Below are 72,089 nucleotides of genomic sequence, written 5' to 3' on the forward strand. Positions count from 1 at the left end.
ATTTCCTAACAGCGTGCATCAAATGATTATTACGTGTCAGAGTAATTTTTTTTCAAGGAGAAATTACACTTATTTTATTGAACTTTTTCAATTATAAATTCTTTGAATATTATTTTCTACTCTCAATTAATGCCTCTCTACTTCATTTTATCACAATAGTTTTTTTAATATATTAATTAACCGATTTTGAATTGTCATTTAGATTCACTTACTTTTTGTGTCAAACACTTATATACATAATTTTGAAATTATTATGTACATTTATTTTAATTACATTATTTTTTCAAGTGTTTTAATTAAAATAAAATTTTTTGGCATTATCTACGTTATCAATTAAAATGGATCAAGAACTTTAGACTAGAGAGTACATTTTTTTAAAAAAATTATTATTATCCTACATATTTATTATATTAGCATATCAAATTTAATTAAGTATTTACTTTTATTTAATAATAAGATACGAACTAGATAAATTTTAATTTTCTTAATATATCAAATATAAATATGTAATATATATAATTATTTTTGTAAATATTAAAGGGGAAATTAGGGAAAAATCCCTACACACAAACACAACTTATGATTCAGTACCCATGTAAGAGTTTTTTGTTCTGCACTCCCTCCTACACATAAACTCTTTTTTCTCACTCCCTAATTCATCTTTTTATTTCATTTATCTTTTTTAATTTTTTTATATCCATTAATAATAATAATATTTCCTTAATATAATACGTATTTCTCTTAAATCTTATTTTTATTTCTCATTTGTTTCTCTTTCCTCCCCCTTTCTTCTTTCTCACGCTCTTTCCCCTCCTTTTTTCACGGCAGAAGAGGGAAATCTCTATCCCAAATCATCCACCGGCTTACTTCAATGATCGGAAAAGTCTGCTCCATTTGATTGCCTTTGCGTCGCTTCAAACTCAGGATAGCTTCGCCCGTCTCTCCTCTTGCCTCCACTTCAATCTGGTTTGCTCTATTTCTTAATTTTTATGTTGTTATGTGCTTGTGTGATTATTAATTTGCAAAGTAGGATTTTGAATTGAAATTTGGCGTAGAAAATGGGATCTAGGATTACAATATTGGATTTTGTATTATGTGTCTGTATAGTTGTGCATATGGATATGTGGCTTGTTTTGGATTACTTTCTTCAATTATGTCCTCCTTATTCTTCTTTCTTGAATGAGTATGATGTTTTATCGAAATGGTTGTGCGCGCATCTGGTAGCTGCTATATTGATTGTGGCAAATGTAACTTGCATTTTAGTTTATTGGTATTTGGCGAATGTGAGTGTGGTTTTTGAATCAAATTGGGGGTTTGGGCCATTGAAGATGAGCTCTTATTTAATGAAGGGGATGAAAAAAGTTTTAATTTCCATGAAACAATGTTTTATACATACTCAGATGAAATATAAAATTTGCCCTGAAATTCTAGAATCAAAATCATTTAAATAAATTATTTGTCGCATTTTTGTTGGTTTTGCGCTTGTTCGTTCAATTTGTGTCGAATTCTCTTTGACATGTTGGTTTATTCTATTTATGACGATTTTTTCTCAAATATTTCTTGTTTTATTGAAAACGTGCTGATTTGTTTTCGACACGTGATGATTTTTGTTTGAATTATGCTGTTTTTTTGTTTGAATTATGCTGATTTTGAAGCAGTTCATGATAATCCGAAGAAACCTATTAAATTATGCTGCTTTTCATTATGACTTATGGCACACTGTATTATTTTTTTATTTAGAAATATTTTGAAAACGAGTAAGATCTGAGGTGAAATATAGTACCTGGAGGCCGTATGAGTCACCTAGCCGATGCTCTGCTTCAGTATTTTGGAGTACGATGGAAGAACTTTCACCTGAAATCGAGAGAAGACAATTAGAGTGGATAAAATATTCTCCATTCTCGGAATGGTTGAAGATGCCAAAGCTTAGCTTTAGTTGTTTTAAGGTTGAGGCAGTGTTGAAAAAGTTTGATGTTCAGTCTTTGTCCATCAAATTTGGATATGGTAGTGTATCGGTTCCTTTTAAGTTGTCAGATTTTTCCATTGTTATGGGGTTAAAATATGTTGGACAACCGGTGAATATTGATTTGAAAATGGAATCTATCTTTGTAATATGGTTTGATAAAAATGGACCAAGGAAAATGAGAATGGAGTGAACAATTTTTTTGGTGTATTTTATATTGTACTTTGATCGGATGGATAACTATGTTGATGAAGTTGATATTGTATTTTGGTATAATGGATGTTTAATTTCCATTTATTTAATCATCATACCAAATTTTAAAAAAAACTTCATGCCAAAGTAAGAACGTATTATACTTCTTTTGCGACATAATATACTACTGATCAATATAACTGGTACTGCGTCTGACCACACACCAACAATATCATGGAAAACATGAATGGAAGATGTACCAAATTTAATAGAATCTTATACCACAATTAGACATTATTATACTTTATTTTCAATCTAGAGTACTACATATCGATATAAATGGTATTGCGTTTCTGATCCCGCACCAACACCACAATGTAAAATATGTATGGATGATGTACCAAATTTAACAAATTCTCATACCACAATTAGACTTTATTATACTTCATTTGCGACAAAATGTACTACATATCCATATAATTGGTACTGTATTTCTGACAACACATCAACACCACAATGTAAAACATGCATGTATGGATAACAAATTATCATACCACAATTAGACGTTATTATACTTTATTTGCGATAAAATGTACTACATGGTACTGCGTTTCTGACCACGCACCAACACCACCATAAAATCATGTATGGAAGATGTACCAAATTTAACAGAATCTCATATCACAATGAGACATTATTATACTTCATTTTCAAGCTAAAGTACTACGTTTCGATATAATTGGTACTGTGTTTCTAACCACGCACCAACACCATCATGGAAAATATGTATGGAAGATGTACCTGAAAGAGTGGGTGCCCGGTGAGCCAACTTGTGGCTAAGGGCTTTGATGACTCTATGTATAAACAATCTTTTGTTTAAAATAATTTACACTTTTGTAATGGCAATGACTTTATCTTTCTTCATATTGTTATATTGTGATATAGTATTGTTGTTTTGATAAAGACCTTGAATATACTATAGTGTATGTAAGATGTGGTAGTGCATGGGGATGACTATCATGAAACACATCTTATAGTCACTGTATATTCTAAACTGTTCCTAGTCGATTGAGCCGTCCGTTAATAATGATAAGGATCGCTCGAGATTGAGACTAGCATTTGCGATGCCGAGTACCACGTTTCATTGGTATGGAACATAGAGATGTTCAAAGCATGCAAATGGATATTCATATGATGAATGATCGAACTACCCTATCCGGACTTTTCAAGTGGTTATCACTTATCGAGTGGATAAAGTCCGCGGTTTTGATTGTACACCATTAGTCCTTACTACTTGAAACATCATTGAGACTCTATATGCTAGTATTGTGCTTTGACTCGTTTACCGACTCTATTGGGGTCATCAGGTGTCGGGATTGGGTACAGTTACGACACATATAGGAGTCGATGCTTTGTTGTCAAGGATTCACCACATACTCGCGAGTGTGGATATCCTATGCAATCTGAGGAGATATTAGTGTGACGAATCTCTGGCCAGAGTACATGATGTGTTTTAAGAAATGGTTTCTTAGTAGCACATGCGATGTCACTATTTGATCTTCAAGATGCATTGCATAGTTATCGAATCTCGAACGACTCTCGATTTACCAATGGTTGTTGATTCGATCGGGATATATGGATGAAGGGACCGTACTGTACGCTAACCAAAATCTATTGGTTCTTGCAGGCACTATCAGTGATACCTAGAGAATCATGGGGCGATGTTGCTAGGCGCTCTTACCATGATTCGATGGGCAAGTCGGAAATTGTTGTTCCGAGTCACAAGGAGTTGTGAGCCCACGGCTAGCTGTATCCCTGAACCATTGAGGGTCACACAAGTAATGGATTTTTAATTCCCGTTGAAATAGTTAAATTTAAAGAGTTAAATTTAATGAACAAAGAAGTAGGACTTCTTATATCAGAGTAGAGGAGTAAGATTTCCTAAAATGACATAGGGATGGGCATTTTTGGAAATCACTGAATTCGGATTCAGAAAATTTATCTTGACTTTAAAAGATGCAGAAATTGTTTCTGTGCACATTGGTGAAATTGGTTTATCAATCTGAGTCACGATGAATTTTATATTAATTTCTGAACATGCGGGCTTTGCTTGTCAGGCTTGAACTTATGACTAATGGGCCCTAAGCTGTTAGCAGCCCACATTATAAATAAGTTATTGCAGTACAGAAATTACACAACAGAGGCTCACAATTTTCGAAAACCCTAGCTGTGTTTTTTAAAAGTGGCCGCCCCCCCCCCCCCTTCTCCTCTCTCTGCTCGAAAAATTCCAGCCTGTGAATTTTGAATTTGCAGTCTGGTTTAACGGATCAAATTCGTTAATTCTCTTCGTAGAAACTTCTGATAGATTTTCTAGTGCAATCTATCAGAGGGATTCGAATTATGTTCGTGGACCTGATTGAAGAATTGTTCGTCCATCAGTTCCTGGGATATACAACAAGAGCAGAGCAATCTGTTGGTGTCCATAATCTCGTTTCGAGATTGGAGGTAAAAATTTAATTGTGATTTAATTTTTACACGCACAATTTAATCGTAAAGTTTTGATACCCATTATGGAATCGTTCCATATAAAATTTTTAAACTTTCGCTGCACCGGGTATCAATTCTGATTGATCTGATCACCGTTCTCCAACAGTGGTATCAGAGCCAGGTTGCTCAGATCAAGCGATTAAATTAATCGATTGTACAAATATTTTTAAGCCTCGGTTTTTGAAACAAAATAAATTTTTAAAATAAAATTTTTTCGGGCAAAATACCAATCGCTGCCCAAGGGGCAGCGACGGGCTGCCCGGCCCGAGCCCCTTTGGGGCGCGGGCAGCCCGGGAGCGTCCCGGGCGGCCCGGGAAAAATTAATTTTTTATTTTAAATTAAAATTTTAATATGTTAAAATTCTATTTTTGGTCCGATCGAAAATTGTTTTTGATTAGTCCACGAGGCGTCGGATCGAATTGTTCGAGTCCGAAAATTTTAAAATTGATTTTTGGATAAATTTGAATTTTTGGAAAATTTATAGATTTTATCCGTTAAATCAGATTTTATGAAATTAATTATTTTTGATACAATTGATGATAAGATATGATCTTATGGAAATATTGAGTAAAATATGATTTTATGTATAAAATTGGATTTTATATATAAAATATGATTTTATTTGATAAAAAGATAAAATATGATTTTGTATGTAAAATAAGATTTTATATATGGAATATGATTTTATCCTTTTAATTTAATTGTCATTGCATGTTATCCAATAAATTAATTTTGAATTAAATATTATTGGATAAGGATGATCGATTGCCATGACCAATTTTGTAGGTGTATGTTAGGAATTTACATTTGTTTTTATTGTTGTTGGATTTATTAATGGGCCTGGTTTATGGCCCAATATGAATTGTCATATGTAATAAAAGTGGGCCTGGTTTATGGCCCGTTCCCCCCCCCCCCCCCCTTAAAATGTATCCCCTACTTGTCATAGTTATTTATTGTAAATACATTGGACTTAGTGGGAGATGAAGATTTGAAGACGGAGGTGGGCCCAGCAGACAATAAAGACTGAAGAAATGTAAATTGGAAGCTCAATGTAATAGGATTGCATTGCATACCTGCATATTACCTAGGATTGGACTTAGACTCGTGATTGGCAACCACGGGTCGATTAGAAATGAAATCGATCATCCTATATAATATATGATATTATCGTTGTATGCATGTTTTAGACTAAATTGTATGAATCCCGCAAGCATACAAATTTTAAATGATGAGACAAATTTTCAAAATTAAAATCCCTCATTTTAAATATGATTTAAAATTGATATCAAGATAAATAAAGGAAATTTAAAATTGTTTAAATGTTCCTACCTTCCATCAACGATCAATGTATGAGCTGCTACCCGCGGATACGGTCCGGCTCATATTATTGGGGGGGCCCGTTCGTCAGAAAGCTGTACATTGGATCGACAAATGTTGTAAGTTGGGTGGAACTCCCATGGGATCAGCTCATATTATTGGGGGATCCACATGGCGACCGTCCATCACAACTTAATATTGATGGGTCATCTTGACATGTCACAATAAACGGCGTCATATTATTGGGCCCTTATTGGACATGAGGTAAAAACGTGGAGGTTGCTTTGGAAACAATTGGGCTCTACCTTTTGAAAATTATGGTTGGCTGATATTATTCGGGACCATAGTTTGTCAATTGGACTCCATGTTCCCACTAAGGAAAACAGTTTCCCGTTTTCACTAGAGGGTAGTGAAATCGTTAAAATACTGGGAGTGAGATTCATAAAATAAAATTCGCCTATTTTATGTCTTAGTAAATTAATTAAACAATCACTGATAATTGTCTGTTTCTTTTCAGTATTTCATAAAGATGAATTCGCGCAATCCACTATTCTCTATTCTCGAACAAAATAAACTGACTGGCGCAAAATATACGGAATGGTTCCGTAAGTTGAAGATTGTCTTGACCTCGGAGAAGATGCTCTACGTGTTAGAAAAATCTCCTCCAAAGGAAGCACCAGCTGAAATAAGTCCGGAAGAGTTGGCCAAACTTGATACATGGTGGGACCATGATATCAAGGCCAAATGCTATATGCAAGCCTCGATGTCTGATGAACTCCAGAGGCGATTTGAGGACACCGTGAATGCTGCTGACATTCACGTACAACTCAAGGAACTTTTTGGGGCTCAATTGAGAGCTGAAAGGTTCGCTACTGTAAAAGAGCTAATGACGTGTCGCATGCGTGAAGGGACTTCGGTCCGTGATCATGGGGTACGAGTGATTTGGCTCATACAGAAGTTGGTAACGCTTGATTTGGTGTTGGAGCATGAACTCAATGTGGAATTATTACTTCTCTCTCTTCCTTCTTCGTTTGACGGATTTGTGGTGAATTTCAATATGAACAAGATAGAGACCTCCCTTGAAGAGATGGTCAATATGCTTGTAACATATGAAGCCACTTTAAAGAAGGATAAACCAGTTCTCTTGGTGAGCTCCTCTTCTTCAGCTAAGAAGGGGCCAAGTACAAAGGGTAAGAAACGTTCTGCCCCACCCAAGAAAACCGGACCCGAGAAGAAGAACAAGACAAAGGCTTCAAACATGGAAAAGTCCAAGGATGTTTGCCATCACTGCAAGAAACCCGGTCATTGGAAACGTAACTGCAAGGAATATCTAGAGCAGTTGCGAACTGCGAAGGGTATGTTCTATATTGAAATAAATGTTTCACTTAATACTACTTCTTGGGTATTGGATACCGGATGTGGATCTCACATTTGCAATGATTTGCAGGTGATGACAAGAAGTCGCAAGATTAGAATGGGTAAGACCCAGCTGAGGCTCGGAAATGGTTCTAGAGTTGAAGCTAAAGCTGTGGGAGATGTTTATTTAATTTTGCAGAACGATTTTAAGTTACTTTTGAGAGATGTTTTATTTGTTCCAGATTTGATTAAAAACATTATTTCTGTTTCTATGCTTGATAGAGATGGTTTTTCTTGCAATTTTGTGAATGGGATTTGCAATATTTACAAGAATGAATGTTTGATTGGAAATGGACAACTTGAAAACGATCTATATAACTTAAAATTAAAAGACGTTCCAATAAATTATGTTGATAAAACGGTAACAACAAACAAAAGGAAAATTGATAGTCAAAACCCGGCAAACCTTTGGCATGCTAGGCTAGGTCATATTTCCTCAAGGAGGATGAACAAGCTAGTGGGAGAGGGCATGTTTGATATGTCTGATATTAACTCTTTACCTACTTGTGAGTCCTGCCTGAAAGGAAAAATGACTAAATCTCCTTTTAAGGGGAAACCTGAGCGTAGTCAAAATCTGTTGGATTTGATCCATACAGATGTTTGTGGTCCATTTAGAATTGGTACTCAATTTGGCCACACCTACTTCATTACCTTTACTGATGATTATTCAAGGTATGGGTATTTATATTTAATGAAATATAAGTCTGAAGCATTTGAAAAGTTCAAAGAATTCAAGGCTGAAGTAGAAAACAAGCTAGGTAAAAGTATTAAAGCACTTCGATCGGATCGAGGTGGAGAATACTTAAGTACCGAGTTTTTGGACTATCTGAAAGAGAATGGGATTCTCTCTCAGTGGACTCCTCCTATGACACCTCAGCTGAATGGTGTATCGGAGCGTCGTAATCGAACTTTGTTGGACATGGTTCGATCCATGATGAGCTTCACTGAGCTTCCACCTTCGTTTTGGGGCTATGCGCTTGAAACGGCGGTATTGTTGTTGAACAACGTCCACACCAAAGCAGTGGACAAAACATCATACGAGTTATGGAATGGCAAAGCTCCTAAGTATTCGTACTTGAGGATTTGGGGATGTCCTGCTTACGGGAAGCAGACAGTGGGAGATAAGTTGGATAGTCGATCCACCTTATGTTATTTTGTAGGGTATCCGAAGAATTCAATCGGATATTATTTCTATCATCCTGCTGAAACAAAGGTGTTTGTTTCAAGGAATGCCACCTTCTTGGAGAAGGAGTTCTTATTGGATAAGAAAGGCGAGATGATGGAACTCGAATAAATTCGAGAAGAACCCGAAATACAAAATAATGATCCTACACCTCAGGAACCAATGATGGACACGCCTATACCTAGAAGATCCGAGAGGACTTCTAGACCTCCTATTCGATATGGTCTTCTTCTTGAAGGGGATCAAGATGAACCCGATGTTGGATGTGATCCAAGAAACTTCAAGGAAGCAATTTCTGATGCGGATTCAAATTTATGGCTTGAAGCTATGCAGTCGGAAATAGATTCGATGCATACAAACCAAGTTTGGTCTTTAGTAGATCCTCCCGATGGAATTGTTCCAATAGGGTGTAAATGGATCTACAAGAGAAAGCTTGGGCCTGATGGTTAGGTATTGACCTACAAGGCACGATTGGTGGCGAAAGGTTATACTCAAAGACAAGGAGTTGACTATGATGAAACCTTTTCACCAGTTGCAATGTTCAAGTCCATAAGAATCCTTATTGCCATAGCTGCTTGGTATGACTATGAGATATGGCAAATGTATGTGAAGACTGCATTTCTTAATGGAAACATTAAGGAAGAGATCTATATAACGCAGCCTAAGGGATACACATCCATGGGAAGCGAGCATAAGGTATGCAAGCTTCAGAGATCGATCTATGGTCTCAAACAAGCATCAAGAAGTTGGAACCAGAAATTTGATGAAACAATAAAGGATTTTGGTTTCATCAAGAACCCGGAGGAACCGTGCGTGTACAAGAAAGTAGTTAAGGATGCTGTGACATTCTTAGTACTTTATGTTGATGACATCTTACTTATTGGGAATGATGTAGGGATGTTGCAGTCAACAAAGATATGGTTATCAGGTAGATTCTCGATGAAGGATTTGAGTGAGGCATCCTATATTCTAGGGATACAGATCTATAGAGATAGATCTAAGAGAATGATAGGACTCACTCAATCAACTTACATCGAAACCATATTGAAAAGGTTTTCAATGGATGGGTCCAAGAGAGGACATCTACCTATGTGTCATGGAGTTTCTCTATCCAAGTCCATGTGTCCCAAGACTGATGAAGAGATAGAGAAAATGACACATGTACCATATGCGTCAACCATAGGTAGTATCATGTAGACCGGATGTAGCATTTGCTCTGAGTGTCACGAGCAGATATCAAGCTAATCCCGGTCAAATGCATTGGAAAGCCGTGAAGAACATTATGTTGGAGAACGGCGATTAGATCAATCAGAATTGATACCCGGTGCAGCGGAAGTTTAAAAATTTTATATGGAACGATTCCATAATGGGTATCAAAACTTTACGATTAAATTGTGTGTGTAAAAATTAAATAACAATTATAAATTTTTACCTCCAATCTCGAATCGAGATTATGGACACCAACAGATTACTCTGCTCTTGTTGTATATCCCTGGAACTGATGAACGAACTGTTTTTCAATCAAGTCCACGAACAGAGATTTAATCCCTCTGATAGATTGCACTAGAAAATCTATCAGAAGTTTCTACGAAGAGAATTAACGAATTTGATCCGTTAAACCAGACTGCAAATTCAAAATTCACAGGCTGGATTTTCCCGAGTAGAGAGGGAGGGGGCGGCCACTTAGAGAGAAAAACAACTAGGTTTTCGAAAATTGTGACCTCTGTTGTCTAATTTCTGTACTGCAATAACTTATTTATAATGTGGGCTGCTAACAGCTTAGGGCCCATTAGTCATAAGTTCAAGCCTGACAAGCAAAGCCCGCATGTTCAGAAATTAATATAAAATTCATCGTGACTCAGATTGATAAACCAATTTCATCAATGTGTACAGAAACCATTTCTGCATCTTTTAAAGTCAAGATAAATTTTTTTGAATCCGAATTCAGTGATTTCCAAAAATGCCCATCCCTATGTCATTTTAGGAAATCTTACTCCTCTACTCTTAAATAAGAAGTCCCACTTCTTTGTTCATTAAATTTAACTCTTTAAATTTAACTATCTCAACGGGGATTAAAAATCCATTACTCTGTGTGACCCTCAATGGTTCAGGGATACAGCTAGCCGTGGGCTCACAACTCCTTGTGACTCGGAACAATAATTTCCGACTTGCCCATCGAATCATGGTAAGAGCGCCTAGCAACATCGCCCCATGATTCCCTAGGTATCACTGATAGTGCCTGCAAGAACCAATAGATTTTGGTTAGCGTACAGTACGGTCCCTTCATCCATATATCCCGATCGAATCAACAACCATTGGTAAATCGAGAGTCGTTCGAGATTCGATAACTATGCAATACATCTTGAAGATCAAATAGTGACATCGCATGTGCTACTAAGAAACCATTTTTTAAAACACATCATGTACTCTGGCCAGAGATTCGTCACACTAATATCTCCTCAGATCGCATAGGATATCCACACTCGCAAGTATGTGGTGAATCCTTGACAACAAAGCATCGACTCCTATATGTGTTGTAATTTTACCCAATCCCGACACCTGATGACCCCAATAGAGTCGGTAAATGAGTCAAAGCACAGTACTAGCATATAGAGTCTCAATGATGTTTCAAGTAGTAAGGACTAATGGTGTACAACCAAAACCGCGGACTTTATCCACTCGATAAGTGATAACCACTTGGAAAGTCCGTATAGGGTAATTCGATCATTCATCGTATGAATATCCATTTGCATGCTTCGAACATCTCTATGTTCCTTACCAATGAAACGTGGTACTCTGCATCGCAAATGCTAGTCTCAAACTCGAGCGATCCTTATCCTTATTATCGGACGGCTCAATCGACTAGGAACTATTTAGAATATACAGTGACTATAAGATGTGTTTCATGATAGACATCCCCATGTATTACCACATCTTACATACACTATAGTATATTCAAGGTCTTTATCAAAACAACAATAGTATATTACAATATAAAAATATGATGAAAGATAAAGTCATTGCCATTAATAAAAGTGTAAATTATATTAAACAAAAGATTGTTTATACAAAGAGTCATCAAAGCCCTTAGCCACAAGTTGGCTCACCGGGCACCCACTCTTTCAATCTCCCACTTGCCCTAAAGCCAACTAGTCATACTACGTAGACCCATTGCTTCGCGATGTTTGTCAAATAATGGTCCTGGCAAGGGCTTAGTAAGTGGATCAGCGATATTGTCTGCAGAGGCCACTCTTTCGACAGTGATGTCTCCTCTTTCCACAATCTCCCGGATGATGTGGTATTTCCTCAGTACGTGTTTGGATCTTTGATGAGACCTTGGTTCCTTTGCCTGAGCAACGGCACCCGTGTTGTCACAGTATACCGGGACTGGACCAACAACTTCATGAATAACGCCCAACTCTTGGACGAAATTCCTCATCCAAACGGCCTCTTTAGCAGCAGCTGATGCTGCAATGTATTCTGCCTCAGTGGTGGAATCCGCTGTGGTGTCCTGCTTGGAACTCTTCCAAGAGACAGCACCGCCATTGAGCATAAACACAAATCCAGAGGTTGACTTCGAGTCATCCACGTCACTTTGGAAGCTAGAGTCGGTATAGCCTTCCAATTTTAGTTCTCTTCCTCCATATACCATGAACATATTCTTAGTCCTTCGTAAGTACTTAAGAATGTCCTTCACGGCTTTCCAATGCATTTGACCGGGATTAGCTTGATATCTGCTCGTGACACTCAGAGCAAATTCTACATCCGGTCTGGTAGATATCATCTCATACATGATACTACCTATGGCTGACGCATATGGTACATGTGTCATTTTCTCTATCTCTTCATCAGTCTTGGGACACATAGACTTGGATAGAGAAACTCCATGACACATGGGTAGATGTCCTCTCTTGGACCCATCCATTGAAAACCTTTTCAATATGGTTTCGATGTAGGTTGCTTGAGTGAGTCCTATCATTCTCTTAGATCTATCTCTATAGATCTGTATCCCTAGAATATAGGATGCCTCACCCAAATCCTTCATCGAGAATCTACCTGATAACCATATCTTTGTTGACTGCAACATCCCTACGTCATTCCCAATGAGTAGGATGTCATCAACATAAAGTACTAAGAATGTCACAGCATCCTTAACTACTTTCTTGTACACGCATGGTTCCTCCGGGTTCTTGATGAAACCAAAATCCTTTATTGTTTCATCAAATTTCTGGTTCCAACTTCTTGATGCTTGTTTTAGACCATAGATTGATCTCTGAAGCTTGCATACCTTATGCTCGCTTCCCATGGATGTGTATCCCTCAGGCTGCGTCATATAGATCTCTTCCTTAATGTTTCCATTAAGAAATGCAGTCTTCACATCCATTTTCCATATCTCATAGTCATACCAAGCTATGGCAATAAGGATTCTTATGGACTTGAACATTGCAACTGGTGAAAAGGTTTCATCATAGTCAACTCCTTGTCTTTGAGTATAACCTTTCGCCACCAATCGTGCCTTGTAGGTCAATACCTTACCATCAGGCCCAAGCTTTCTCTTGTAGATCCATTTACACCCTATTGGAACAATTCCATCGGGAGGATCTACTAAAGACCAAACTTGGTTTGTATGCATCGAATCTATTTCCGACTGCATAGCTTCAAGCCATAAATTTGAATCCGCATCAGAAATTGCTTCTTTGAAGTTTCTTGGATCACATCCAACATCGGGTTCATCTTGATCCCCTTCAAGAAGAAGACCATATCGAATAGGAGGTCTAGAAGTCCTCTCGGATCTTCTAGGTATAGCCGTGTCCATCATTGGTTCCTGAGGTGTAGGATCATTATTTTGTATTTCGGGTTCTTCTTGAATTTCTTCGAGTTCCATCATCTCGCCTTTCTTATCCAATAAGAACTCCTTCTCCAAGAAGGTGGCATTCCTTGAAACAAACACCTTTGTTTCAGCAGGATGATAGAAATAATATCCGATTGAATTCTTCGGATACCCTACAAAATAACATAAGGTGGATCGTCTATCCAACTTATCTCCCACTGTCTGCTTCACGTGAGCAGGACTTCCCCAAATCCTCAAGTACGAATACTTAGGAGCTTTGTCATTCCATAACTCGTATGGTGTTTTGTCCACTGCTTTGGTGTGGACGTTGTTCAACAACAATACCGCCGTTTCAAGCGCATAGCCCCAAAACGAAGGTGAAAGCTCAGTGAAGCTCATCATGGATCGAACCATGTCCAACAAAGTTCGATTACGACGCTCCGATACACCATTCAGCTGAGGTGTCATAGGAGGAGTCCACTGAGAGAGAATCCCATTCTCTTTCAGATAGTCCAAAAACTCGGTACTTAAGTATTCTCCACCTCGATCCGATTGAAGTGCTTTAATACTTTTACCTAGCTTGTTTTCTACTTCAGCCTTGAATTCTTTGAACTTTTCAAATGCTTCAGACTTATATTTCATTAAATATAAATACCCATACCTAGAATAATCATCAGTAAAGGTAATGAAGTAGGTGTGGCCATATTGAGTACCAATTCTAAATGGACCACAAACATCTGTATGGATCAAATCCAACAGATTTTGACTACGCTCAGGTTTCCCCTTAAAAGGAGATTTAGTCATTTTTCCTTTCAGGCAGGACTCACAAGTAGGTAGAGAGTTAATATCAGACATATCAAACATGCCCTCTCCCACTAGCTTGTTCATCCTCCTTGAGGAAATATGACCTAGCCTAGCATGCCATAGGTTTGCCGGGTTTTGACTATCGATTTTCCTTTTGTTTGTTGTTTCCGGTTTATCAACATAATTTATTGGAACGTCTTTTAATTTTAAGTTATATAGATCGTTTTCAAGTTGTCCATTTCCAATCAAACATTCATTCTTGTAAATATTGCAAATCCCATTCACAAAATTGCAAGAATAACCATCTCTATCAAGCATAGAAACAGAAATAATGTTTTTAATCAAATCTGGAACAAATAAAACATTTCTCAAAAGTAACTTAAAATCGTTCTGCAAAATTAAATAAACATCTCCCACAGCTTTAGCTTCAACTCTGGAACCATTCCCGAGCCTCAGCTGGGTCTCACCAATTCTAAGCTTGCGACTTCTTGTCATCACCTGCAAATCATTGCAAATGTGAGATCCACATCCGGTATCCAATACCCAAGAAGTAGTATTAAGTGAAACATTTATTTCAATATAGAACATACCCTTCGCAGTTCGCAACTGCTCTAGATATTCCTTGCAGTTACGTTTCCAATGACCGGGCTTCTTGCAGTAATGGCAAACATCCTTGGACTTTTCCATATTTGAAGCCTTTGTCTTGTACTTCTTCTCGGGTTCGGTTTTCTTGGGTGGGGCAGAACGTTTCTTACCCTTTGTACTTGGCCCCTTCTTAGCAGAAGAAGAGGAGCCCATCAAGAAAGCCGGTTTATCCTTCTTTAAAGTGGATTCATATGTTACAAGCATATTGACCATCTCTTCAAGGGAGGCCTCTATCTTGTTCATATTGAAATTCACCACAAATCCATCAAACGAAGAAGGAAGAGATAGAAGTAATAAGTCCACGTTGAGTTCATGCTCCAACACCAAATCAAGCGTTACCAACTTTTGTATGAGCCAAATCACTCGTACCCCATGATCACGGACCGAAGTCCCTTCACGCATGCGACACGTCATTAGCTCCTTTACAGTAGCGAACCTTTCAGCTCTCGATTGAGCCCCAAAAAGTTCCTTGAGTTGTACGTGAATGTCAGCAGCATTCACGGTATCCTCAAATCGCCTCTGGAGTTCATCAGACATCGAGGCTTGCATATAGCATTTGGCCTTGATATCATGGTCCCACCATGTATCAAGTTTGGCCAACTCTTCCGGACTTACATCAGGTGGTGCTTCCTTCGGAGGAGATTTTTCTAACACGTAGAGCATCTTCTCCGAGGTCAAGACAATCTTCAACTTACGGAACCATTTCGTATAATTTGCGCCAGTCAGTTTATTTTGTTCAAGGATAGAGAATAGTAGATTACGCGAATTCATCTTTATGAAATACTGAAAAGAAACAGACAATAATCAGTGATTGTTTAATTAATTTACTAAGACATAAAATAGGCGAAATTTATTTTATGAATCTCACTCCCACTATTTTAACGATTTCACTACCCTCTAGTGAAAACGGGAAACTGTTTTCCTTAGTGAGAACATGGAGTCCAATTGACAAACTATGGTCCCGAATAATATCAGCCAACCATAATTTTCAAAAGGTAGAGCCCAATTGTTTCCAAAGCAACCTCCACGTTTTTACCTCATGTCCAATAAGGGCCCAATAATATGACGTCGTTTATTGTGACATGTCAAGATGACCCATCAATATTAAGTTGTGATGGACGGTCGCCATGTGGATCCCCCAATAATATGAGCCGATCCCATGGGAGTTCCACCCAACTTACAACATGTGTCGATCCAATGTACAGCTTTCCGACGAACGGGCCCCCCCAATAATATGAGCCGGACCATATCCGCGGGTAGCATCTCATACATTGATCGTTGATGGAAGGTAGGAACATTTAAACAATATTTAAATTTCCTTTATTTATCTTGATATCAATTTTAAATCATATTTAAAATGAGGGATTTTAATTTTGAAAATTTGTCTCATCATTTTAAAATCTGTATGCTTGCCGGATTCACACAATTTAGTCTAAAACATGCATACAACTATAATATCATATATTATATAGGATGATCGATTCCATTTCTAATCGACCCGTGGTTGCCAATCACGAGTCTTAGTCCAATCCTAGGTAATATGCAGGTATGCAATGCAATCCTATTACATTGTGCTTCCAATTTACATTTCTTCTGTCTTTATTGTCTGCTGGGCCCACCTCCGTCTTCAAATCTTCATCTTCCACTAAGTCTAATGTATTTACAATAAATAACCATGACAAGTAGGGGATACATTTTAAGGGGTGGGAACGGGCCATAAACCAGGCCCACTTTTATTACATATGACAATTCATATTGGGCCATAAACCAGGCCCATTAATAAATCCAATAACAATAAAAACAAATGTAAATTCCTAACATACACCTACAAAATTGGTCATGGCAATCGATCATCCTTATCCAATAACATTTAATTCAAAATTAATTTATTGGATAACATGCAATGGCAATTTAAATTAAAAGGATAAAATCATATTCCATATATAAAATCTTATTTTACATACAAAATCATATTTTATCTTTTTATCAAATAAAATCATATTTTACATATAAAATCCAATTTTATACATAAAATCATATTTTACTCAATATTTCCATAAGATCATATCTTATCATCAATTGTACCAAAAATAATTAATTTCATAAAATCTGATTTAACGGATAAAATCTATAAATTTTCAAAAAATTCAAATTTATCCAAAAATCAATTTTAAAATTTTTGGACTCGAACAATTCGATCCGACGCCTCGTGGACCAATCAAAAACAATTTTCGATCGGACCAAAAATAGAATTTTAACATATTAAAATTTTAATTTTAAAATTAAAAATTAATTTTCGCGGGCCGCCCGGGACGCTCAAGGGCTGCCCGCGCCCCAAAGGGGCTCGGGCCGGGCAGCCCGTCGCTGCCCCTAGGGCAGCGATCCAATCGCTGCCCGTGTTTTGTACAATCGATTAATTTAATCGCTTGATCTGAGCAACCTGGCTCTGATACCACTGTTGGAGAACGGCGATTAGATCAATCAGAATTGATACCCGGTGTAGCGGAAGTTTAAAAATTTTATATGGAACGATTCCATAATGGGTATCAAAACTTTACGATTAAATTGTGTGTGTAAAAATTAAATAACAATTATAAATTTTTACCTCCAATCTCGAATCGAGATTATGGACACCAACAGATTACTCTGCTCTTGTTGTATATCCCTGGAACTGATGGACGAACTGTTCTTCAATCAGGTCCACGAACAGAGATTTAATCCCTCTGATAGATTGCACTAGAAAATCTATCAGAAGTTTCTACGAAGAGAATTAACGAATTTGATCCGTTAAACCAGAATGCAAATTCAAAATTCACAGGCTGGATTTTCCCGAGTAGAGAGGGAGGGGGGCGGCCACTTAGAGAGAAAAACAACTAGGTTTTCGAAAATTGTGACCTCTGTTGTCTAATTTCTGTACTGCAATAACTTATTTATAATGTGGGCTGCTAACAGCTTAGGGTCCATTAGTCATAAGTTCAAGCCTGACAAGCAAAGCCCGCATGTTCAGAAATTAATATAAAATTCATCATGACTCAGATTGATAAACCAATTTCATCAATGTGTACAGAAACCATTTCTGCATCTTTTAAAGTCAAGATAAATTTTTCTGAATCCGAATTCAGTGATTTCCAAAAATGCCCATCCCTATGTCATTTTAGGAAATCTTACTCCTCTACTCTTAAATAAGAAGTCCCACTTCTTTGTTCATTAAATTTAACTCTTTAAATTTAACTATCTCAACGGGGATTAAAAATCCATTACTCTGTGTGACCCTCAATGGTTCAGGGATACAGCTAGCCGTGGGCTCACAAATCCTTGTGACTCGGAACAACAATTTCCGACTAGCCCATCGAATCATGGTAAGAGCGCCTACAAACATCGCCCCATGATTCCCTAGGTATCACTGATAGTGCCTGCAAGAACCAATAGATTTTGGTTAGCGTACAGTACGGTCCCTTCATCCATATATCCCGATCGAATCAACAACCATTGGTAAATCGAGAGTCGTTCGAGATTCGATAACTATGCAATACATCTTGAAGATCAAATAGTGACATCGCATGTGCTACTAAGAAACCATTTCTTAAAACACATCATGTACTCTGGCCAGAGATTCGTCACACTAATATCTCCTCAGATCGCATAGGATATCCACACTCGCAAGTATGTGGTGAATCCTTGACAACAAAGCATCGACTCCTATATGTGTTGTAACTGTACCCAATCCCGACACCTGATGACCCCAATAGAGTCGGTAAACGAGTCAAAGCACAGTACTAGCATATAGAGTCTCAATGATGTTTCAAGTAGTAAGGACTAATGGTGTACAACCAAAACCACGGACTTTATCCACTCGATAAGTGATAACCACTTGGAAAGTCCGTATAGGGTAATTCGATCATTCATCGTATGAATATCCATTTGCATGCTTCGAACATCTCTATGTTCCTTACCAATGAAACGTGGTACTCTGCATCGCAAATGCTAGTCTCAAACTCGAGCGATCCTTATCCTTATTATCGGACGGCTCAATCGACTAGGAACTATTTAGAATATACAGTGACTATAAGATGTGTTTCATGATAGACATCCCCATGTACTACCACATCTTACATACACTATAGTATATTCAAGGTCTTTATCAAAACAATAATAGTATATCACAATATAACAATATGATGAAAGATAAAGTCATTGCCATTAATAAAAGTGTAAATTATATTAAACAAAAGATTGTTTATACAAAGAGTCATCAAAGCCCTTAGCCACAAGTTGGCTCACCGGACACCCACTCTTATAGTCACTGTATATTCTAAACTGTTCCTAGTCGATTGAGCCGTACGTTAATAAGGATAAGGATCGCTCGAGATTGAGACTAGCATTTGCGATGCCGAGTACCACGTTTCATTTGTATGGAACATAGAGATGTCCAAAGCATGCAAATGGATATTCATACGATGAATGATCGAACTACCCTATCCGGACTTTCCAAGAGGTTATCACTTATCGAGTGGATAAAGTCCGCGGTTTTGGTTGTACACCATTAGTCCTTACTACTTGAAACATCATTGAGACTCTATATGCTAGTACTGTGCTTTGACTCGTTTACCGACTCTATTGGGGTCATCAGGTGTCGGGATTGGGTACAGTTACGACACATATAGGAGTCGATGCTTTGTTGTCAAGGATTCACCACATACTCGCGAGTGTGGATATCCTATGCAATCTGAGGAGATATTAGTGTGACGAATCTCTGGCCAGAGTACATGATGTGTTTTAATAAATGGTTTCTTAGTTGCACATGCGATGTCACTATTTGATCTTCAAGATGCATTGCATAGTTATCGAATCTCGAACGACTCTCGATTTACCAATGGTTGTTGATTCGATCGGGATATATGGATGAAGGGACCGTACTATACGCTAACCAAAATCTATTGGTTCTTGCAGGCACTATCAGTGATACCTAGGGAATCATGGGGCGATGTTGCTAGGCGCTCTTACCATGATTCGATGGGCAAGTCGGAAATTGTTGTTCCGAGTCACAAGGAGTTGTGAGCCCACGGCTAGCTGTATCCCTGAACCATTGAGGGTCACACAAGTAATGGATTTTTAATCCCCGTTGAGATAGTTAAATTTAAAGAGTTAAATTTAATGAACAAAGAAGTAGGACTTCTTATATCAGAGTAGAGGAGTAAGATTTCCTAAAATGACATAGGGATGGGCATTTTTGGAAATCACTGAATTCGGATTCAGAAAATTTATCTTGACTTTAAAAGATGCAGAAATGGTTTTTGTGCACATTGGTGAAATTGGTTTATCAATCTGAGTCACGATGAATTTTATATTAATTTCTGAACATGCGGGCTTTGCTTGTCAGGCTTGAACTTATGACTAATGGGCCCTAAGCTGTTAGCAGCCCACATTATAAATAAGTTATTGCAGTACAGAAATTACACAACAGAGGCTCACAATTTTCGAAAACCCTAGCTGTGTTTTTTCAAAGTGGCCCCCCCCCCCCCCTTCTCCTCTCTCTGCTCGAAAAATTCCAGCCTGTGAATTTTGAATTTGCAGTCTGGTTTAACGGATCAAATTCGTTAATTCTCTTCGTAGAAACTTCTGATAGATTTTCTAGTGCAATCTATCAGAGGGATTCGAATTCTGTTCGTGGACCTGATTGAAGAATTGTTCGTCCATCAGTTCCTAGGATATACAACAAGAGCAGAGCAATCTGTTGGTGTCCATAATCTCGTTTCGAGATTGGAGGTAAAAATTTAATTGTGATTTAATTTTTACACGCACAATTTAATCGTAAAATTTTGATATCCATTATGGAATCGTTCCATATAAAATTTTTAAACTTCCGCTGCACCGGGTATCAATTCTGATTGATCTGATCACCATTCTCCAACAGTACCGAATTTAACAAAATCTCATACCACAATAGACATTATTATACTTTATTTGCAAGCTAAAGTACTACGTATCGATATAATTGGTACTGCGTTTCTAACCACGCACCAACACCACCATGAAAATCATGTATGGAAGATGTTAGATGTACCAAATTTAATAGAATCTCATACCACAATAAGACATTATTATACTTCATTTGCAAGTTAAAGTACTACGTTTCGATACAATTGGTACTGTGTTTCTAACCATGCACCAACACCACAATGAAAAACATGTATGAAAGATGTACCAAATTTAACAAAATCTCATACACAATTAGACATTATTATACTTTATTTGCAAGCTAAAGTACTACGTATCGATATAAATGGTACTGCATTTCTGACAACGCCCCAACACCACCATGGAAAACATGTATGAATGATGTACCAAATTTAACAAAATCTCATACCACAATGAGACATTATTATACTGCATTTTCAGGCTAAAATACTACGTATCGATATAATTGGTACTACATTTTTTAACATGCACCAAAACCATGATGTTACTTATATATCATTGATGTATAACAATATGTTTGAGTGTAAATATATGTTTTATATGTTTGAGATACATGTCATTAAATTATGATCATAGAGGTTACATATATATTAGATATAGAAAAATATTTTTTGAGTGAGTTATATGTTATTAATGAACATTAATATTACATATATATTGGATATATAAACATGTGATTGTCTAATTATATGTCATTAATGATCATAGATGTTACATATATCTTGTTTGTATAAACATAGATTTGAGTGAGTAATGTACCATTTATGATCATAGATGCTACACATATCTTGGATATATAAACATATGTTTGATTGAGTTATATGTCATTGATAACCATGAATGTTATATATATATATATATATATATATATATATATATATATATATATCTTGGTTGTATAAACATATGATTAAGATAATTATATATATATGCCATTAATCACCATATATGTTACATATTTCTTGAATTTATAAGCATAGTTTGAATGAGTTGCATAATTTTTTTGGTGTATTTTATTTTGTACTTTGATCGGATGGATAACTATGTTGATGAAGTTGGTATTGTATTTTGGTATAATGGATGTTTAATTTCCATTTATTTAATCATCATACCAAATTTTTTAAAAAAACATCATGCCAAAGTAAGAACGTATTATACTTCATTTGCGACATAATATACTACTGATCAATATAACTTGTCCTGCGTCTGACCACGCACCAACACCATCATGGAAAACATGTATGGAAGATGTACCAAATTTAATAGAATCTTATACCACGATTAGACATTATTATACTTTATTTGCAAGCTAGAGTACTACATATCGATATAAATGGTATTGCGTTTTTGATCCCGCACCATTATGGACGATGTACCAAATTTAACAAATTTTCATACCACATTAGACATTATTATACTTTATTTGCGACAAAATGTACTACGTATCCATATAATTGGTACTATATTTCTGAACACACATCAACACCACAATGTAAAACATGTATGAATGTACCAAATTTAACAAATTATCATACCACAGTTAGACGTTATTATACTTCATTTGCGATAAAATGTACTACATGCTACTGCGTTTCTGACCACACACCAACACCACCATAAAAACATGTATGGAAGATGTACAAAATTTAACAGAATCTCATAACACAATGAGACATTATGATACTTCATTTGCAAGCTAAAGTACTACGTTTCGATATAATTGGTACCGTGTTTCTGAACACGCACCAACATCACTATGGAAAACATGTATAGAAGATGTACCAAATTTAACAAAATCTCATACCACAATTAGACATTATTATACTTCATTTGCAAGCTAAAGTACTATGTATCGATATAATTGGTAATGCGTTTCTAACCACACACCAAAACCACCTTGGAAAACATGTATGGAAGATGTACCAAATTTTACAGATCTCATACCACAATGAGACATTATTATACTTAATTTTCAAGCTAAAATACTACGTATCGATATAATTGGCACTGCGTTTATGAACATGCACCAATACCACAATGGAAAATATGTATGGAAGATGTACCGAATTTAACAGTGTAAATTCATGGTCTTGGTTCTTTCATGTATGTTCAGTTTCAATTACATTTTTATGTGGTACTAATGTAGAATACTGTGATAATACTAATATTAATTGTAGTATTATTACTAATATCGTAAACTTCGATACAATGAAAACTACTTGAAATATTAATACGGTTAAAATAGGACTCACACACTTGCAATTAATCATTCGATACCAAAAAAACAAGTTCAACACCATTTGCAATGTGCTTGATTAAGCCAAATTTACACCAAAGCACCAACTACTTTCACTTATTTAACAGAGACTACAATCAATAAAACTAAGAGCAACAAACAAGCAACCCAACCAATGTGCACATATCCATCACCGACACGGGATCCACCAGATCTTGTCCCAACTTCCATGCAATTTTCATCGCCAAATTCTTTTTGCTTGTCTTTGGTTTCATCACCATTGGGGGTGCTTTGGGATTTATCTCTACTACCCTGACTTTTTGTATCTTCTCCCACAAGTCCAGGTCCAAGTAACCATGTAGCATAGTCTGGTTTGCACCAACGAAAAAAACCACATTGATTGTTTGAGCAACAGTAATACAACATACCTTTAGATTTTTTTTTCTCAGAAGTAACAACTCTAATATCAGCCATCCTTTGACAGGAACACGAAGGTGTAGGAGGGAATCTTAAATCAATGTTAGGCTTCACATGTGTTCTTCCGCTTCTGTTTGAAGACTCCATTTAGATCTTTTTGTGCTTCGGCAGCTTCAACTTCCGATCTGAGAAACAATGGAATTTATGAATCTTGTATCTCAATTGTTTAGATACCACACAATATTTTACAGAAAGAAAGAATTTCTCAATCCAAATTCATGCTCATTCGACCATAATATATGTGATTTCTTACGTGATGCTTAAGAATAAAATTATTAATTGTGAAGGTCTAGACTTTAACAAAAAAATAAAATAAAATAAAAAGAATTAAGAGCTTTAAATACAAAATATCATAGAAGTTCAAATGATTGAGAGTCAATTACCATATTTTAATTAAAAAAATATTGATCTTGAGTCACACCTTTCAATTTCAATGCTCAAAAAGTTAAAAAATATTAATCTTAAAAAACCGAGATTTTCAAATCTAATCTATCTTTATTGTGAAAAAAGTCTCAAACTCAGTATTCCAAAAACAAAGCAGTGAATAAAATGAATAAAAATTCAAGATGCATAATTTCAACTAACAATTAAGCAATCACAGCCAATCTAGAAACTGAAAAAATTCCGAATATCAAGAAAGTCTATTTGACAATATAAAAGAGAAGAGAGAACAACAAAAATACAGAGATCAACTATAAAATATGCTTAAACCAACGACAAAAGAAACAATCTGCAGGAAAAAAACAAGCAGTAACACCCTTCAAAATTCGAACAAAAGTGGTGGAAAAAGAACCAAAATCATGAAAGTACCCCATCTCTTTAGAATTTATCGCCAAAGAGGTTACACAATCAATTTTTAGATTAAAGAAAGAAAAGACGCACACATGGCAGCAAACATTTTCAAGGAATTAAAGTAGAAAGTGGACATAAGAATCTTTCAATTGATCGACACCATATACCAGTAAAAATATAAGAATTGGTAATTTCCTGCAAGAGTCACAATACTTAACCAGTCACAAACCATAAAATGACATCAAATCACATTTCACAACGTGTAACCCGCAGTCAAAAAATTATTTTGGTAACAGTTGCGTTGCGTCAACAAAATTGGTAAGAAATTTAACATATCAAAATTTTTAATTTGTAAAAACCCATAAAAAGACATCCATGAAAGAGATCTAATACAAAATAATCCACAAAATTGAATATATCACAAACTAAAGCACAAAATTTAGGAGAACCTCACGATTTAGCTCCCAATCACAAACCTGAGCTATAAAAACTAAAACCCACTTCAAGTTTCGGAAATTAAGATGAACCATTACTGAAAAATCATACCAAAAGGCATAAAAAATCGCAAAACATGTAATGCAAACAAAATTTCTTTTTTTTTTTTTTTTCTGAAAACAAGACATTGATTTCAAAAGAATTTATTCAATTAATCAACTGGATCGCACAATCACGACCACAAATCCAAACCTTATTTAGAAATCAAACTGGTTTCAAAAACTTCCCCTAATTAAAAGAATACGTGTTCCTCGTTCGTGGCTTCCGACAGTGGGTGTCGAGTTCGCCGGTGGATGTCGACTTCGCCGGCGGCTATGGATTTAGTTTTTCCGTCTTCAACATGAAAAGGGAGAAACAAAATAGGGAACAACATAGAGAGAACGAAGGAGAAAGAAAATAAAAAAGGGTAAAATATGTGTGAATTAGTTGCTAGGGAGCTTAAAATAAGTTTTGAAGAGGGTCAGGGATTTCAGAAAAAGTTTTTCTGAGCTGGGGACTGAACACAAACTTTATGTTTTGATTAGGGATTTATCACCAATTAACCGAATATTAAACATCAATAATAAATTAAAACGAATAAAAAATTAATACATATGGTATACAAATTAATCTTGAAAGTTGAAACTCTAATTTTAATTTTAGTTTTTAATTTTTTTAAAATTTTAAAATAAAGATAAAACATTTTTTAAAAAAAATATAGTTTCATTTACTATTTTTATGTTTTTTCTTTTCACAATATTTTATTATTAATTTTATTCATTTTTAGACCCTAAAATTTAATAATATCATAAATTAGTCCTCACAAATATATTTAACTATAAAATAAATGGCAAGAACTAATTTTGTTACCATTTTTAAAGTTTAAGGACTAAAAGTGTTTTGTTGAAATGTTTAGGGACCAAAAGTGTTTTGATATGAAAGTATAAGAACTAAAAATGTATTTTTCCCAAAAATTTACCTAAAGTAAATTAATTTTGTTACTTTGTGATTTTGGTCCTTCATATTTTCATATTTCACTTTTAGTTTAGTATGCTAAGATTTTTAGCTATATTAGTTCATTTTCGTTGAAATGATGTTACATTGTATATGCTACCATGCAATTTTCCCAAACAAAAATAAGAAAAACAACAAAATTTTCCCTCTTATTTTGATGTTTTGAGGATAATTTTGCTTTATTTTCTTTTTCTTTTTTAATTTCAATGAATTTTAATGTGTAATATAAAATTTATTTCAACACACGTACTATGTAAAAAAACCACCAATTTCAAATAAATCATATTCTATATATTTAGATGTTTCAGGCAAAAATTGACAAAAAATTAGAAGTTATTTGATAAAATCATATTTTTATAAGCCACATAACTAAAAGTCAAAATAGGCTAACTTATAAAACTAGAATTGTAATTTTTTCTTATCTTTAGTGTTTGAGTTTATTTCCCTTATGTTTAATTTTGAAACTTAAATCTATAATGAACATTATAACTTTTCACTTATTGATTTTATATCTTTTTGTTTAGTTTGAAAATAATGTCTATGACCAACATCAGTCAGATATCCGTAAAATTTATTGGATGTTAATTCATAACCATATATATAATTCTAGGTTCATCACGTACGATGCATGTGCACCTTCCTAGTGCTGTCAAAATGTATCACATACTCGATACTTTAAGTTCCAAGTCAATATATACTTATGATGCCTCCTAGCTCATATCATAGAGGGTTTGTTCTAAAATGTAGATATCGCACCAGGTTAATTTCATTTGGTGATCCCGAATTTCGCTCCAATCATTATGAACCATTTTTTTAATTCTGACGTGGGAATCCGTAGCCGCTACCTTTCGATGCGCTTTGGATAAACCCCCAAATCAACGCAATAGTATTCAAACTACGCTAGTCAAGTATAAATCACACTGGACAAACTCTATGCGACAGACTAGTCAAAGAAAGTGTTGGCATGTCAATTTTACCCTTTTATCTACATTTTCCTCCACTTTTTCTCTTCTATCTTTTGAATATAGTAGTATATTAAATTTATATTATCTTCCCAATAACTATTTTCTACTAAATAATATATTATTTTATAAATAAAAAAATCATAAAATATCATATATTATATCATATATATAGTTTCACACACGCTACTACGTGTGCTTCTGTCGCTAGGTTAAAATAGTGTTTGGAAAAGCTTTTAGAAAATATTTTTCCGTTTTTCCTTTACAAAATTTTAAATTTTCATAAAAATTTTATTAAAAAAAGTTTAAAAGTACTATTTCCTAGAAGCACCACCTAACATTACCTCATTAGTCTCGTACGTGGACCGACTTAAGTCAAGTTCTCAAGTCTTCTTCTCGAACTTCCACGAAAATACACAAACAATTCTGTTGCTTTTTCGTCCAATTTGACCTGTACGCGTTGTTTCATGATGGAGAGTGTGAAAATGTTTTGTATTGTGAATGCGATCATGAGTTTGAATTATTGGAGTTCATTTGGGAGCCTATAGTATATATAATTGGCAGTAGGTAATTGTGGGAAGATATAAATCATCTCACAATTGGGGGATTGCAGTTTGCACTTCTCAACTATGAAAAACATAATGGCCACTCCAAACAAAATCCACAATCTTCTTCATCTTTTCTATGCTATTCTTATAATAGCGAAGTTATTAGGAGGTGTTGTTGGGCAGCATTATTCGAGATGTGTTGAGAGGGAGAGACAAGCTCTTCTTCAGGTCAAAGACGAGCTTGTTGGTGAATATGGTGGACTCTCTTCTTGGGGAGTGGGAATTAATAAAAGGGAGTGCTGCAAATGGAAAGGTGTTCACTGCCACAACATAACTAATCACGTCACAAAATTGAATCTAAGGGCTCCACCACCACAAGAACTAAAGTCTTATCCATTTTGGAATGTTCCTCCGATAGGTAAGATTAGTTCTTCATTGCTTGAATTGAAGCATTTGACTTACCTAGACCTCAGTAACAATTATTTTGGGTATTCAAGTGTTCCAGAGTTCATCGGTTCATTTGAGAAGTTACGGTATCTCAATCTTTCCAATGCTTATTTTCATAAATCAATTCCGCCAAGTGTTGGAAACCTTTCCGAGTTGATATATCTTGATTTTAGTGGGAATTATGGTCTCTATAGTGACAATCTTGATTGGCTCTCTCGTCTTGGTTCACTCAAATTTCTTGACCTCAGTGGTGTTGGTCTCGGAAACGCATCCAATTGGTTACAATCAATTAGTAAATTAACCTCCATTAAAGAATTACACTTAAAAGGCTCTGAACTTCCAGACGTCCGCCCTTCTTCTCTTCCCTTGATTAATGCCTCCGCTCCTCTCGCTATCCTCGACTTACCAGGGAATGATCATTTCTCGTCTTCCATGTTTCAATGGTTCTTAAACTTCAGCAAAAGCCTCACTTTCATTGATCTCTCGGATAACATGTAACAGATCTCCTTTCTGCTGATGGTTTTGATGACCAATTCTTCCTTGAACATCTTGATCTCTCTTATAACAACCTTGAATTTGGGATTCCCAAATCCTTTGGAAATATGAGTAATTTGGTACACTTGGATTTGCGATGGAACCATTTAACTTCTCAACTTTCGGAATTAATGATGAACTTGTCCGGGCCTCTGGAGAAGAAACTGCAGTACCTAGAATTAAGTGGTAATATGATAAGTGGTTCATTACCTAATTTTTCAAGGTTTTCATTCTTGAACCATCTAGGCCTTCGTCAGAATAAACTCAATGGCTCCATCGTATGTGGCTTTCTAAATCTTCCATATCTGACTGATTTAGTTTTAGGTTCAAATAACTTAGAAGGCCTAGTCACAGAGTCGCATTTGTTCAATCTATCTCGTCTGCAAAAACTTGACTTGTCTTCTAACTCACTGTTGACCGTAAATTGTAGCCCACATTGGGTTCCTCCATTTCAACTAAAAGCCATGAGTCTCTCCGGATGTAAAACAGGACCACGTTTTCCACAATGGCTTCAATTCCAAAGAAAATTACAATTTCTTGATATCTCCAATTGTCAAATTGCAGAATCAATTCCCCAATGGTTTGGTAAAATAACTTCTAGACTAATGCATCTGAATGCATCAAATAATGATATACATGGAATCATTCCTGAATCTTTTTTCAAGCTTACAAGCGAAACTGTAGGTTCCATAGTGTTGGATCTATCAAGAAACAAAATTAGAGGTCAAGTCACTTTTTTCTGCCATAATGAAGCGTGGGAAATTATTGACCTCTCGGATAACCTATTCTCCGGGCATCTGCCGAATTGTTTCACCAGCATGGCATATCTCAATTTGGCCGACAATCATTTCGTTGGGGAAATCCCAAACTCAATTTGCTCGTCAGAGTGGTTTTATTCATTGAATTTGAGAAACAATAGTTTATCAGGTGGAATCCCTACATCTTTGAGGAACTGCAAGAGTTTGGATTCGATTGACCTTGGAGAAAACATGCTAACTGGGAATATACCAACCTGGATTGGAGATGCATTATCACAACTGCTTGTTCTAAGCATGAAGTTTAATTACTTTAATGGGACAATACCTTTGAGCATTTGTAGACTACAAAAAATCCAAGTCTTAGACCTCTCTTCAAACATGATTTCCGGACCCATACCGAAATGCTTGTATAATCTTAGTGCAATGACCAAAGAAGTAATAGCTCATTCAACATATGTATTCGATCATAATGACGAATTTGCGGATTTATTGTATGATAGCTTACGGGATGGTGCAGATATTATGTGGAAAGGAAAAGAGGTCGAATACGTAAAAGGTTTGCTATTTGTTAAACATATCGATTTGTCCAACAATCTTTTAGTTGGTAATATTCCTTCAGACATCACAAAGCTTGATGGCCTGGTTAATTTGAATCTTTCAAGAAATTATTTATGTGGACAAATTCCTCCAAACATTGGCGACTTAAAAGACTTGGGGTCCCTCGATCTTTCAAGAAACCACATCTCTGGGAGTATTCCGCTCACCATTTCCGAATTAAGTTCTTTAGGAGTCTTGGACTTATCATGCAACAACTTGTCGGGTAGAATTCCGCCTGGATATACAAAATTTGATGAATCTGCCTATGCGGAAAATTATGGACTTTGTGGACGTCCCGTACTCAACAAATCTTGTCCCGGAGAAGATGAGAGCAGTCATCAAGATTCAAACTTCAACAATGCAATGAACAATCGGGAACATGAAGACGACGAGTTCATTACTAAAGGATTTTATATCTGCATTGTATTTGGTTTTGTTATTGGATTTTGGGGGATCATCGGGACGATAATAGTAAGCAATTCAGCAAGATTCGCATATTTCAAATTTTTGAACGCGGTTGAAGATTTTGTATATGTGAGAGTCGAGCTGAGCAAATCCCGTTTTAGGAATCGCTTTGGAAACTAGTAAGTATTGCTTATAATTTTTTATGCAAATGATACTATATTTATATTTTATATTATAATGTAGCTTCTTTCCGTGTGTGTTGTAGGATGCCATTGGCAATTGGCATGTTGGAGACAACTAAATGTACTCGTCGCAAATTCGAGTTCACCTCTGACATGATATATATATATATATATATGGTTTTTATGCTATGAGTTGCAAGTAAGAGACATTATTAAATGAATATGGTAAAAAAAAAAATTATGTCTCAAACAGAATTTTGATCATTCAGGAACGAGAAAAAAATATTTGTTTTTATTATTATGGGCGGATGGAAGGGGTGGCAGGCCTGGACTTTGGCCCAAATTAGATATTTATCTTATTTTTTAAACCAAATTCTTTATGTCTTTAGCCTAAAATGATTATAACCCAACACATATTGATTTATTATTTTTTATATATTATATAAATTTATAAATACATTGATATAAATTAGAATTTCTTGATATCTCAAGTTCTCAAATTGCAGACACCTTTCCCCACGGGTTTGGTAAATCAACTTCTAGACTAATGCATCTGAATGCATCAAATTATAACGACATACATGGCATCCTTCCTGAATCTTTTTTCAAGCTTACAAGCGAAAGTGTAGGCGCAATAGAGTTGGATCTATCAAGAAACAAAATTAGTGGTCAAGTCACTTTTTTGTGCCATAATGATGCGTGGGATTTATTGACCTCTAGGACAACCTATTTTTCGGGCATCTGCCGAATATTGTTTCGACAACTCTACTAACGGGTTGATGTTTCTCAATTTGGCCAACAATAATTTCTTTGGGGAAATCCCGGACTCAATCGGCTCGTTAAAACGGTTAGTTTCATTGAATTTGAGGAACAATAGTTTATCAGGTGGAATCCTAATCATTGAGGAACTGCGAGAGTTTGCAATCGATTGAACTTGGAGAAAATATGCTAACTGGCAATATACCAACTTGGATAGGAGATATCTTATCACAGCTGATTGTTCTAAGCCTAAATTCGAATGGGTTTAATGGGACAATACCTTGGAGCATTTGTAGTCTACAAAAACCGAAGGCTCAGATTTTGGCATCTATAAATTGATGCATTCTTCGGCATTCTTTGTATCCCACAGCTAGAGCAATTTTTCAGTTCTCAAGTATTTTTCTTCTTTTCAGTATATTTCTATATATATTTGTGAGATAGGTTTTCTACTAGTGTCTGTTTGGAAACACAGAGAGAGGTTGTAATTCTCCAAATATTATAGTGGAATCTTTTGATCTTGCCCGTGGTTTTTACCCTAATAATTTTAGGGGTTTTCCACGTAAATCTTGGTGTCTATTTTATTCTTCAATTTTCATAGTTTTTATGTCGTGATGCCGCACCTGGGACGAACAAGTGACATCAAAGCCTTGGCATAAAATTTCATAAAATTCTGAGTATGCTCTGTGGTTGCAGTTGTGACTGATCTTCCAGATCAGAAAAGATTTTTTGAAGATTTTATAAGGCAGGATTCTTGTAGTCAAGATGACGGCAAAATACGAGATAGAAAAGTTCAATTGAAGCAATTTTTTGCTGTGGAAATTGAAGGTGCAAGCAATTCTAACAAAGGAGCGTTGCTTGGCAGCTATTAGAGATAGACCGGCGGACGTCATGGACGATCAAAAGTGGAACGAGATGAATCACAATGTTGTCGCCAATTTGCACTTGGCTATAGCGGATGAAATTTTGTCAAGTATCTCTGAAATAAAAGGCGCAAAAGTTAATTGGGATACTCTGACAAAATTGTACGAGGTCAAGTCACTACACAACAAAATTTTCTTAAAGAGAAAACTTTATACTCTTCGGATGGCGGAATCCTCATCGATGGCCGAACATATCAACACACTGAATACTCTATTTTCTCGGCTCACGTCTATGGGGCATAAAATAGAGGAAAAAGAACGTGTGGAGCTTCTACTTCAGAGTCTACCAGATTCATACGATCAGCTCATCATCAATGTTACCAACAATGTTCTTTCGGATAATTTAAATTTTGACGACGTCTTAATTGCGGTTCTTGAAGAAGAGAGTCGTCGAAGGAACAAGAAAAATAAGTTGGCAACGTCGAAGCAAGCAGAGGCTTTATCGATGACGAGAGGAAGATTGACTGAGCGTGACTCCAGTGGGAGCCACAGATATGGTAGATCCAAGTCAAGAAGTAAGAAAAAGAATATTTACTGCTTTAAATATGGTGGTAAAGGGCACTTCAAGAGAGAGCGTACGAAGAGCATCGAAAAGGGATCTCAAGGAAATGTAGCCAGTACTTCAGGAAGTGGTGAAATACTATTCAGCGAAGCAGCAACAGTTGCGGAAGGCAGAAACAAATTTTGTGATGCATGGATTATGGATTCAGGAGCGACGTGGCACATGATGTCAAGGAGAGAATGGTTCTATCAGCATGAATCAGTCTCAGGAGGATCTGTATTCATGGAAAATGATCATGCCTTGGAAATCGCTGGGGTCGGTACCATCAAAATCAAAATGTTTGATGGTACTATTCGCACCGTACAGGAGGTACGACATTTGAAGGGCCTGACAAATAATCTTTTGTCTTTGGGGCAATTAGATAATATTGGGTGCAAAACTCGTATCGAGAAAGGGATCATGAAGATTGTGAAAGGTGCGCTTGTGGTTATGAAGGCGGAAAAGGTTGCTGCAAATCTGTATGTATTGTTGGGAAAAACACACAAAGAGGCAGAACTAGTTGTTGCATCAATTGGTTCGGGGGAAGAATCAACAGTGTTGTGGCATAGAAAGATTGGGCATATGTCAGAACGAGGAATGAAAATTCTCTCTGAACGGAAGCTGTTGTCGGGGCTTACAAAAGTGACTCTACCCTTTTGTGAGCATTGTGTTACCATTAAACAACACAGATTAAAGTTTGGCACATCTACTGCCAAAAGCAAAGGCATATTGGAGCTGATTCATTCTGATGTTTGGCAAGCACCGGTGGTATCCCTAGGAGGAGCGACATATTTTGTCTCGTTTATTGATGATTTCTATAGGAGATGTTGGGTGTATCCAATGAAGAAGAAATCATATGTTTTTGAAGTCTTAAAAGTTTTCAAAGCGCGGGTTGAACTTGATTCTGAAAAGAAAATCAAGTTTTTGAGGACTGACAATGGAGGAGAATATACCAGTGATGAGTTTGATGCATTCTGTCAGCATGAGGGAATCAAACGACAGTTCACGACGGCTTACACGCCTCTGCAGAATAGAGTGGCGGAGCGGATGAACAGAACTTTGTTGGACAGAACAAGGGCCATGTTGAGTACTGCGGGTCTACCAAAGTCATTTTGGGCAGAAGCAGTCAAAACCGCTTCTTACATCATCAATCGTTCTCCTTCAGTGGCGATTGATTTGAAGACTCCGATGGAGGTGTGGACTGGCAAGCCAGCTGATTATTCTTGGTTACATACATTTGGAAGTCCGGTGTACGTATTTTACAATGAACAAGAAAGATCAAAGTTGGATTCCAAATCCAGAAAGTGCATCTTCTTGGGCTATGTTGATGGAGTAAAGGGGTTTCGCTTGTGGGATCCTACTGTCCACAAGCTTATCATCAGCAGAGATGTTATATTCGAGGAAGATAAAGTGAAGGGAGACAAAGGCACACTGAATTCAGAAACTACTATCATTCAGGTGGAAAATAATACAGACGAAGATCAAATTTCTTGTGAAGCAGTACCAGAGTACGAGGTACAAGAACAAGTTGAGTCAAAGGTTTCCAAAGTGAGGCAGTCAACTCGAGAGAGAATACCACCAGGTTGGCTTTCAGATTATGTCACTGAAAGCAACATTGCATATTGTCTATTAACAGAGGATGGTGAGCCATCGAGTTTCCATGAGGCTACTCAAAGCTCGGATGTATCCCTATAGATGACAGCGATGCAGGAAGAATTGGAAGCATTGGACAGGAATAAAACATGGGATCTTGTTACATTATCACGAGGGAGGAAAGCTATTGGTAACAGATGGGTCTATAAGATCAAGCGTTATGGCAATAACCAAGTGGACCGGTATCGTGCAAGATTGGTTGTCAAAGGGTACGCTCAGAAAGAAGGTATTGACTTCAATGAGATATTTTCTCCTGTGGTTCGACTTTCAACAGTCAGAGTAGTATTGGCATTGTGTGCGATGTTTGACCTACATCTAGAACAGCTAGATATGAAAACGGCATTTCTTCATGGCGATCTTGAAGAAGAAATCTATATGCTCCAGCCAGAAGGTTTTTCAGAAAAGGGCAAAGAGAATTTGGTTTGCAGGTTGAACAAATCTCTGTACGGTCTCAAACAGGCGCCGATGTGTTGGTACAAGAGATTTGATTCCTATATCATGAGCCTTGGGTACAACAGACTCAGTGCAGACCCTTGTACGTATTTCAAGAGGTCAGGTGATGATGATTATATCATTTTGCTGTTGTACGTGGACGACATGTTCGTAGCAGGCCCCAACAAAGATCGGGTCCAAGAATTGAAGGCACAGTTGGCTAGGGAATTTGATATGAAGGACTTAGGACCAGCAAACAAGATTCTAGGGATGCAAGTTCACCGAGACAGAAGCAACATGAAGATTTGGCTTTCCCAGAAAAATTATTTGAAGAAAGTCTTGCAACGCTTCAACATGCAAGATAGTAAACCAATTTCAACCCCTCTTCTTATTAACTTCAAGTTATCTTTTGAGATGTGTCCTAGCAGTGAAGCAGAGAGGATGAATATGTCTCGAGTACCGTATGCATCAGGAGTGGGAAGTTTAATGTTCGCCATGATTTGTACAAGACCAGACATTACACAAGCAGTGGGAGCAGTCAGTCGGTATATGGCGAATCCTGGACAAGAGCATTGGAGCACGGTTAAGAGGATCCTTAGATACATTAAGGGTACCTCGAATGCTGCTTTATGTTTTGGAGGATCAGATTTTACACTCAGGGGCTATGTGGATTCAGACTATGCAGGTGATCTAGATAAAAGAAAATCTACTACTAGTTATGTGTTTACAGTTGCAGGAGGTGCAGTCAGCTGGGTTTCAAAACTGCAAACAGTTGTGGCATTATCTACAACTGAGGCAGAATACATGGCAGCTACTCAAGCTTGCAAAGAGGCAATATGGATTAAAAGGTTATTGGAGGAGCTTGGGCACAAACAAGAAAAGATTCCTCTGTTTTGTGACAGTCAGAGTGCCTTGCACATTGCAAGAAATCCAGCCTTTCATTCCAGGACTAAACACATTGGAGTTCAATTTCACTTTGTACGAGAGGTAGTAGAGGAAGAAAGTGTGGATATGCAGAAGATCCATACAAAGGATAACATAGCTGATTTTCTGACCAAGCCGGTGAACACAGAGAAGTTCGAGTGGTGTAGATCCTCATGTGGCCTAGCAGAAACGTAAGCAGCAGGAAAAGGCAAGATTGAAAGGATGTGTGGAGATGTGTTTGATTCTCAATCAAATCTCCAAGTGGGAGAAATGTCGGGAGTTGAAAATACATGTTGGGCCATGCATTTAATAAAGGTAGGTGGCTGTTGAAAGAAGAAAATGAAAATGCGATTTTCACACCGAAGGCTCAGATTTTGGCATATATAAATAGAAGCATTCTTCGGCATTCTTTGTATCCCACAGCTCGAGCAATTCTTCAGTTCTCGAGTATTTTTCTTCTCTTCAGTATATTTTTATATATATTTGTGAGATAGGTTTTCTCCTGTATAAGAGAGTGAGTGTCTCTTTGGAAACATAGAGAGAGGTTGTAATTCTCCAAATATTATAGTGAAATCTTTTGATCTTGCCCGTGGTTTTTACCCTAATAATTTTAGGGGTTTTCCACGTAAATCTTGGTGTCTATTTTATTCTTCATTTTCCATAGTTTTTATCTCGTGATGCCGCACCTGGGACCAACACTCTCCTCAAACATGATTTCAGGACCCATGCCGAAATGCTTACATAATGTTACTACAATGACCAAAGAAGGATTTGCTTTTCAGAAATTTTTTGGATTCAACTTTTCTTATGCAGAAGATTTTGATTGTTCAGCGTATGATAGCTTACGTGATGGTGCATACATTATGTGGAAGAGAAAAGAGCTCAAATATGTAAAAGGTTTGCTGCTTGTTAAACTTGTTGATCTATCGGACAATCTTCTAGTTGGTGATAGTCCTTCTGAAATCACAAAACTTGATGGCCTAGTCATGTTGAATCTCTCAAGAAACCATTTGTGCGGACAAATTCCTCAAAACATCAGTAACCTGAAATACTTGAATGCCCTCCATCTGAATTGAGTTTTCTAGGAGTTTTGAACTTGTCCTACAACAACTTGTCGGGTCGAATTCCGTATCAATTTCTATGCTTTGACGAATGTGCCTATGCGGGTAATCCATGGCTTTGTGGACATCCTATACTCAATAAATCTTGCCCGGGAGATGATGAAATCGATAATCAAGATTCAAATTTCAATAACGATAACGATGCAATGAACAATTGGGAACATGAAGATGGCAAGTTGATTACTGAAGGATTTTACATCTGCATGGTATTTGGTTTTGTCATTGGATTTTGGGGGATCTTGGGGACTATACTACTAAGCAATTCAGCAAGATTTGCATATTTCAAATTGTTGAACACTATTGGAGCATACGTGAGAATCGAGCTGAGCAAATTAAAGCCCGTTTTAGAAATCGCTTCCGAACCTAGCAAGTATTGATGTATTTTTACAATTTAATATTATATTATATACATATTGCTCCACTTACATACATATTGCCCCACTTTAAAAAAAGCACACATAATTGTATCCATAGTCCACTTGCTAATCGACAGACGTTCAATTCTTCACATTAATGATCTATTCAGTACCCCCACACAAAACGTTTCCACTATATGTTTCACTTTTAAATCATAATTGATCGTTCAAGAATTAATGCAAGAATTAATTTAGTTTTGTGTACTAATCATTTAGGATTGAACCTAAAAATAATTTGAATGAAAACTCATGCAGAATTTTCCTTGAAATTTAAAATGAACATATAATCTTTGTCTATGCTAGCACATGGGCACTGCCCATGTGCTAGATCCAAGGGCCCATATTTTTTTTTTCATTTGAGATAATATCATTTAAAATAATATCATATCAAATGCTAAAAATAATGAACCGTTGGATCTCATTTGGGCACTACCCCGATGGGGTAGCATAGACAAGACCTAATCTAAATATACAATAAATAAAATTTTTTTTTTAAAGAAAATAATTTTTACATTCTATATATATATATATATAATAATTTATATCTAATTGAAAACATATTTTTAAATAATTTAAGTGTAAGAAATATTTTGAAAAATACAATTTATTCGTATGTAAATATGAGTAAGACATTCTATTGTTATAATCTAGTTTTAAAATTGTACTTGTACTCTAAAAAAAAAGAGCTAGACACATGGGCTTAAAAAATCATACCCAAAATTTCACAAAATGCAAAATATGTTCGACTCAAATATATTATACAGACGTGCATAGCTACATCTTTCTCATTGTCGGAGCATGCATACAAGATTAATAATCAATGAGTTTTTTTTACCCCTTAATTATCACATGTGCGCGTTATTTCACGATGGAGAGTGTGAAAATGCTTTGGAGTGTGAATGGGATCATGGTGAGTTTGAATTATTTGGGAGCTTTACTATATAATTGGCAGTACGTAATTAATTGTGGTAAGATATGTATCATCTCACATTTGAGGGATATATTGCAGTTTGCACTTACCAACTATATTGAAAAACATAATGGTCACTCCGAACAAAATCTGTAAAAGTGTATTAGAAAATATATTCTGATATATTTCACAAACGAATGATACACTGTATATTTATACAACCTAAAGAGATAATGATAAAAAAAAATAAATATACAAAGATATGCACAAGATATATTCCAATAGGCCCCCTCAAGATGGTGGGTCTGCAGAGACACCAATCTTGGAACACAAGAGACGAAGACGAGGTCCAGGTAGCGAATTCGTCAAAGCATTAACCAATTGATCAGCAGAGGAGACATGTGACACTCGAATTTTGCAACTTTGAAAAAGCTCACGAAAAAATTGATAATCAAAAGCAATGTGCTTCATGCGAGAGTGAAAAACAGGATTAACACAAAGATAAGTGGCGCCAACATTATCACAGTAGATGGAGACAGGAGAGGAAATAATATTAGCAACACCAAGCTCCGTAAGAAGAGAACGGATCCATTGAAGTTCAGCAACAGCGGATGCAATAACACGATATTCAGCCTCAGTAGAAGAGCGAGCAACAAAACCTTGCTTACGAGAGCTCCATGATACAGGATTAGGGCCCATAAATACAATATAAGCACCAATATAAGTACGGTCATCAACATCACCAGCCCAGTCAGCATCACAGAAGGCATGTAAAGAAATCGAAGGATGACGTTGAAGATGCAGACTGTATGAACGAGTGTCATTAAGATAGCGCAAGAGGCACTTGACAGATAGGCAGAGACTCGACAGACGCAGATAGAGCCAATTGTGTGATAGGAGAGGACGCAGACCATGAGTAGACACCGCTCTTAAGTGGCCCCTTATGAAGAGTAGCCCCATGCGACGATCCTTCACCTGAAAGTCATGAGAGGAGAAAACAACAATGGCATCATTAGTTGTGCACATTTGAGAGACAGATCGCAGATTTTTATTAATAAAAGGAACACAAAGAGCATGTGGGAATAAGAGGTCAGAAGAACCAAAGGGTGGTAAGAGACAACCTGTGTGAGTAATGGGAAGCCCAGTGCCATCACCAACAACAACGCCATCGGAGCCACGATACGGAGCATGTAAGGATAAATTTGAAAGATCAGACGTCACATGATTAGTGGCTCCAGAGTCGAGTTTCCAGTCGGATGAAGCAGGAGACGCAACGGTGTATGCAGCAACCGATGGACCAGGGAAGCCAGAGACCTTGCGAGACTGACCAGTATGAGGAGCAGTAGTAGTAGTGGGCGCACACTAAAAATGAGGACAGCGTCGAGCAGAGTGTCGGTGACTGCAAAGCTGGCAGCGGCCCAAATAAGGGCATGAGGGATGTGAGCCCGGGGCCTGAGGGGACGGCAGTTGCTGGGGGCGGGAAGGCCAGGCGTTGCCTTGACGTGAAAGGGCCGGCGAATGATCGGCGATAGAGGTAGGCTGGGGCCGGCGGTTGTGGGGGGTTGAGCAGTGCACGACATGATCAGTGGCCGGAAGAGCAATCTGAGACGTCGTTCGGGCAAGGAGATGAGCCTCATGGTTAAGAAGTTTTTCATGTAGTTCCTCAAAGGAGACGAAAGGGTCCCGGGCTTGAATGGCATGAACCAGTTCCTTGTAGTCATTATCAAGGCCATGGAGAACCTTGATAGTGAGATCCTCAATGTCAAGAGGAGCGTTCATAAGGGCCAGTTCATCAGCCTTTGATTTGATAAACTGCATGAACTCAGTGATATATTGGGAGCCTTTCACCGGATTGCGAAGCTGTGTTTTCAGTTGAGTGATGCGACCACGAGATGGTTTGCCATAGGTGTTAGCAAGCGTGGTCCATGCAACATAGGCAGTGCGTGCAGTGGCAATAAACGGGATCAGAGATGGAGACAACAATCCAATAATGATGTTCAGAATAAGTTGGTCTTGTCGTATCCAGGCATGATAGGCAGGATTGGCAACCTGAGCATCGGAGACTGTAATGATGCGAGCAGGACATGGGTGGGAGCCATGAATAAAACTGAGCAGATCATGACAGTGAGGAGAGTCATGAATTGGAGACGCCAGGAGAGTTAATTAGAAGAGGTCAGCTTCCATGGCTTGACCAAGTATTGTCTGATTCAATCAGAAGTATAATTAGTGATCAGAGGCTTGATTACTAGATGAACAAGAAATTATAAGTGATGAGTTTACTTAGGTAAGTTTTCCTATAAGAATTTGAAATTAATTGATGGGTTACCAAGCAAATATGAGTTTTATCAGGACACTGTGATGACTTATACTGGGAGACGTGAACTATGATCAGGACTAGACTTGGTGGAGTATATTTTCCATGTTATTCTGGAAGTCTTTTGTACTTCAGAGGGTTATGAAAATTTACTCAGTCTAGAGATCATTGCAACAATTATGTTAAAGTATAATTTGGTGTCAGTTTGATTGCCTTGAAAAGATAGTTGATCTTTTGATGGATAAGTGTTTTTTGACTTGGAACATTTTGTATCAGAACTCGATCTATCAGATGATTGATCTAGTTAGTGATTGACAGATTTCATTAGCCTGCTAAGTTACATTATGGATTTGTCAGTATGAAAATTCACTTGAATAGTGAAATTTGAGCACTTAGGTATTCATGTCTGCTTTGAAATGGTCAGTTAAACTGGTGCAATTTTTTTGCCCAGTGACTATTTGTGACTATTTGTCTAAGGCAGTCGGAGATGGACTCAGTTATTTCCAAGAAATGTGCTAGTTCAGCCTTTGGATTTTCTTCTGCTTAAGGAGAGTTAATAAGAATTTTTACTTCTAATTTATATGTGGTTGATACATATGTTGAAACCCCGTGATGGGGGAGGCGATTTGTTTGGAATAGTTCATTTCTTGGTAATTAGGAACTAAACTATGAGATTGTTAATCATGGAAGAATACAGTACCCAGGTAAACGACGCTCAGAAATGTTTTGCAGTACTTCTGGGATTTCAGTATCAGAAATTTATCTAGAAAGTATTTGAATTTTAATGGGTACTAACAGGATAACATCAAGTGTTTAGACATGGAAAAAGGACAACAACTGAGATCTAAGTTTCCAGGTTTAGCAGGATTGTTTTCACTAATTTTTCGGGATGTCTATTGAATTAATTAGGCCAATGATATGTCTGATTCGATGAGATCGAGTCAGGGGTTAGCTAGATTGTTTTGATTTAAGGACTTTGCCAAAGAGAGATGAAATAGTTTTGTTCATCTAGTGGCGCAAGTTAGAATTTAATAAAGAATTATTATCCGTGACAGGATAATCAGTATTCTCATTTTCATATGTTATCTCAAGTTATGATATAGATGTGACAACGAAGTTGTTACAGGTGTTATGACAAGTGTTAGTCATTAAGTATGAGAATCCTTTAGGTATACAAGGATCTGCGTACAAGGTTCTAGTACTGGAAAGGAATGAAGAGAAGTGTGTATCAGTATGTCTCCAGATGTTTGGTGTGTCAGCAGGTCAAGACAGAGCACCGACGACCTGGAGGATTACTTCACATTTTACCTATTCTTGAGTGGAAATGGTGTGAGGCCTCGATTCTAATCATTTAATTAATCGTAATATAATTAATCAAATCAATTAAACAATAAGGATTAAGAAATAAAAAATAAAAATTTAAAAGGAGTGCTCGCTCGATCGGTAAAATCTTACCAATCGAGCGGCCAAAAATTTCCAAGACTCTGCCGGTAAAATAAAAGTCCTCCGCTCGATCGGTAAAATCTTACCGATCGAGCGGACAAGAAATGCCCAACTCTCTGCCTCGGTACAGGGGTGCTCGCTCGATCGGTAAGCTTCAACCGATCGAGCGAGATGCTCTGTACCAGAAAATAATTCTGGTTTTCTTACAACATTTCAAATCTCAACTCAATCAAAACACAAACCAATCAATACGCATAAACTTATTCAACATGCATAATCCATACAAAGTAGTTCTAGAGTTATACATTTATCCAAGCTGATAGAACATGCTTCAATTCTAGGTTTACAATACCAAAATACAAATTGAGTTTGAATTCAATTCAACTCCTAAAACCAAAGGCCTTACCTCTACTCTCTCATCCACCTATCCAAGATGTCTCTGGCTTGATCCTGCCCCACCTGTTGCCAAGTACACATACAAACAAAGACAACAGCCGGATAATCCGGTGAGAATAATATTCCCAGTAAAAGAGCCTAGCATACAATATCACATAATATATCAAAACATGATATATAATCAAATTCCACATATACCTCAAGTAATTCATTCAATTGCGGAATTAAAATGATATGCATGACTTTAAAACTTCTGGATTATCAGACTCAGATAATCAAAAGGAATTCTTCTTTCTTTCTTTGGTTTGGGATCCCGAGGTTAAAATATACAACAATCACACCGAACTCCCCTTTCGAGGTGGATGAGGTATATTTTAATCCTCTAGACTCTAGGGCATTATAGTGAGTTAATCGACACTTGTAGTAAATCGCCTACCAAGGCCACTCAACTATAATCTCCAGATCGTCTAATTCAAAATGAATAATCAATCGGCTCAAAATGAATGCATATGAAATCTCATGTATTCAATCATCAATTCAATCATAAGTTCAAATAAGCATATAAACATGCAATATGTGATTTCTTCTAGGACACTCGAATCAATCCGGATTCAAGTTAATCGTCCTATTTCATTCCAAATTCGTCTTATACCTCTTCTTTGTCGTTCCAAAAACTTCAATCTGAAAACAACAATTCCTCAATCAATATCCAAGTCAAGTTCAATCAATCGATAAAGAAAGACATCGATACTATACCGGCTCAACTCTTCTACACTGATCAAGACTGTCGGGTTCACAATCTTCAAGGACTTCAACTCAATCTATCTGAAGAAGTCACAGATATCAAAATCGACATCAAAACTCATATCAAACTCGGTAAAACTCAAAGCATCAAAACGACGTTCAAACTTCAAACTGACGGCATAACGGCAATAAACTGATCAAACCGGAAATGCAGACAGCATGATATCAATTCAATATACTCATTCCAATCCTCAAACATAATATCCAAAACAAAACCAACACATCTCAAAATTCAGATTTTTGAAAATAATAAGAAAATTCATATCAAATCTGATCGTCGTTAGATCTTCGAACCATCTTAGATATACTGTCACAACTATCTAATAATCATCCTCTCCGAATATAAATTAATTCTAACAACATCCAAAAATTCAAACCTCTCATAATTAAGATAAACTTACATCCAAACGGAGCACTCAAAGCTGTGATCGTAGATATCAAGTCAGAAATCGATTCTATCGGACGGATTGAGCTCAAACTGAAATCTGAAAGCTTGTGAAGCTTTGGAACCGCCTTCAATGGAGCATGGCGTCTTGGAGGGGATGAGAAGGATAATGTAAAGACTTAGTCAACTCACACAATATAACAATATCATAATTTACAATTTAGTCCCTGAAAATCCAAAAATTGCAAAATAGTCCCTGATAAGTAAAAGTTCGGCTCTCTAATTCTGAAATCACTGAATATCTCCAATATGTTCAATTAAGATAAAAACGGGGCGTTACAAATGAGAGTTGATCACTATGGACTATGTGACTCATTTACTGGTGATCTCGAGGAATTGTGATGATATCTGGGTTGCGGTGGACCGACTCACCAAGTTTTCATATTTCATTCCTTATAAACGGGACTACAGTTTTGATAGGATGACATGTTTGTACATCCAAGAAGTTGTTCGATTGCACGGAGGGCCTGTGAGCATTGTCAGAAATCGAGACCCTAGATTTACTTCCAGATCTGGGGGAGTTTTCAGTGCGCTTTGGATGTACTACTCTTAATTTGAGTACAACACATCACCCAGAGACTGACGGCCAGTCAGAGCGCATGATTAGTAGTCTTGAAGACATGTTGCTAGCGTGTTCTTTGGACTTTGGTCCAGCATGACAAGATTAGTTGCAACTGCTTGATTTCGCATACAACAGTAATGGTGTGACACCATTCGAGACATTGTACGAACAATGATTTCATACTCCACTATTCTGAGAAAAAAATGGGGGAGCGACAATTGATTGGACCAGAATTTATTCAACCAAGGATTGGTACAGTTGGTTTACCAAAGAGATATCTCTGGAGTTTATTGGCCTAATTGGATTATTGGACAATGACATGAGATATAGTTCACGCAACAAGAATCATTTCTCTTCTTCTAGTATAGTGGCAGTATCCAGGCACTGAAAAATCCACTTGGCAACTTGAGAGCATTAGCGTTCAGATTGTTTTGAAGAGTGTATTACAGTAGTATCTTGTAAAATGAATCAGTTTGAATAAAAGATGTTTATTCAATAATAATTGCATTCAATACTTAAGATTGTTCAAGGACAAAATATCTTCAGTAGGGGGAGAATGTAGTAGCCTGGTTTCATTTTAAAAAGATTAAGTTTCTAATCATGTTTAGATTTAATAAATCATGATTAAGAGATTTTAATAAGATCTAACGGATCAAGGAATTGGGTCCAGAATGCCCGAAAAATTCTTATTGGGCTTATTTGAGCTCGGGCAGTTCGGAGGATCCAAACTAAGTTTTGGAGGGTCCGAACCCAAAATACTTCGAAGGCTCTGAAGTGGTTTGGGAGGTGATGATATCGGACGATCCGATCTTGGGATCGGACGGTTCGAACGCCCCCGGGACAGATGTCATAAGGATTTCTCCAAGTGTTTCGGTCGAGTGGGATCGGACGATCCGAAGAAAGGATTGGACCATCTGAACTTGGCCTGTATGCAACGTGGACATCATGCAAGGATTGGACCATCCGAAGAGGGGTTCTAACGATCCGAACTTGGCCTATAATGAGAATTTCATAGGATGTCATCGAAGAACCATTTCTCGAATAAACACGGTTGGAAATATGACATGCTGTGTTTAAAGCTTCTGTCCAAAATCTCTTGGAGATATTTTTTGAGTCATCATCACCCTAGCCATATCTTGCAACGTCTTACTCTTCCTTTCGGCTATACCGTTTTGTTGAGGAGTTTTAGGAGCAGAGAACTCTTGTGATATGCCCTTCTTGTTACACAACGAAGAAAAATATGAGTTCTCAAATTTCTTTCCATGATAAGTTCTGATCCTTGCAGCTGTCAAAGCATGCAGATTAGTAATCTTGTTGAATAATTTCTTAAAAACATCAAAAGTATCTGACTTTCTTCTAAGAAATTTTACCCATGTAAACCGAAAAAAATCATTAACACATACTAAAGAATATTTCTTACCTCCATAACTTTCAACTTCTATAGGACCCATCAAATCCATATGTAAAAGTTCAAGACATCGTGTTGTTCCACAGTTTTTAACACAGGGTGCGACACACGGGTTTGTTTACCTTTTTGGCATGCACCACAAATATATGAAATACCAGACTTTAGATTTGGTAGACCTCTGGAAGCATCAAACTTACTCAAATTCTTTAAAGTCTTGAAATTCACATGCCCAAGATTTTGGTGCCATAGACTAAAATCATCAACATTTGAGTGTCTACAAGTTAATTCATCACCGAGTTTGTAGCAATTATCAGCTGATCTTTTATCTGTCATAATACATTGGTTAACATTATCAAAAACTTCACAAATATTCTTATCAAACTTCACATGCAAATCATCATCATACAATTGACTTATAGAGATTAAATTCGCATTAAGTCCTTCAACATGCAGGAAGTTGTGAAGCTTTGGAAATCCTTTCACATTGAGTGTTCCCTTGCCAATAATTCTTCCTTTTGCACCACCTTTGTAGGTTACCTTACCACCATTTAATTCAACGTAATGCAATCCGTGAAGTGATCTTTCAGACCTGTCATATTCCGAGAGCTTCCACTATCAAAATACCAATTTCCTGCAGTGTTAGTTTTCAATGAAGTATAAATAACAAAACTTTTAACATCAGAATTTTGCACCCAAATTTTCTTTACAGTAGGTCCCTTTTTGTCAGTGTTGCGCTTGGTGTTGTGCAACATGGGAGGCAACACTTGCTTAGATTTCCACAAAAGATAGTCATTTTTGAGCTTACGACAAAACGGCCTGATGTGACCTGGTTTGAGACAGTAATGACACACAAAAGGACGCTTCCATTGGTTTGGCTTTGGGACAGGAACATTTTTCTCAGGTATAGGTTTTTTACCTTGGGAATCCACTGAAGGTTGGTTAGAAGTATTACTACCTTCCTTCACAGACACTGATAATTTAGAAGATTTACCAATTTCAAACACACTGTCTTTAAACTCAAGTCCAAACTTATCATCCTTTCCCATAGACAGGATAGAGTCAAGTTTGGTCGAACATGAATTATATCTGGCAAAAGTTATTTTTGCTTTTTCAAGCTCACTATTCACCAATCCCAATTCCATGTCTTTCTTACTCATGAGAACTTTTAGCCTAGCAACAACAGCTTTCAATTCGGCATTTTCTTTGGAGAGAGTTGTATTTAGCTTGTCTCTTTTAATCCAGTCAGAATACAACTCCTCATAAAGTTTCTGAACACCTTCCATAGTTTACATATCGGCTATCTATTCCTCATGAACACTAGAATCAACATTAGAAACCACAAGACATACACAATTTTGAACTGTGTTGCATCCAGGTGTTGCAACACCGGAGCCAACACCATAAGGATTCGCTTGAAATTTTTTTTTACTTTCCAGCAAAGCAGTAAAAGAAATAAGATCTACCTGTTCATTCTTTTCCTGATCTTTCTCGGAATCATCATCACTCAGGGAAACATTCATACCTTTTCGAAGACGATTGACACACTCATACACATAGTGTCCATATCCACGACATTACCTGCATTGAACATTATCAAAATTCTTACTTGAGGACTGATTTTTACTTTCGTACTTTGGCCGAGGTCCTCGAGTAGTTGTTGGTTTTTGAGGTTTTTCAGACGTAGGTAGACTAGGAAGCTTTGAAGGTTGTACACTTTTTTCTTTCCTTTTTTCTTTCATCACCTTAAGATAATAATTGAATTTCTTCGATATCAAGGCAATCGGTATCTTCGAGATTAGATCTGTTTACTTCCTGCTTCACTTCAGAAAAATAATTGTAAGTATCATTAGACACTTGAAAAGCAATAGACTTACCTTTGTGATCATCTTCTACTTCCATCTTCATCTCATATGTGCGAAGAGAGCTAATTAGTTCATCCAAACCCATTATATATGTATCCTTGGATTTATCTATAGCACAAACTTTGGTGTGAAACCTTTTTGGGAGAGAACGATGTACTTTTCTCACTATTCGTTCGTTGGAGATAGGATCACCGAGAACATATGCTTCATTTGCAAGGCTCTTCAATCTAGTATTGTATTCCATGATGGTCTCATTTCCTCCATTCTCAGTTTCTCAAATTTTGAAGTTAGGAGACGCATCCTTGTCTTCTTAACACTTGTCGAGCCTTCATAGTGAGTTTGAAGTTTCTCCCAAGCATCCCTAACACAAATACAAGTACCAATAAGATTAAACATATTCATGTCCACAGAAGTAAAAATAGCATTAATGGCTTTTGCATTATAATTAGAAGCAATGATTTCATCAGCTGTCCATTGTGCTCTTGGTTTTGGTCCAGGAATATCATCATTTCTCATTGGTGGTTATCAACCCTCAAAAACACGTTTCCAGGCCCTGGAATCAATAGATTGTATATACATACTCATCTTCAATTTCCATGGGCCGTAATTTGTCCCATCCAAAATCGGTGAACGAATTGCAACATTTGTTATGCATAACAAAACTGTAACAAAAACCAGAAACTCACTTAGTAAAGTAAAGTGGTGTCTCTGATACGACGTGAAAGAAACGTTGTATGTGGTTTGTTATGAGAAAACATGCATTGTTGTACTTGGTGTTGTAACACCAACGACAACACAGTGCAGCAAAAATTAAAGCGTAAATAAAAACACAAGTGATTAATTTTGCACGAGTATAAAGACTCGTGCGAGTGCCTTAGGGCTAAATATCACTAAAAGACATAAGATCAGTCTTACAAAACAATACTAGTGATTTTACGAAAAAACAATAAATCCTAAATTTCTCAACAAGTTGAGAAATCAAATTTGCATCCTAAATAAATCAGAGTAAAACCAATATATGCAACTCCCGTAGCCTAAATTTGAAGAGATAGTAAATATCTTCAAACAACACAGTTTCCACAGTGTTGTCTTCGATGTCTTCAACACTAACGGCAACACGGGGACATACAACAATGAATGTTGCAAAATCTTGCTTCAGAAATCTTCAATTCTTCAATAGGATTTCTTCAATTGATGCTCTGAGAATTATTGCGTCTGAAGTCGTATCTCACTTGTGCATTGAAATCTTCTTTTATAGTTTGGAATCCAAGTCTAGGAAGATTTTTTTTAGATATATAGAGTCCTACAAAAATAAGAAAACATGTTTAAGTAAAAATAAAACTCTATCAAATCAAATCATATCTTGATACACATATAATTAAACAACGATTCACCTTATCAATATATAATTAATCATGACAAATATATTTCTCAAGATATTCGAAATATACACAAGATATTTGCCAATTATTGTAACTTGTCTATAAACAAAATTAATTAATATCTAATAATTTAAGAACCAAAAATGTCAAGAAATAAAATTCCTTTCAATGTTCGACTCAATTATACAGATCGTAGCTGCAACTTTTTCATTCTCGGAGCATGCATACAAGATTAAGTGAATTTATTTTTTTTTCTTAATTTAAACAAGACCGAGTGATTCATTAAAATAATAATAGTTATAGTACCATACCATTTGTGGTAGTAAAGTAAAGTTTTGGGAAACATGCTCTTCGCATGTACGCGTTATTTCACGATGGAAAGTGTGAAATGTTTTGTAGTGTGAATAGGATCATGAGTTTGAATTATTTGGCTATATATATAATTGTACTAAGATATAAATCATCTAATCACATTTGAGAATTGAGGGATATATTGCGGTTTGCAGTTACCAACTATATTGAAAAACATATAATGGCCATTCCGAACAAAATCTTACATCTTCTTCATCTTTTCTCAACTATTCTTATAATGAGCTCAGGAGGTGTTTTTGGGCAGCATTATTGGAGTAGCATCAGGTGTCTTGAGAGGGAAAGACAAGCTCTTCTTAAGTTCAAAGACGAGCTTGTTGATGAATTTGGTCGACTCTCTTCTTGGGGAGTTGGAAATCATAAAAGGGAGTGCTGCAAATGGAGAGGTGTTCACTGCCATAATCGAACTAATCACGTAACACAATTGAATCTTAGGGCTCAGTCAACACCGTTTTTTCATAGAATTGCCCCTCTGAAAGGTAAGGTAAGCTCTTCATTGCTTGAACTGAAGCACTTGACTTACCTGGACCTCAGTTACAATGATTTTGATTCTTCAAATTTTCTCCAGTTCATTGGTTCATTTGAGAAATTACAGTATCTCAATCTTTCTATTGTTGGTTTAAGTGGACCAATTCCACAAAGTATTGGAAACCTTTCCAATTTGATATATCTTGATTTTAGTTGGAATATTGGTCTCTATAGTGGCAATCTTGATTGGCTCTCTCGTCTTGGTTCACTCAAATTTCTTGACCTCAGTTATGTTAAACTCGGAAACGCATCCAATTGGTTACAAGCAATTAGTAAATTAACCTCCATCAAACAATTACACTTAAAAGGCTCTGAACTTCCAGACGTCCGCCCTTCTTCTCTTCCTTTCATCAATTCTTCTGCTCCTCTTGCTATCCTCGACCTATCATTGAATTTTGCTATCTCCTCTTCCATGCAGTTTCAATGGTTCTTAAACTTTAGCAAAAGTCTAACTTTCATTGATTTCTCTTATAGCAATAGAACAGATCTCCTTTCTGTTAGTTTTGATAACCAGATCTTCCTTGAACATCTCGATCTCTCTGGAAATGTACTCCAAGGTGGGATTCCTAAATCCTTGGGAAATATGAGTAATTTGATACACTTGGGTTTGCAAGGGAACCATTTAAGTGCTCAACTTTCGGAATTAATGATGAACTTGTCCGGGCCTCTGGAGAATAAACTGCAGTACCTAGATTTAAGTGATAACATGATAAGTGGTTCATTACCTGATTTTTCAAGGTTTTCATTCTTGAACCATCTCCGCCTTGGCCACAATAAACTCAATGGTTCTATTGCAAAGGCCTTCCTCAATATTCCACGCCTGATTCATCATCTAGATTTGTCATCAAATAATTTCACTGGTACAATACCAGATCTTACAACTTATCCATTCCTCGAGGATTTAGTTTTAGGCTCAAATAACTTAGAAGGCATAGTTACAGAGTCACATTTGTTCAATCTATCACGTCTTCAAAAACTTGACTTGTCTTCTAACTCACTGTTGACCGTAAATTGTAGCCCACATTGGGTTCCTCCATTTCAACTAAAAGCCATAAGTTTATCCGGATGTAAAATAGGACATCGTTTTCCGCAATGGCTTCAATTCCAAAGAAAATTAAAATTTCTTGATATCTCGAGTTCTCAAATTGCAGATACCATTCCCCATTGGTTTGGTGAATTAGCTTCTAGACCAATGTATCTGAATGCATCAAATAACGATATACATGGCATCCTTCCTGAATCTTTTTTCAATATTAATACGAGCATTGAAGGAATATTTTATGGAATAGTGTTGGATCTATCAAGAAACAGAATTACAGGTCAAGTGACTTTTTTGTGCCATAATGAAAAGTGGGAATTTATCGACCTCTCGGATAATATATTTTTCGGGCATCTCCCGAATTGTGCCACCAACTCTAGGATGTTGACCTTTCTCAATTTGGCCAACAATCATTTCTTTGGAGAAATCCCAAACTCAATTGGCTCGTTAGAATGGCTGGTTTCATTGAATTTGAGGAACAATAATTTATCAGGTGGAATCCCCGAGTCATTGAGGAACTGCGAGTGGTTGGAATCGATTGACCTTGGAGGAAATATGCTAACAGGCAATATACCAACATGGTGATTATCACAGCTGATTGTTCTAAGCCTAAGTTTGAATGAGTTTAATGGGACAATACCTTGGAGCATTTGTAGACTACAAAATATCCAAGTCTTAGACCTCTCTTCAAACATGATTTCAGGACCCATACCGAAATGCTTGTATAATCTTAGTGCAATGACCAAAGAAGCTGTTGCTGATTCGACATCCTATTATGGATTTGCTTATGTATACGAATTAGAGGACATAAGGTATAATAGCTTACGGGATGGTGCGGATATTACGTGGAAAAGAAAAGAGGTCGAATATGTAAAAGGTTTGCTACATGTTAAGCATGTTGATCCGTCCAACAATCTTTTAGTTGGTGATATTCCTTCTGAGATCACAAAGCTTGATGGCCTGGTTAATTTGAATCTTTCAAGAAATCATTTATGTGGACAAATTCCTCCAAACATTGGTGTTTTAAAAGACTTGGAATCTCTCGATCTTTCGAGAAACCAGCTCTCTGGGAGAATTCCGCCTAGCATTTCCGAATTAGGTTCTCTACGAGTCTTGGACTTGTCATACAACAACTTGTCGGGTAGAATTCCGCCTGGATATACAAAATTTGATGAATCAGCCTATGCGGAAAATGAAGGGCTTTGTGGTCGTCCCGTACTCAACAAATCTTGTCCTGGAGAAGATGAAAGCAATCATCAAGATTCAAACTTCAATAACGACAACAATGCAATGAACAATCGGGAACATGAAGACCACGAGCTCATTACTAAAGGATTTTATATCTGCATGGTATTTGATTTTGTTATTGGATTTTGGGGGATCATCGGGATGATACTAGTAAGCAATTCAACAAGATTTGCATATTTCAAATTGTTGAACACTGTTGAAGACTTTGTATATGTGAGAGTCGAGCTGAGCAAAGTCTGTTTTAGGAATCGCTTTCGAAACTAGTAAGTATTGCTTATAATTTTTTATGCAATAATACTATAGTTATCTTATTTATAATTTAGCTTCTTTCCGTGTGTGTTCTAGGATGCGATCCTTATAAAAATTTGATGTGTTAATGAATAAAATATTTTTTCTCTTTAAAATAACTTGAATAATTGTTTTATATTTCATAAAGTATAAATTTTTGAATTTGATATTGTACATAATTATAGATTTATTTTGTATTTGCGATGTTATTTTCTACTCAGTAGCATATAATGTTCAATATATTGAATGTTCCATGAAATGGTCTATATATACACAAAATTTAGAAGCCTAAATAACTATAAAAGTGCACGTGTGTTGCACGTGTAAGAGCTAGATTTTGAAGTCTAATAAGATAAATGATACTTCCAAAAAAATCAAAATAAAATATGGAACAAATATAGATAATATCTAAGATTATTTGGTAAAATTATATCGAGCTCAAATGAGTATTTGAATTAAGAAAAACAAAATTTTTATTGCAGGCAATGTTTATGAATATATAATAATGTTTATTACAACTAATACAATAAGTCATGTTATTTATTTAATCTTGATTGATCATTCTTTGTGGTTGGGTTAAAATAATGATTGCATGATTCATACCATATTAATGATGATCTATTTTCTACTCCTTAATTGTACCTTCAATAAAATAATATAATTCTACATTGAAATAAAGAATATTGTATTAGCTTCATTCATTTTAATTGTGAAAATTTTAGGATAAACATTCATGTGTATTTCATAGATGGAATCCTTGACATTATTTTGACACTTATAATACTTGAATGATTAGTCGATTTGATAATATAGTCGGTGCATGCATGAGATTAAGCACGTACTAATCTGCCCATTTGTGTAATTTGATGATTACTTTTACGATTGACACATATCATTAGATTCGTATTTATTATCGACTTATCCACATGTTAAAAATATGATTTGTATGTGAGTTTGTGCTAGGATTAGCGATTTTGTTTTTATATAAAACACCATAATTCATTTTCTATTAAAGACATTCATAATTAACAATATCTAATTATATAAAGTTTTTATTTTATTAATATCAATAACTTGATCGTATGTAATAAATTTTATATTTTATTTAAATTAACGTCAAAGGATACATAATATTTTTTGTCTTTTTAATATTGAAAATTATCTTATCTTCGTATATTTCTCTTTCTTGTTATATGGGTCAGACATTATAAAATAAATTTATTTCTTATGAAACAAGAAGTTTTCTAACATGACTAACGTGTGATTAATGTGGATCCATTTGGTGAATTTCGGTTCATCGTTGTTATATCGATCGAGGAATATTATATTACTATTTTTTTAGTATAAATTTATTATACCGTATCAATACATTAATATTAATAATTAATATTTTGATATGCATGTTTTTGCCATAAATGTAGTAATTATTTGTTATTTTGAAATTATATATGTATATCATATATTATGAACGAATGTTTTGAGCTATACTTTGATGATCATCTATTAATTTTGAAAGCACTATAATGAAAATGATAAGATTAAAAACTTGAATGGAATAAAAAAAAAAAGATAGGAGACATTATTTTTTATTAATTTTATTCATATTTGATAGCAACAAACCACTCTCATCTCATCACGAAGCAAAATTCACTATACATTACTCCTTGTAGACTAAGTAAGTTGAATAGCGATAGCGACAACACATTGACAATTTGTTGATGTAGTCTCGTTTGTGTCAACAATTGAATTTATCGATGCATTGAAAGATATTGCAGCAAAATCGATAAAAATCTTTAGATCTACAAAATATAACAATGTGCATATAGAATTGTACGTTGACAACCACAGTGCCTTGAGGAAAAAAAAATGTAGTCATATTGTAGGCTAAACTCCAAAGAACTCATTTTTATAGGTAAAAAAAGTTGTCAGATTATTCCACTTCCAAAGATATTAATTATAATATAATTTATTATATATTCATTTATTTGAACAAATCACATTTCCATACACGATGCCTCTTAAATTACTAAATGTAAATAATGTATATTATACAACGGATCTACATAAATATGATATGACTGTTCAGATTTGTAATCTGATCAATACAAATCTGATCAATCTAATGTATCAATTCGTTTATATTTCATTATTTAATCTAATTACCTAATAGTATATACTTTAAGAAATAATTGCAATAGTTTATTTTAACATAAATCAATATGAATTAAGCAAACGAGAAAATGGAGTAGTACACATTTTCCATTAACGACTAGCAAGACAATTGGTGAAGAGAAATAACCTACAAAAATAAGGAGCGACTAATTATTTGAAGCATGTATACGGTGTATCTTCAGAAAATTGGTGAAGAGATATGCAAAGCCTAACAAATTGCTGTCAAAACAGAATAAAGCAAGGAACAAGCGAAAAACAATATAGTACCAACAAAATACTAGAAAGGAACAAACAAAACAATTATCTAAATCCCCCAAGAAATACCAAACTCTACGAAAATTATTACCAATGAAACAATTAATTAAACAATAGAAGAACATTTGGACAAGAACCCAAACAGGTCTTCGGTGGCCAAATTCGAAGACAAAAGAGATCAAGTGCCGAGGGATAGAAACCAAAATGAATAGGAAGGAATACTCTTGAAGCAATTCAACCGACACAAAGCAATTACGGAAAACAATGCAAGCACTTCAACCATCGGGTTAATTAATTAATAATGATGTACAGGGGCGGATCTAGAATGTTATATTAGGAGGGGCCATGTCAATATACAAAATGATAAAAATAATTATTATATGTTTATATATAACTTTCAATAATAAGATTACAATAAATAAAAAAATAAATATCGTAATGTCTCATATATTTGATTGATGATTATGAAAATATGGGATGCGAAATAATTTTTTGATTTTCTAAATGATGCGTTGTGTTCGCAGGTATAAAATATCACACATAAAATTAAGTTCATTCAACGAGTCAAAAATCATATGATTCAAAACTTATTTAAAATCCCGTTGAACAAAATGATACTAATATATACAGGAACGCCTGAAATACTTCTTATATGCAACTCAAAATTATAAAATATACAATCTCAAAATAATAACGTATTTAAAATATGATTCGATCTTAAAAATAACATGCTATAACATTAATTCAAATAAGCATGCATAAAGTATTATAATGCATAAATTTTATAATATATATGATTTGTGGAGTATATATATATTATACTACTAAATAACATGCTAAAACATGCAATAATTCAAATACGCATGCATTCCAAACCTCTTGATTAAAAAAAAAAAAATTAGAAGAGTATGACTTTTCACTTTTCAAAATGAACAACCCTTTTTTATTTTTATTTTTATTAGTTTGAATTTTTTTATTTTATATATATAAATTTAGATGAAAGCATATGTATTTTCACTTTTCACGATGAATTTTCATTTTATTTTTATTTTTATTAGTTTGAAATTTCTTATTTTATATATTTTAGAGGAAAATTAGAAGAAGAGATTAGAAGAATATGGGTTTTCACTTTTTATTTTTATTAATTTGAATGAATATACCATTTATTTTTATTTGTATTAGTTTGAAAATTTTTATTTTATATATATTGAAAACAATAATTTATATATTTTAATAAAAAAATAAAGGTTATAAAAAAAATAAAGGAAAAAATGAAAAAAAATTTGGCGCAGCAGAGATTCGAAAATGAGCACTTTAAGCTTAAAACACGGTAGGCTACCATTAAGCCAAATGGCCTTTCGCTGGATTTAGGGACTAAGTAAATATATAATACCTTTTCATAAAATATATACATATATACTAGAAAACTTTTCAAAATTTTTTGGGGGGTCGTGGCCCACCTTTGCCCTATGGTGGGTCCGCCCCTGATGATGTATATATATAGATGATTGATTTGATTGTAATTTTTCTTTTCTACACTAATTCCTCTATATTATAAATGGAGGTATTTAGTTCATATATTGTGCACTCATCTTTCTCTATTATATTTTCTCTTGCCTTTTATTCTCTCATCTTTCTCCACTAAATTTATAACACGCTATCAGCACGAGTGCTCTAGCTTCAAGGTAGAACTCATAAATAATTTTCATTTGTAATCTTTGTGTGGATGCTCTCGATGAAGCACAATATGTAACTTTCATATTGATGCTTTCGAAATAGCACAAATATTATTATTATTATTATTATTATTATTATTATTATTATTATTATTATTATTATCATCATTATTATTATTATTGCCAATAGTTTCAAAGATCCGCTAATAGCACAATATTAAAATTTAATATTGATGTTCTCAAAGTATCTCATGTTTTATGTTCATATTATTCGCCTGAAGAAGCATTAATTTTAATTTTATGTTGATGTTCTTGAAATAACACAACATATTATTATTGGCAATCTCGATAGATCTATGGATACAATATAATTATATAAGATTTTCAATATTCCTGAAGAATATTATCCAAGATCTTAAGTTTATAAATATTCCCGAAGAATATTAACTTTTATATACTTTTATGCTTGTGTCTTATATTGGGATATTATATTTTTTTATGCATTTATTTTTACTCAACATTAATTGATATTTGTTTATGTGAAGATTTATCCTTCTTAGGAAAGTTAATAAATATGATTCCATAAGTGTGATTAGATGCTTAATTTACTTGTTAACATAATTATATATCTATATTGCACGTATATATAATTATTTGTTAACTAATTTTATAAAATTGTTTAATAAATAAGTAAATAACATAATTAATTATTTTGTACATTTTTCTGCACATATATATTCAACTTGTTTCATATATATATATAGAGTTTTGATATCCTGTCCACCCACCGTGCCCACATAATGTGCCCACCATGAGGTGGCACTCAACTATTGGACGTACAATTCATCACATTCAATAGTTGAGTGTCACCTCATGGTGGGCACATTAGGTGGGCACGGTGAGTGGGCATGATAGCAAAATTGTATATATATATATATATATATAAAAATTTATTATTATCCTTAAATTCGTTTGTTTTTTTTAACAGTCGCAATGACAAACATTACAAAACTTGAATTTGAAGCTCTTGACATAGTGGAAAAAAAATATTTGTCATGGATTTTGGATGCTGAGGTTCATCTTGTTTCTAAAGATTTTAGAAACACAATAAAAAGAAGAAAATAATGAATCCCCGCAGGATCTTGAAAAATAACTTATTTTCCTTCGCCACCATCTCGATGATAGATTGAAAGCAGAGTACCTCACTGTGAAGAACCCACAAAAACTTTGGAAAAATCTTAAAGAAAGGTTTGACCATCATAGGAGTGTAGTTCTCCCAAGATCCCGTTATGAGTGGATCCATCTTCGCCTACAAGATTTCAAATCTGTAAGAGATTATAACTCCGCATTATTCAAGATTTGTTCAAAGCACAAACTTTGTGGAGAAAATATTTCTGATCAAGATCTACTTGAAAAAAAACTTTCTCCACCTTCCATGCTTCAAATGTGCTTCTGCAGCAGCAATATCATGAGCGTGGATTTAAAAAGTACTCTGAGCTTATTTCCTATCTACTAGTTGCTGAACAGAACAATGAACTAAAATTGAAAAATCATCAATTACGCCCAACTGGCTCTACACCATTTCCTGAAGCAAATTAAATATCATTCCCTGAAGTGAATGCCAACTCAACTCAAAATCCCAATATTAGAAGAGGACGTGGGCGTGGTCATGGTCAAAACAAAAATTACCAACAACATGATGGAAAGAGACAGAAAACAAACCACCAGCAGTGGAAACCGAATAATGAAGAAGAAAAAGGGAGAACCATGAAAAAGTATGAAGATAAGTGTTTGAAATGCGAACGAAAGGGCATTGGTCCCTTACTTGCCGTACTCCAAAGAATCTTGTGGATCTCTACCAAAATTCGATCAAAGAAAAGGAAAAAATATAGACAAATTTTGCTGATGATGATGGCCCTGTTGATATAACTCACTTGGATGTCTCTGATTTCTTTGCACAACCAGACAAGAATATTGATCATTTGATTGGGGGTGGTGTGCTAGAAAAAATAGAGTGATCAAGTTCTGTCTTTAATGCTTTCATGTCCCTAAGATTAGTGCTTTTGGTTATATATGTTGTTTTTCTATAATATTCAGATTTGACTTTTTGATTTTGATTTTATTTAGTACAATTTTATTTTTAGTTGTAATAGTGGTTAATGATTTGAAAACTTTATTTAATATAATTTTCTTCTTATGAATATTGAAGTTGTAACTTAATCTATTATGAATTTCTTTTAGATTAATGGAAGAATACCAAGACATATTTCTAGCCGATAGTGGTACAACACACACCATCCTTCAAAGTAAAAGATATTTTTGGAATTAACATTAGCTGACTATAATGTTATAACAATATGTGCTGCATCAAAAATTATTGAAGGTCATGGAAAGGCAAAAATCATTCTGCCAAATTAGACAAGTCTATGTATTGAAAATGTACTCTATGCTAGCAAATCCAGTAGAAATTTGCTTAGCTTTAAAGATATCCGCAGAAATGGATATCATATTGAAACATTGAATGTAAACAAGGTTGAATACCTTTGTATTACATCTATGACATGTGGTCAAAAACATATAAAATAAAAATTACGTGCACTCTCTTCTGGGATTGTTACGCCTTAAACGCATACAAATCTCGTGTAATGAGATTAATGTTTTTAATGCATTAACAATTCTCATAATTAAATTGTTTTGATGATTACAAAACTCGGTTAAATCGTTACTAACAGTTTCAAGTGAGAAATTTGCAGATTATAATACTTTTGAGTATAGACGATATTGGAAGCAAGAACCGATAATCAAAAATTGGGAATAAAAAATTCAAGGGTTCGAATTTGCCCAGGTTCGGATGACTCGAAGCCCACTTCGGACGGTCCGAAGATTTTTCCAAAATTAAATAAAGATCGGAGGACAGGCTCGGAGGCTTCGAAGACTACTTCGGACGATCCGAAGACAGTTCGGACGACCCGAAGATTTTCCATGATTTTAAAATTGCTCGGAGGCACTCTCGAAGGCCACGAAATGAATACTTCTGATGACCCGAAGACAGGTTCGGACCACCCGAACTCCTTTACGGCCATGAAGATTTTGTCGGAATAAAAATTGTCGGAATGAATTTAATGCAGCCGTTCGGACGGCCCGAAGATGACTTCGGACCACCCGAACAGTTCATCAGTCGTAGAAATTTGAAATTGAATCAGACAACGTTCGGATGACCCGAAGACCCGTTTGGACGACCCGAACCTGTTCAGATTGGCACCTATAAATACATGTCATTTGAAGCTTTCTCAACTCACCAATTCACTCTCATCTCTCTTTGCAAGCAAGATCCTCTCCTTCAAAATTTCAAGAAATATTTGTGTGTTATATTCAAAATCGAGGGTTGTTTGTATAAGTTCATTCGTGAGTTGGTTGCTCGGTTGTTGTAAACACTTGTGTGTGAAGCCAAGTGTATTATACGGGTGTTGTGGCTATCCTTGGAGCCCTTAAGGCCAAGTTTTCGAGTTGTATCGGCGCGGTGATCATGTTGAGTTGTACGGCTATCCTTGGAGCCATCAAGGCCAAGACGTTGAAGTGCTAGTGGATCCTTGGTTAATCGATCTTAACCAAGAAGGGGAGACGTAGACGATTTATCGTCGAACTTCCATAAACATCTCTTATCCCTTTTACTGCTTTATTTACATTACGCATTTATTTACTGCGCTTATATTTGATTGCTTTAAGTCTTTCGCTTGCGTACTAGCATAATCGCTTTAAATTGCTAAAGTTGCCAATAGAACCTAAATCCCCCCTCCCATTAGGTTCTAACAAGTGGTATCAGAGCCACCTTTTTACAAAATATTTTCAAAAAGGCTCTATGGCAAATGTAGCTAGCGATTATGTTCAAGGGCAATCAACCAATCGTCCTCCTCTTTTCAACGACATAAACTATGGATATTGGAAAAATCGAATGTCCCTATATATCCAATCCATAGATTATGACATTTGGAAAGTAACTCTGAAAGGTCCCTACATACCTATGAAAGAGGTTGAGGGAGTCAAAATTCCTAAGGGAATGGACGACTTTTCAAAGGAGGATATGGAATTGATATCCCAAAATGTTAAAGCTATGAATATTCTTCATTGTTCCTTAGATATGAACGAGTACAACCGGATCTCAATGTGCTCATCCGCAAAAGAGATTTGGGACAAATTGGAGATATGCCACGAAGGAACCAATCAAGTCAAGGAGACAAAGATCGATCTACTTCAACTCAAATATGAGACATTTGAGATGGAGGATAGTGAGGATGTTGATACCATGTTCCGAAGGCTCTCTCAAATCATCAATGAGCTAGCCCAACTTGGAGAATAATATCCAACCAAGCAAGTGTGGAGGAGAGCTCTACGCGCCTTACCCAAGGAGTGGGATGCTGTAGTAGCCCGTACCCTAATTGAGTAATTGAAGGATTAATGTTGATTAATTGAATTGGGTATCGGACGGATCGGAAGCTCCGAAGGCACGATCGGAAGTTCCGAACAGGATCGGAAGCTCCGATGAGCGATCGGAGGCACCGATGTTATTACGTCAGGCATGACGTGTGGCACGATCGGAAGCTCCGATCAGGACCGGAAGCTCCGATCACCCCTATCCGGAGTCAACAAGTGGTATTTTGACACGTGGCAGATCAGGATCTTCGGAAGCTCCGATGGCAGGATCGAACGTTCTGATCGAGGTTCGGACGTTCCGATCAAGGATCGGAAGTTCCGATCGTTGTCTATAAATAGAAGTGAAAGAGTGGGTGCCCGGTGAGCCAACTTGTGGCTAAGGGCTTTGATGACTCTTTGTATAAACAATCTTTTGTTTAATATAATTTACACTTTTATTAATGGCAATGACTTTATCTTTCTTCATATTGTTATATTGTGATATACTATTGTTGTTTTGATAAAGACCTTGAATATACTATAGTGTATGTAAGATGTGGTAGAACATGGAGATGTCTATCATGAAACACATCTTATAGTCACTGTATGTTCTAAACTGTTGAAACGACCCTAACTCTATAATAAATAAATATGCGGAAATTTTTTTTTTTATACTACTAAATAAAATATGTACATATATGCCCATACATATATGCACAGAATAAAATCTTAAAATAAATTCATGACTAAATAAATAAACAATTTAAATACTTAAATAAAATGCATTCTATGAATTAAATAAATATCTGAGTCAACCCTATAAATTAAAAATGTACTGCATAATTAAAATAAATAAAAAGTGTGCATGCACTAAAATATTTAATAAAATATTCCAAACACCTCAACCCTTAAAAATAATACAATGTTTCACATGACATCATGCACGGTGACTCAGAAGCTGTCACGGTCACGGGGCTACTGCAGCGCTGCTCATACATCCTCACCACCGGTAGGAGTAACCTGCTCCTCTACGTACTCACCTGCACCATATCAGTGTAGTGAGCCTAGAGGCCCAACATGCATACTAACAAGGGTTTAAAATAATTTAAATCAATTTAATACTAATACATACATATACATGAATGAGCATGCTTAAAAATTACATAACATAACTTACTTAAATAAACATAAATACATAATACATAACATACATACTTGAGTTGTTGAGCATTTATTTTCTTAACATCGAATGGTCCTATCCGTAAGTGTGACCCATACTTATAGTGCGACTGATCAGTCTAAGAAACCATCGTACGAGGCTGGTGGCGAACCACCCATACATAAATGGCAGAAACTGCCCATACATAAATGGCAGAAAACTGCCCATAAATGGCCACACTACTTCAATTTCCACCTAAAATATTTTATTTGCTCAACCATAGAATTTCAATCATAGCATAAAAATTGATTTCATGAATGCATGTACTTAAATAAATTGTGTGTCCTTCCTTTATATTTAATTTATTTTCTAATATCTTATAAATATTCAAATAACTTTTCATGCATAAAATAATTAAATATAAACTCAGGACACATGCAATTTCTCATGGTTTTGATTCAACTGCTGGCCCTAGACATACAAGCCCATTTAACTTAAGACTTGGCCCATTAGTGTACTTAAGCCCATTAACAACTTTTCTAGGCCCAATAAATCAACCAAAGCCCATTAAGACTAACTTAGGCCCAATAACACTGTCCCTGGCCCAATGGGCCCAAAATAATTAAATTGGGCCCAATAAAATTTTAAGATTTAATTAGGCCCATTAAACCTTTAATTAAACTTAAAACTCTAAAATAAAAATACCCGAGCCCAACTAACTTAACCCGGACCCGGACCCAACACACTTGACCCACGACTTAACTGACCCGACCCGGACCCAAGACCCGACCCGGAAACAAACTGGAGCCCTAACCCGTCACCCCCTTATCCCCTCTCGGCCGCAGCCGTGAGCAGCAGGCCCTCACGGCTTGCTGCAGCCCAGCTCCGACCACCGTGGTCGGAGCCCCGCCGGCAGGACCTTCCTAGGGTCCTGCCGGTTCGAACCAGCCCATGGTTCGAACCCCATGCTCCCTAAACACAGAGCACATCGCAGCCTTCCTCCAAACCCTAAACTGTGCAGAAACTGGCAGCCATGGCTCAGCTCGAACCAGATCCTTCCTAGCCCATTCCCGTCCATGTTGGACCCTACTACTCGACCCTAGGGACCCCAAGGAACCCTTCTAACCATGGACCAGCAGCCCACCTAGCCATGGACATGAAAAACGTGAGCATGAACACAAAAACATCAACCGAGCGCATAAGGAAGGAAATTTGAAAACTTTGCTGTCAAAAATCTGATATACTCGATGCTACACACCCACACACATACATACACTGATATAGGGTTGAAAAGAGAAGAAAATCATGCCTTAACACCGTAGATATGGATTTAACACGCGTAGGACGGAGTTCGGGACGACGGGACGACTTTGGCTTGCTTGGAACCTTCAAAAACTCGACTATGGTATAGATGGAGGCTGCTGGAACGTTGGAGGGGATGATGAGCAATAGAGGTGGCGGCTAGGTGTGTGTTCGGTAGGGTGGGAGATGAGTGTTGGGTAGATTAGGTTAGATTTTTGGTTTAATTAGAATATAGATTAGTAAAAGGTTTTATAAATATAAAATATACAATTTTAAACTTTTCTAATAAAGTAAATAATCTGATGAGTTATAAAAATTTCGAAATTAAACTTAAGGGAATTTTAAAGATAATAAAAAGTCATTAAAACGGCTTAATTTGGATAAAAATGGACTCCTAAAATTATATAAAATTAAATACTTAAAATTTTGAGATAATAAAACTCAAAATAATATTTTAGGGCTCTAAAAAGGTTCATAAAATAATTTGGCTAGAAAGTTGTCATCTCGTCCGTCCACGGTCCCGTCTACGCTATTAAATAATAAAAATACTAAAAATCATAAAAATCACTAATTATGGGTTAAATGCTTAGAAATAAGTTAAATCATGCATAATTAATTCACATAATTATTTAACCCATAAATCATAAATTTAATTAATTAAATATCCTAATTATGCAGGCGGATTTATATAATTAAAAATACCGGGTGTTACAACTGTTCCTAGTCGATTGAGCCGTCCGATAATAAGGATAAGGATCGCTCGAGTTTGAGACTAGCATTTGCGATGCGGAGTACCACGTTTCATTGGTAAGGAACATAGAGATGTTCAAAGCATGCAAATGGATATTCATATGATGAATGATCGAACTACCCTATCCGGACTTTCCAAGTGGTTATCACTTATCGAGTGGATAAAGTCCGCGGTTTTGGTTGTACACCATTAGTCCTTACTACTTGAGACATCATTGAGACTCTATATGCTAGTACTGTGCTTTGACTCGTTTACCGACTCTATTGGGGTCATCAGGTGTCGGGATTGGGTACAGTTACAACACATGTAGGAGTCGATGCTTTGTTGTCAAGGATTCACCACATACTTGCGAGTGTGGATATCCTATGCGATCTGAGGAGATATTAGTGTGACGAATCTCTGGCCAGAGTACATGATGTGATTTAAGAAATGGTTTCTTAGTAGCACATGCGATGTCACTATTTGATCTTCAAGATGCATTGCATAGTTATCGAATCTCGAGCGACTCTCGATATACCAATGGTTGTTGATTCGATCGAGATATATGGATGAAGGGACCGTACTGTACGCTAACCAAAATCTACTGGTTCTTGTAGGCACTATCAGTGATACCTAGGGAATCATGGGGCGATGTTGCTAGGCGCTCATACCATGATTCGATGGGCAAGTCGGAAATTGTTGTTCCGAGTCACAAGGAGTTGTGAGCCCACGGCTAGATGTATCCCTGAACCATTGAGGGTCACACAGTGTAATAGATTTTTAATCCCCGTTGAGATAGTTAAATTTAAAGAGTTAAATTTAATGAACGAAGAAGTTGGACTTCTTATTTGAGAGTAGAGGAGTAAGATTTCCTAAAATGACATAGGGATGGCCATTTTTGGAAATCACTGAATTCGGATTCAGAAAAATTTATCTTGACTTTAAAAGGTGCAGAAATGGTTTCTGTGCACATTGGTAAAATCGGTTTATCAATCGGAGTCACGATGAATTTTATATTAATTTCTGAACATGCGGGCTTTGCTTGTCGGGCCTGAACTTATGACTAATGGGCCCTAAGCTGTTAGTGGCCTACATTATAAATAAGTTATTGCAGTACAGAAATTACACACAATAGGTCACAATTTTCGAAAACCTAAGTAATTTTCTAACGTGTGTGGCCGCCCCCCTTCCCTCTCTCGGTCAGAAAAATCCAGCCTGTGATTTTGAATTACAGTCTGGTTTAACGAATCAAATTCGTTAATCTCTTCGTAGAAAACTTCTGATAGATTTTCTAGTGCAATCTATCAGAGGGATTAAATCTCTATTCGTGGACCTGATTGAAGAACTGTTCGTCCATCGGTTCCAGGGAGATACAACAAGAGCAGAGAAATCTGTTGGTGTCCAAAATCTCGATTCGAGATTAAAGGTAAAAATTTTATAATAGTTATTTAAATTTTTACACACACAATTTAATCGTAAAGATTTGATACCCAATATGAAATCGTTCCATATAATAAATATTTTAACTTCCGCTGCACCGGGTATCAATCTTGTTTGATCTGAAAGCCGCGCACTCCAACAGTGGTATCAGAGCCAGGTTGCTCAGATCAAGAGATTAAATAAATCGATTGTACAAAATTTTTTAGGCCTCGGTTTTTGAAACAAAATAAATATTTTAAAATAAAAATATTTTTTTTCGGGCAAAAACCCGGGCAGCGATTGGATCGCTGCCCGGGAGGGGCAGCGATGGTCGCTGCCCCGGGCAGCGCACGGCGCTGCCCTGCTCAGCACTGGTCGCTGCACAGGGCGGCGCAGCGCTGGGTGCTGCGCAGGGCAGCGCTCGGCGCTGCCCGGCCCGGGAACGTCCCGGGCGGCCCGCGGGAAAAATTATTTTTTAATTTTTAAATTAAATTTTAATATGTTAAAATTCTATTTTTGGTCCGATCAAAAATTGTTTTGATTGGTCCACGAGGCGTCGGATCGAATTGTTCGAGTCCGAAAATTTTAAAATTGATTTTTGGATAAATTAGAATTTTTGGAAAATTTTAATATTTTATCCTTTAATTGAATTTTGAAATTAATTAATTTTTGGTACAATTGATGATAAGATATGATCTTATGGATATATTGAGTAAAATATGATTTTATGTATAAAATTGGATTTTATAGATAAAATATGATTTTATTTGATAAAAAGATAAAATATGATTTTATATGTAAAATAAGATTTTATGTATGAGATATGATTTTATCTTTTTAAATTTAAAATGCCATTGCATGTTATCCAATAAATTAATTTTGAATTAAATGTTATTGGATAAGGATGATCGATTGCCATGACCAATTTTGTAGGTGTATGTTAGGAATTTACATTTGTTTTATTGTTGTTGGTTTTATTAATGGGCCTGGTTTATGGCCCAATATGAATGTCATATGTAATAAAAGTGGGCTTGGTTTATGGCCCGTTCCCACCCCTTAAAATGTATCCCCTACTTGTCATTGTTATTTATTGTAAATACATTAGATTTAGTGGGAGATCAAGATTTGAAGATGGAGGTGGGCCCAGCAGACAATAAAGACAGAAAAAATGTAAATTGGAAGCAAATGTAATAGGATTGCATTTCATACTGCATATTACCTAGGATTGGACTAAGACTCGTGATTGGCAACCACGGGTCGATTAGAAATGGAATCGATCATCCTATATAATATGTGATATTATAGTTGTATGCATGTTTTAGACAAAATTGTGTGAATCCGACAAGCATACAAAATTTTAAAAATGATGAGACAAATTTTTATAATTAAAAATCCCTCATTTTAAATATGATTTAAAATTGATATCAAGATAAATAAAGGAAATTTAAATTTGTTTAAATGTTCCTACCTTCCATCAACGATCAATGTATGAGATGCTACCCGCGGATACGGTCTGGCTCATATTATTGGGGGGGCCCGTTCGTCGGAAAGCTGTACATTGGATCGACACATGTTGTAAGTTGGGTGGAACTCCCATGGGATCGGCTCATATTATTGGGGGATCCACATGGTGACCGTCCATCACAACTTAATATTGATGGGTCATCTTGACATGTCACAATAATCGGCGTCATATTATTGGGCCCTTATTGGACATGAGGTAAAAACGTGGAGGTTGCTTTGGAAGCAATTGGGCTCTACCTTTTGAAAATTATGGTTGGCTGATATTATTCGGGACTATAAGTTTGTCAATTGGACTCCATGTTCTCACTAAGGAAAACAGTTTCCCGTTTTCACTAGAGGGTAGTGAAATCGTTAAAATAGTGGGAGTGAGATTCATAAAATAAATTTCGCCTATTTTATGTCTTAGTAAATTGCTTAAACAATCATTGATATTTGTCTGTTTCTTTTCAGTATTTCATACAATGAATTCGCGTAATCCACTTTTCTCGATCCTCGAACAAAATAAGTTGACTGGCGCAAACTATACGGAATGGTTCTGTAAGTTGAAGATTGTCTTGACTTCGGAGAAGATGCTCTACGTGTTAGAGAAATCTCCTCCGAAGGAAGCACCAGCTGACGTAAGTCCGGAGGAGTTAGCCAAACTTGATACATGGTGGGACCATGATATCAAGACCAAATGCTATATGCAAGCCTCGATGTCTGATGAACTCCAGAGGCGATTTGAGGACACCGTGAATGCTGCTGACATTCACGTTCAACTCAAGGAACTTTTTGGGGCTCAATCGAGGGCTGAAAGGTTCGCTACTGTAAAGGAGCTAATGACGTGTCGCATGCGTGAAGGGACTTCGGTCCGTGATCATGGGGTACGAGTGATTTGGCTCATACAGAAGTTGGTAACCCTTGATTTGGTGTTGGAGCATGAACTCAACGTGGACTTACTACTTCTGTCTCTTCCTTCTTCGTTTGACGGATTTGTGGTAAATTTCAATATGAACAAGATAGAGGCCTCCCTTGAAGAGATGGTCAATATTCTTGTGACATATGAATCCACATTAAAGAAGGATAAACCGGCTTTTTTGGTGGGCTCCTCTTCTTCTGCTAAGAAGGGGCCAAGTACGAAGGGTAAGAAACGTTCTGCCCCACCCAAGAAAGTCGAACCCGAGAAGAAGTACAAGACAAAGGCTTCAAACATGGAAAAATCCAAGGATGTTTGCCATTACTGCAAGAAGCCCGGTCATTGGAAGCGTAACTGCAAGGAATATCTAGAGCAGTTGCGAACTGCAAAGGGTATGTTCTATATTGAAATAAATGTTTCACTTAATACTACTTCTTGGGTATTGGATACCGGATGTGGATCTCACATTTGCAATGATTTGCAGGTGATGACAAGAAGTCGCAGGCTTAGGATGGGTGAGACCCAGCTGAGGCTCGGAAATGGTTCCAGAGTTGAAGCAAAAGCCGTGGGAGATGTTTATTTAATTTTGCAGAACGGTTTTAAGTTACTTTTAAGAGATGTTTTATTTGTTCCAGATTTAATTAAAAACATTATTTCTGTTTCTATGCTTGATAGAGATGGTTATTCTTGCAATTTTGTGAATGGGATTTGCAATATTTACAAGAATGAATGTTTAATTGGAAATGGACAACTTGAAAACGATCTATACAACTTAAAACTAAAAGACGTTCCAATAAATTATGTTGATAAACCGGCAACAACAAACAAAAGGAAAATCGATAGCCAAAACCCGGCAAACCTTTGGCACGCTAGGCTAGGTCATATTTCCTCAAGGAGGATGAACAAGCTAGTGGGAGAGGGCATGTTTGATATGTCTGATATTAACTCTCTACCTACTTGTGAATCCTGCCTAAAAGGAAAAATGACTAAATCTCCTTTTAAGGGGAAACCTGAGCGTAGTCAAAATCTGTTGGATTTGATCCATACAGATGTTTGTGGTCCATTTAGAGTTGGGACTCAATATGGCCACACCTACTTCATTACCTTTACTGATGATTATTCAAGGTATGGGTATTTATATTTAATGAAATATAAGTCTGAAGCATTTGAAAAGTTCAAAGAATTCAAGGCTGAAGTAGAAAACAAGCTAGGTAAAAGTATTAAAGCACTTCGATCGGATCGAGGTGGAGAATACTTGAGTACCGAGTTTTTGGACTATCTGAAAGAGAATGAGATTCTCTCTCAGTGGACTCCTCCTATGACACCACAGCTGAATGGTGTATCGGAGCGTCGTAATCGAACTTTGTTGGACATGGTTCGATCCATGATGAGCTTCACTGAGCTTCCACCTTCGTTTTGGGGCTATGCACTTGAAACGGCGGTATTGTTGTTGAACAACGTCCACACTAAAGCAGTGGACAAAACACCATACGAGTTATGGAATGGCAAAGCTCCTAAGTATTCGTACTTGAGGATTTGGGGATGTCCTGCTTACGTGAAGCGGACAGTAGGAGATAAGTTGGATAGTCGATCCAGCTTATGTTATTTTGTAGGGTATCCGAAGAATTCAATCGGATATTATTTCTATTATCCTGCTGAAACAAAGGTGTTTGTTTCAAGGAATGCCACCTTCTTGGAGAAGGAGTTCTTATTGGATAAGAAAGGCGAGATGATGGAACTCGAAGAAATTCGAGAAGAACCCGAAATACAAAATAACGATCCTACACCTCAGGAACCATTGCTGGACACGCCTATACCTAGAAGATCCGAGAGGACTTCTAGACCTCCTATTCGATATGGTCTTCTTCTTGAAGGGGATCAAGGTGAACCCGATGTTGGATGTGATCCAAGAAACTTCAAGGAAGCAATTTCTGATGCGGATTCAAATTTATGGCTTGAAGCTATGCAGTCGGAAATAGATTCGATGCATACAAACCAAGTTTGGTCTTTAGTAGATCCTCCCGATGGAATTGTTCCAATAGGGTGTAAATGGATCTACAAGAGAAAGATTGGGCCTGATGGTAAGGTATTGACCTACAAGGCGCGATTGGTGGCGAAAGGTTATACTCAAAGACAAGGAGTTGACTATGATGAAACCTTTTCACCAGTTGCAATGTTCAAGTCCATAAGAATCCTTATTGCCATAGCTGCATGGTATGACTATGAGATATGGCAAATGGATGTGAAGACTGCTTTTCTTAATGGAGACATTAAGGAAGAAATCTATATGAAGCAGCCTGAGGGGTTCACATCCATGGGAAGCGAGCATAAGGTATGCAAGCTTCAGAGATCAATTTATGGTCTAAAACAAGCATCAAGAAGTTGGAACCAAAAATTTGATGAAACAATAAAAGATTTTGGTTTCATCAAGAATCCGGAGGAACCATGCGTGTACAAGAAAGTAGTTAAGGATGCTGTGACATTCTTAGTACTTTATGTTGATGACATCCTACTCATTGGGAATGATGTAGGGATGTTGCAGTCAACAAAGATATGGTTATCAGGTAGATTCTCGATGAAGCATTTGGGTGAGGCATCCTATATTCTTGGGATACAGATCTATAGAGATAGATCTAAGAGAATGATAGGACTCACTCAATCAACCTACATCGACACCATATTGAAACGGTTTTCAATGGATGGGTCCAAGAGAGGACATCTACCCATGTGTCATGGAGTTTCTCTATCCAAGTCTATGTGTCCCAAGACTGATGAAGAGATAGAGAAAATGACACATGTACCATATGCGTCAGCCATAGGTAGTATCATGTATGGGATGATATCTACCAGACCGGATGTAGCATTTGCTCTGAGTGTCACGAGCAGATATCAAGCTAATCCCGGTCAAATGCATTGGAAAGCCGTGAAGGACATTCTTAAGTACTTACGAAGGACTAAGAATATGTTCATGGTATATGGAGGAAGAGAACTAAAATTGGAAGGCTATACCGACTCTAGCTTCCAAAGTGACGTGGATGACTCGAAGTCAACCTCTGGATTTGTGTTCATGCTCAATGGCGGTGCTGTCTCTTGGAAGAGTTCCAAGCAGGACACCACAGCGGATTCCACCACTGAAGCTGAATACATTGCAGCATCAGCTGCTGCTAAAGAGGCCGTTTGGATGAGGAATTTCGTCCAAGAGTTGGGCGTCATTCCTGAAGTTGTTGGTCCAGTCCCGGTGTACTGTGACAACATGGGTGCCGTTGCTCAGGCAAAGGAACCAAGGTCTCATCAAAGATCCAAACACGTACTGAGGAAATACCACATCATCCGGGAGATTGTGGAAAGAGGAGACATTACTGTCGAAAGAGTGGCCTCTGCAGACAATATCGCTGATCCACTTACTAAGCCCTTGCCAGGACCATTATTTGACAAACATCGCGAAGCAATGGGTCTACGTAGTATGACTAGTTGGCTATAGGGCAAGTGGGAGATTGAAAGAGTGGGTGCCCGGTGAGCCAACTTGTGGCTAAGGGCTTTGATGACTCTTTGTATAAACAATCTTTTGTTTAATATAATTTACACTTTTATTAATGGCAATGACTTTATCTTTCTTCATATTGTTATATTGTGATATACTATTGTTGTTTTGATAAAGACCTTGAATATACTATAGTGTATGTAAGATGTGGTAGAACATGGAGATGTCTATCATGAAACACATCTTATAGTCACTGTATGTTCTAAACTGTTCCTAGTCGATTGAGCCGTCCGATAATAAGGATAAGGATCGCTCGAGTTTGAGACTAGAATTTGCGATGCGGAGTACCACATTTCATTGGTAAGGAACATAGAGATGTTCAAAGCATGCAAATGGATATTCATATGATGAATGATCGAACTACCCTATCCGGACTTTCCAAGTGGTTATCACTTATCGAGTGGATAAAGTCCGCGGTTTTGGTTGTACACCATTAGTCCTTACTACTTGAGACATCATTGAGACTCTATATACTAGTACTGTGCTTTGACTCGTTTACCGACTCTATTGGGATCATCAGGTGTCGGGATTGGGTACAGTTACAACACATGTAGGAGTCGATGCTTTGTTGTCAAGGATTCACCACATACTTGCGAGTGTGGATATCCTATGCGATCTGAGGAGATATTAGTGTGACGAATCTCTGGTCAGAGTACATGATGTGATTTAAGAAATGGTTTCTTAGTAGCACATGCGATGTCACTATTTGATCTTCAAGATGCATTGCATAGTTATCGAATCTCGAGCGACTCTCGATATACCAATGGTTGTTGATTCGATCGGGATATATGGATGAAGGGACCGTACTGTACGCTAACCAAAATCTACTGGTTCTTGTAGGCACTATCAGTGATACCTAGGGAATCATGGGGCGATGTTGCTAGGCGCTCATACCATGATTCGATGGGCAAGTCGGAAATTGTTGTTCCGAGTCACAAG

At 36.3% G+C, this 72,089-nt stretch overlaps 2 protein-coding genes and 1 pseudogene across 2 annotated transcripts; all 3 read left to right on the forward strand.

Moving 5' to 3' along the window:
• The first annotated feature begins 27,392 nt into the window (after positions 1-27,392).
• On the forward strand, positions 27,393-31,493 carry LOC140865135 (receptor-like protein EIX2; annotated as a pseudogene).
• Positions 31,494-49,082: 17,589 nt separating this feature from the next.
• LOC140865043 (receptor-like protein EIX2) lies at positions 49,083-52,182 on the forward strand. The gene has a single exon (XM_073269541.1). The coding sequence runs from the start codon at positions 49,128-49,130 to the stop codon at positions 51,114-51,116; it is 1,989 nt and encodes a 662-aa protein (XP_073125642.1). The 5' UTR covers positions 49,083-49,127; the 3' UTR covers positions 51,117-52,182.
• On the forward strand, positions 51,270-52,043 carry LOC140861675 (receptor-like protein EIX2). Its single transcript, XM_073264695.1, has one exon. The coding sequence runs from the start codon at positions 51,270-51,272 to the stop codon at positions 52,041-52,043; it is 774 nt and encodes a 257-aa protein (XP_073120796.1).
• Positions 52,183-72,089: the final 19,907 nt, after the last annotated feature.

This window comes from Henckelia pumila, chromosome 4 (genome assembly GCF_033568475.1).
Source record: "Henckelia pumila isolate YLH828 chromosome 4, ASM3356847v2, whole genome shotgun sequence".
Taxonomy (NCBI): domain Eukaryota; kingdom Viridiplantae; phylum Streptophyta; class Magnoliopsida; order Lamiales; family Gesneriaceae; genus Henckelia; species Henckelia pumila.

Coding starts and splice junctions, on each gene's coding strand:
- LOC140865043 (XM_073269541.1), top strand. CDS start 49,128: ATGGCCATTCCGAACAAAATCTTACATCTTCTTCATCTTTTCTCAACT.
- LOC140861675 (XM_073264695.1), top strand. CDS start 51,270: ATGACCAAAGAAGCTGTTGCTGATTCGACATCCTATTATGGATTTGCT.